The sequence below is a fragment of the Pongo abelii genome, chromosome 9 (assembly GCF_028885655.2).
Source record: "Pongo abelii isolate AG06213 chromosome 9, NHGRI_mPonAbe1-v2.0_pri, whole genome shotgun sequence".
In the NCBI taxonomy this organism is placed as follows: Eukaryota; Metazoa; Chordata; class Mammalia; order Primates; family Hominidae; genus Pongo; species Pongo abelii.
Genome location: NC_071994.2, coordinates 2,112,807 through 2,179,739, shown reverse-complemented (window position 1 = coordinate 2,179,739; position 66,933 = coordinate 2,112,807). Strand labels below are relative to the sequence as shown.

The 66,933-nt window shown below is 60.9% G+C and overlaps 4 protein-coding genes across 11 annotated transcripts; 3 read left to right on the top strand and 1 right to left on the bottom strand.

Moving 5' to 3' along the window:
* The first annotated feature begins 15,505 nt into the window (after positions 1–15,505).
* Positions 15,506–24,530, top strand: TH (tyrosine hydroxylase). Of its 3 annotated transcripts, XM_024254901.3 has the most exons (14): positions 15,506–15,647; positions 16,535–16,615; positions 17,430–17,651; positions 18,633–18,807; positions 19,119–19,207; positions 19,365–19,432; positions 19,813–19,863; positions 20,283–20,428; positions 20,547–20,682; positions 20,766–20,835; positions 21,257–21,313; positions 21,557–21,652; positions 21,956–22,089; positions 22,935–24,530. In XM_024254901.3, exons 1-14 carry the CDS (start codon positions 15,546–15,548, stop codon positions 23,092–23,094), a joined length of 1,587 nt encoding a protein of 528 aa, XP_024110669.1. In that variant the 5' UTR covers positions 15,506–15,545; the 3' UTR covers positions 23,095–24,530. The 3 variants fall into 3 exon arrangements, with proteins under 3 accessions (XP_024110669.1, XP_024110672.1, XP_024110671.1); XM_024254904.3 differs by lacking the exon at positions 16,535–16,615 and having other exon boundaries at positions 15,506–15,635; XM_024254903.3 differs by lacking the exon at positions 16,535–16,615.
* A 1,156-nt stretch (positions 24,531–25,686) lies between these two features.
* Positions 25,687–40,332, top strand: INS (insulin). 3 transcript variants are annotated; one of them, XM_024254896.2, is made up of 5 exons: positions 25,687–25,765; positions 25,961–26,164; positions 37,622–37,841; positions 39,160–39,411; positions 40,210–40,332. In XM_024254896.2, exons 2-4 carry the CDS (start codon positions 25,978–25,980, stop codon positions 39,362–39,364), a joined length of 612 nt encoding a protein of 203 aa, XP_024110664.1. In that variant the 5' UTR covers positions 25,687–25,765; positions 25,961–25,977; the 3' UTR covers positions 39,365–39,411; positions 40,210–40,332. The 3 variants fall into 3 exon arrangements, with proteins under 3 accessions (XP_024110664.1, XP_024110665.1, XP_054380089.1); XM_024254897.2 differs by lacking the exons at positions 37,622–37,841; positions 39,160–39,411; positions 40,210–40,332 and adding an exon at positions 26,941–27,159; XM_054524114.1 differs by lacking the exons at positions 37,622–37,841; positions 39,160–39,411; positions 40,210–40,332 and adding an exon at positions 26,941–27,159 and having other exon boundaries at positions 25,716–26,164.
* Positions 40,333–40,428: 96 nt separating this feature from the next.
* Positions 40,429–46,350, bottom strand: LOC112135551 (putative insulin-like growth factor 2 antisense gene protein). The gene is made up of 2 exons (XM_063728337.1): positions 46,047–46,350; positions 40,429–40,599 (listed from the first exon to the last, which is right to left on the bottom strand). Exons 1-2 carry the CDS (start codon positions 46,348–46,350, stop codon positions 40,502–40,504), a joined length of 402 nt encoding a protein of 133 aa, XP_063584407.1. The 3' UTR covers positions 40,429–40,501.
* A 346-nt stretch (positions 46,351–46,696) lies between these two features.
* IGF2 (insulin like growth factor 2) lies at positions 46,697–57,759 on the top strand. 4 transcript variants are annotated; one of them, XM_024254895.2, is made up of 4 exons: positions 46,697–46,858; positions 51,449–51,611; positions 53,287–53,435; positions 53,729–57,759. In XM_024254895.2, exons 1-4 carry the CDS (start codon positions 46,697–46,699, stop codon positions 53,963–53,965), a joined length of 711 nt encoding a protein of 236 aa, XP_024110663.1. In that variant the 3' UTR covers positions 53,966–57,759. The 4 variants fall into 4 exon arrangements, with proteins under 4 accessions (XP_024110663.1, XP_054380088.1, XP_054380086.1 ...); XM_054524113.2 differs by lacking the exon at positions 46,697–46,858 and adding an exon at positions 48,674–48,758; XM_054524111.1 differs by lacking the exon at positions 46,697–46,858 and adding an exon at positions 49,681–49,792.
* Positions 57,760–66,933: the final 9,174 nt, after the last annotated feature.

Genomic DNA, 66,933 nt, shown 5'->3' with positions numbered 1-66,933 from the left:
TGGTGTATTTGTGTGTGGTGTGGTGTGGTGTGTGTGGTGTGCATGTGTGTGGTGTGTATGTGTGGTGTGTGTGGTTTGTGTGTGTTGTATGTGGTGTGTGGTGTGTAAATGGTGTGGTGTGCATCTGTGTGTGTATGGTGTATGTGGTGTGTGTGTGGTGTGTGGTGTGTGTTTGTGTGTGTGTGTCTGTGTGTGTGCACGCACATAGATATCTTGTGTTCGCAGCTTGTCGTGGAGAGCAGTCAGTCCCTGGCTGCCTGGCGCCGCTTCCTTCTCGGGCTGCCTTCCTGGGAAGGGCCGCCTTCACCCGGCCATGCCTCCTGCTCCTGCCTCTGCTGCCCTTCGAATGCAGCCGCCCGGTTCAGCAGCCTCTCCAGGGAGGCCTGGGTGGGCCGCCCTCATCTTTTGTCTCCTCAGCGGGGGTTGCAGTGGCTTCACCTGGAGGCTCCGAGGGAGTGCACGTGCGTCCTCTGGGTAAACGCTGCCCAAGTGCTTGCGTCTGGGCGCCATCCTGTGGTACCCACGGGGATATCAGGCTGAGAAGGCCTTTGTGCTGGGGTCCTTTATAAAATAAGCTCACTGGGACATCTAAGGCAGGTCAGAGTCAATATTCAAACGTGTTGTTGTCTAAAAATGTCTGGAAATTTTACTCCTAATGTCAAAGGAGGCCCCTCCCTGGACTCTGAGACTGGAGGGTGGGGGTTGTGAGCAGAAGGACGCAGCGGAGGCGAAGTGCTAGAAAGTGGGGGGTCCGGCCCACCACGGGCCCTGCATTGGCGAGACCTGAGGTCATGCCATCATTTTCAGGCAGTGGGAGCCATTGAAAGTGCTTGAGTAAGAGAGTGGCCAAGCCAACGTGTGTTTGGTGAAATCAATGAAGCACCTGTATTGGGAGGTGTTTGCTGGGAAGAGATAGAGTGGCGGTGGCTGGGAAGAACCGTGAGGCCTGTGTACACATTTCAGGGGTCCTCACTGAGCCTGGGCGTCTCATGGAGCTGTGGCAGGCTGCATGGACCATGGTGTTTGTTTGGACTCCCAGCTGTCCGTGGGGATGTGGAGAAGATGAGAGACCCTGGGGCTGAGGGGGCAATAGCCTGGATCGGGGAAGGTGGCAAGCAGAGGTCAGATGGGGAGGGACTGGAAGGCCCCAAACCACAGTCATTTACACCTGGGTGCCAGGTGGGAGCCAGGAAGAGGGGCCAGGATGTTGGACGCCAGCTCCACCCCCCGACTGCTCCCTGCCCAGGCGGACAGTGCGGCGGGGGGGCATACAGCACTCAGAGGACCATGAGGGTGGGGACCCCAGGAGCTGAATCTAGAAGGAAAGGGCTCCTTCCAGAGGAGGTCATTTGGAGATCCTGCCATCCCCACCCCCTTCCAAACAGCCAAATCCGCTCTGGCACCACCGCCTTGCCTGTGCCCCCACCCCAGCTCCAGCTGAACCCCCTCCCCCAGCTTCCTTGGGAGACTGCCAATCTAGGCTGAGTTTCTGCAGCTCCTTCTCTGGAGCGCGAGCCAGGCGCAGGCTCTGACACTGTTAGGGCAGCAGTAATGACATCGGCCTCGAGTCCAGGGCCAGCCCAGACCCCCTGTGCCCCTAGACGAACCCTCAGAGGATGCAAGCCTGAGAGTCCCCATTCTGGCCCAAATGGGAAGCCACTCCAGAGGCGCACTGGCGCAGGGGGCGGGGATCCCGAGGTGGCCTGCACAGAGTCAGCCTCCTCACGTCGCCCAGCCCTGACGCCCAGGCCCTCCCCAGGAAGGTGGGGTGCGTGGCCTGCCTGCTCCCTCTGCAGGGCTCCCTGGGGCATCTCAGTGCTTGTGGAGCTGACAGCTCTCTCTGCCTTCCTAACCCTTGATCCCTTTGATAAACATCAAAACCTCAGCATCAGCATTGTCTGGAGGCCATGCCCTCCACGCTGCCTCCCCTGCACAGGCACTCACAAGATACGTTCACCCCAATTCGGAAGATTCTGCCCAGCCCACCATCTGTGGTTTGTAAAAGAGAAACAATAGACCATTGTTTGCTATTGCTATCTAAATGCAAAACTGCGCTATGACGTTACATGTGCTTTTCTGGGAACACAGTCCCCTACCCCGGTGTGCACGAGAAGGGGGCTGGAGCTTCCCTTCTTTGGGGGAACATTGCTGTTTTTGGGGTGGGTTGTTGGACAAGATCCAGACGGCAGAAACCACAAAGGAGATGGTTGACAAGCCTGGCTCCCCGAAGCCACATCAATGCCAAGCCTTCTTGATGACCAGTCTCCATAAACACGGTAAAGGGTGAACCAGGCTCTGGGAGATGATACTTCCTGCCAAAAAGGATTCATGTCGGGAATGCGTAAAGAATTCCCACATCTCATCATGGAAAACGCAAGCCTCCAAAGGGAAGATGAGGGGAGGAAGTGAAGGGATCGTTCGAAAGAGGGAGAAGTAGAGATGCCCGGGAAGCAAGCGGACCTGAGATGCCGCTGAAGTGTCAGTCAAGCTTTGTAATGTCGGGCGTGGATGATGACCTGGAAGACAGACGCTGTTGGGTCGCGCTGGCGGAGTGTGACGGGAGAGGTGCTAGGGCGTTCCTAAGAACATGAATGTGGGCTCCCAGAGTTCATAAGCTCATGATTTCCCTCCTCCCCAGAGGGGCTCACCCTCCAGCATCCAGGCTGGGGGACCAGGAGCACATGCACCTTTTTTTATTTGTGTGTGTGCACGTGCGTGAGTATGCGTGTGTTCAAAGGAGAATCTGTTGCTCGTGTAACTAAAATTAAAAATAATATAGATGTAGAGGAATTGGAAGTCTTGTGCTCTATTGGGGGGAGTGTGTAATGGTCCAGCCACTGTGCGAAACAGTAAACATTAAAACAGAACCACCATGTGGCCCAACAATGCCACCTCTAGGTCTAGCCCCGAAAGAATTGAAAGAAGGCTGGGTGCGGTGACTCATGCCTATAATTCCAGCACTTTAGGAGGCCAAGGCAGGAGGATCACCCAGGCCAGGAGTTCAACACCAGCCTGGGCAACATATGGAGATCCCCCATCTCTACTAGAAATTAAAACATTAGCTGGGCGTGGTGGTGCGCACCTGTATTCCCAGCTCCTTGGGAGGCTGAGGTGGGAGGATCGCTTGAGCCCAGGAGTTTGAGGCTGCAGTGAGCCATGATGGTGCCACTGCACTCCTGGGTGACAGGGTGAGGCCCCATCTCTTAAAAAACATATGTGTGTGTGTGTATGTGTGTATAGAAAGGGGGGGTTCCAGCTGGGCGCGGTGGCTCATGCCTGTAATCCCAGCACTTTGGGATGCCGAGGCAGGCGAATCATGAGGTCAGGAGTTCCAGACCAGCCTGGCCAATATGGTGAAACCCTGTCTCTACTAAAAGTATAAAAATTAGCCAGGCATGGTGGTGCATGCCTGTAATCCCAGCTACTCGGGAGGCTGAGGCAGGAGAATCGTTTGAACCCGGGAGACGGAGGTTGCAGCGAGTTGAGATCACGCCACTGCACTCCAGCCTGGACAGAGCAAGACTTCATCTCAAAAAAAAAAAAAAAAAAAAAGGGAGAGTCTCAAGGAGATGCTTGTATGCTCACATTCATAGGTTCAGAACTCACAAGAGCCAAAAAGCGGAAGCAACCCAAGTGTGTGTTGACAGGTGAATGAATGGACAAAAGATGGCCCATTCTAGAAAGGAAGAAAATTATGACACTGCTGCATAGGGATGACCCCGAGGGCATCGTGCTGAGTGAAATAAGCCTCAAAAGCACAGGTACTGCAGCATCCCACTTAGACGCGGTCCCTAAGACAGTCACAGGTGCGGAGACAGAGCCAACGTCGGTACCCACTTAGACGCGGTCCCTAAGACAGTCACAGGTGCGGAGACAGAGCCAACGTCGGTACCCACTTAGACGCGGTCCCTAAGACAGTCACAGGTGCGGAGACAGAGCCAACGTCGGTACCCACTTAGACGCGGTCCCTAAGACAGTCACAGGTGCGGAGACAGAGAGCCAACGTCGGTACCAGGAGCTGGGGAACGAGTGTTTAATGGCGAATAGAGTTTCAGTTTTAGAAGATGAAAAGAGTCCTGGAGACGGTGGTGGTGACAGTTTTGCAACCATGTGAATGTACTTAATGCCACTGAACTGGACAATGAACAATGGTTAAAATGGTAAATTTTAGCCAGGTGCAGTGGCTCACGCCTGCAAGCCCAGCACTCTAGGAGGCTGAGGTGCTGGGAGGTAGGAGGGTCACTTGAGCGCCGGGGTTCAAGACCAGCATGGGCAACACAGAGAAACCTCATATCTACAAAAAAGCTGGATGTGGTGGCCCCTGCTTATAGTCCCAGCTACTTGGGAGGCTGAGGTGGGAGGACTGCTTGAACTCAGGTGTTCGAGGCTGCAGTAAGCCAAAATTGTGCCACTGCACTGCAGCCTGGGTGGCAGAATGAAACCTTGTCTCAAAAAAAAAAAAAAAAAAAAAATCAAAAACGAAAACAAACCAAAAAAAACAGGTAAATCTTATATTATGTACATCTAACCACAGCAAAACAATAATTATTTTACAAGCCCAGTAATAGAAAGCAGTCAGAACAGAGGAGGGTGGCGACAGCCTCGGAGGTCCTCGGGGCTCCAAGTGCACCCCAGCCTGTGGGGAGTGGGAAGGGATGGGGGTGGAGAAGGGAGTGGGCTTTGGGGAAAGGGCCAGAGGGAAGAAGCCCCTGCTCCGAGCTGCCTGGGCCCACGCTGGAGAACCCGAGTCCCGGGTCCACTGGCTGTGGCAGGGAGAGCTGGCCCATTGCTTTGCCATGTGGCAGCTGATCTGCCCCCTCTTCTCATCTCTGAGCCCGGTGTTCCCAAACTTCTCTCCTTGTCTGTTCATCCACCAGGCTCTGAGGGCCCGCCCTGCCTGGCAAGGGGGGAACCAAGGGGCCAATTTTAGCTTTCCAGAAGCCTCTGTCCAGGGGAGGAGTCGACGTGAACGAATCGGTCACACACACGCCGAAAGGTGCTGCTGCTGGGGACCTGTGGGGCGGGGGAGGGGCAGAAGGAAGGTCCCCTGTTTGGGGGACCCTTTATTAAAAACAGGCAGCAAGCTGAGGTGTCCAGTTGAGTTCATCTCAGGCCCCAAAGTAATCGCACGGCCAATAAGCTCTGTTTAAGGTGAGGACGGGCGGGTCTGGACTGAGGCCCTGGCAGGAGGGAGGGTCCTGGGAGTGCCACCAGCTCTCCAGCTGGAGGCTTCTGTATGGGCCGTGCCCTGCGCTGGGAGACTCCTGCCCAGGCAGCCTTGCTCCAAGGTCGGCTCCACAGAGGGTGCCCGCCCTCTCAGCCCTGGCCTGTGCCACCTGCCCACAGCCCTTTCTTCCCTGGATGCAGTTTTTGCCGCCTCTGTGTCCTCCACTGCATGAGGAGGGGCTTTCTTGCGTTGGCTGCCCGCCTGGCCCGGACTGACCCGGACTGGCTGAGGCTGACGGCGCAGGGAAGGAGCCGGAAGCCACTATAGCTGCTGTGCAGAGACCAAGGTGTCTCCCCACACCTGTGGCCCCCAGGCCCCCAGGGACACAGGGTCTACACACTGCCCCACCTGCTCCGTCTCTAGGACGCCCTCACTCCCCAATCTGATTGCAAAGGGTGGGGGGCCCAGCAGCCTTGGTGACAGTTCTTCACCCCAAGGGCCCACCCAGTTTCTCCTGGCTCCTGGGGATGGGAGTGGCCTGGGTTGTGGCCCCAGCAGCTCTGTGACAGGGCTCTTGACGCCTCCCAGGCCCTAGTTTCCCTGAGACCCGCTGGCCAGGAGCTCCTGGTTTCTGATTACTTTTCCTCCCCTAGAAAGCAGCCTTGGCGGAGAGAACAGAGGCCCAGAAGATCCCGGGAGGCTCCCCAGGCCCAGAATCTGGGGAACTTGCAAGGATTTGGAATCCTGGCCGGGTGTGGTAGTCAAGCCTGTAATCCCAGAATTTTGGGAGGCTAAGGTGGGAGGATTACTTGAGGCCAGGAGTTTGAGACCAGCCTGGGCAACACGGTGAGACCCCCTCTCTACAAAAAATTTTTTAAAATAGCCAGGCGTGCTGGTGTCCCCCTGCAGCCCCAGCTACTTGGGAGGCTGAAATGGGAGGATGGCTTTTGAGCCCAGGAGGCCAAGACTGCAGTGAGCCATGATCAAGCCACTGCACTCCAGCCTGGGTGACAAAGACCCTGTCTCTCAAGATAAACATTTAAAAAATAGAAGTTAAATCCTCTTTTGGAGACTGTAGGGTGAGGGGAGTGTGGCCACACCACAGCCCTTCTGTCTCCCCATTGTGTGCTCTACACTGTGCTGTGCTGGCCACTGGCCTCACCCTCCCTGAAGCGTGGCAGGTCCCCCACCCCCAAGGCCATGCTGGGGTGGGGACAGGGGCCACGTGCTTCCCACTTGGCGGGGGGCTGTTCCAGACACCTCCCTGGCCGCCCCTGGTGGGGTCTCAGCTGTATTGGATGTGAGGACCATGGGCCTCCCTTCCCCCAGACTACAAGAGCCTCCAAAATTGGGACCGTGCTGTTTCCTTTTCTGTGCTGTTTCCTTTTCCCAAAGGGCACCCAGGAAATGCTTACTGGGTGAATCAGTGAATGAGTGAGTTCATTCACCTGGGGGCTGGGTGGGGACGATGGAGCCTCCAGCCTCCTGGGACCTGCCCTCAGTGTGGAAAGTGAGGACCCATCTGTCTTCCTGAGGAAAACCTGGGCTTAGTCCTCCCTCTGGCCCAGGAGGGGACCGGACCCCACAGCTGGAGGGATCCGGCTTAGCTGACAGCGAGTGTATTAAAAACAAGCTTTGGAGCAAAGCGGACAAGCTCAGGTGTTGGTAGAGTTCATCCCAGGCCCCAAAGTAATCACATGGCAAACAAGCCCTGTCTAAATATCACGGTGGCTGGGGCAGCGGCACGCAGCGGCCTGGAAATGTCAGCCGGGGGTTGGGGCTCCTCCGAGCCCCGGGATTAGCGGAGGCACCTGAAGTGAATGTGCCCACCTCCTCCTTCCTGCTTCTGCTCAGGACCTGGGCTGGGCCGGCCCGGGGCACCTGGGGAGGGGCTCAGAGGGTCTCACTGGGGCCGGGGGCTCTTCTTTCAGCCCCAGCCCGGGCTGGTTCCCACGGGGTGGCAGGCTGAGGAGAGTGGGGAGACTGAGCTTGGCCAGAGTGGGGCGGACGCACTTCCAGGCCCAAACCAGCAGCCCATGGGTGGGGGCAGAGAAAGCTGCCCCCCTGCAGGCCCAGTGAATCCTCAAGAGAGGGGGCCACCTGGCCATTGGGGGGTGGTGATGTTGGTTCGGGGAACCTAGGGCATCTGGACCAGCCCCTGGACAAGGCGGTCACAGCAGCCACTGCCTGAGCAGGCCGTTCCTGAGCAGGCCACCTGCGGGCTTCCCTCCAGGTCTGCCCATCGGCTCAGGGCTTCCGGAGCCCAAGGGAGCAACACGTTTCTCCTGAGCACGGGTGGAGGGAAAATAAGGATGTTTACGATCGAGTTGCCCATGGAAGCGTTACCAAGCCCCCTGGAGACTGATCTCACCGCAGTAGGACCTTTGCATTCTCTCAGGCGGTGGGGGTCTCTGCCGTGTTGTCCATAAAGTGTCAGCGTGGGGCCAACTGGGGACCTCAGAAGCCACATCCAAGCCTCACCTGAAACAAGAACTGGAGGCCTGGGCTGCTCCTCCCTCCCCGCCCTCAGGAGCACAGGGTGGCAGGAGGTGAACTCCATGGTGGAGGGGCTCTTGCAGGCCCCCAAAGCCAGGCAGGTGCAGGAGGGAAGGACAGGATTCAGGGACAGGAGACACACAGGGGGTCCCCTCTGTACCAGGATGCTCCCAAATCCGAGCCCAGCTGCCCCCAGGGTGGAGGGTGCGTGGACAGCCGGCCAAGAGGGGCGGGGCCCCAGAAGGCCCTGGCGAGGCCGTGGGGCCAAGCCGAGGAGCCTAGAGTGGCTGCCCAGATGGGTCCTAGGTGACGCAAGGGGTCCTCCGCACCCCTGTCTGTTTCCCCAGCTCTGACCCAGTGTGCGGCCTCTCCTCCACGTCTGTACGTGGCTGCCTCCAAGGCCCCTCTCCTCAGGCCCTGTATGTCCAAGCTGGGCCTCCTTCCTCTGATCGCCCTTGGGAGAGGGGGCATTGAGGTCACCTCCTCCCCTCCCAGAGTCTGTATCTTGTGGGCAAATGCCCCGGTGCCTCCCACCATCCTCCACGCATGCAGCTGCCTGCCCAGGTCCCCTGTGAACGCAGCCCAGGGCCGTGCAGGCCACAGGCGGGGCTCATCTCCCCAGGTGGGGGCCTCCAAGTCTACTGCGGCTGGGAAGAGGCGTCACAGCACAGATGAAACGAAGCACATGAGCCCTGGGTGTGGACCTGCCTCAGCTCAGAGCAGCGGTGGGACCATGTCTTCTCCCTGCCACAGGCCAGGTGACTAGCACCCAAGCCTGTGGCACTGGCACTGCTGGGGGGCCAGGGCGGGCTGTGGCCTTGCAATTAGATGTGATTTGCTGTCAAAGCACAGCTGCCGCCTCTGTGAGTGACTAATGAGAACTGAATGCCGCTCTTATTGCTTTTCACTCAACTAATTTGTCAGAGGCTGTCAAGAGCCAGGGGGAGGGGGCAGAGGGTGGGGACTGGAGGTCTGATTGAGTCACCGGCATGCGGGTGAGGCTGGGTGCCGGGAGGGGTCTGCAAGAAAGCAGGAGCACCTGGCAGGAACCCAGGGCCGGTGGGGACCTTGGCCATGACGTTGTGTGAGAGTCCGGAGGGACACAGGAGCTGGGGTCACCCTGTTTGTTCCATATCAATGGCTGGTCAGCTCTTCTAAGCCCCTACTGTACGCACACGTGCACATGCATGCATGCGGACATAAAATCATACACTCACATGAATAATTTTAGAAGCATGTACACACATGTGCACGCAGACACTTTCACACACAGAGAAGCACTCCCACACATGCTTCCTGGCACAAGCACGCACACACACACACACACACACACACGCACACGCGCACACACACACCCTTGAATGCACACTCTGTCTCCCACACAGACACAGACCAGCGAAAACTCCAGGCCAAGCTCTGGTGCATGGTTCCCAAGCCTGGCTGCACACACAACCAGGATGCTCTTGGCAATTCCAGCATCTCCATACCCCTGGAGCCTCTTGTCCTGGTGTGGGCTTCCTGGTGATGTGGGCCAGCCAGGTACGGGTGGAACCGTCCTACTCCCCCTCCAGCCCCAAGCCTGAGCCAGCCTGAGTCTGGCATGGAGCTCCTGGAACCAGGTGAGCAGTGAGGGGCGCTGGGAGCTGGGGAGATGCCCTGCGGGTAGATGCATACCCCACCCACCCGGATGCCCTTCCTCCCAGCTGAATGCCTGGCTGCCAGGGGCCATGGTGACTTCTCTTGCTTGGCTCTGTAACGTGCCGCCTTCGTGCCCTTTCCCTCCCTCTGCCTCCACCTCTGCCCGACTCGGTCCCACAGGACCCTCTGGCCACTGGATCCCCTTCCCTGGAAGGACCATCCCGACCCAGCCCCCTTGGCCTTTGGGGGTCACACAGACACAAGGGGCTCAAGGCTGACCCCTCCTCCCACAAGGGCCTGCAACCGCCAATCCCTGATGCCCCCACTGTGTGGATGGCAAAACTGAGTCCGGGGCCCAAGGGGCTGAGTCAGGACCCTCTTTTCGGCCCCCTACATGGTGGGTCTCAACACTGAGGCAGTCCCTACAGGCAACAAGGATGGAAGGACAGCACTGGCTGTGCAGGCCGGAGGGGCTCAGAGAGGAGGCCACTGGGGGACTGCCTGGAGGAGGAGGGCAGCCCAGGCCTGAGGGCCTGGCAGGATTTGGTGGGGAAGAGAAAGCAGAGCCCCAGGTGGGCAGCAGCAGGAGCAGATGGGGGGCAGGGAGCCGTCTGTGGGGGACAAGGAGGGTCTGGCTGCCTGTCCAGGGTGTGGAGGAGGAGAGGCAGCCCACAGGCTCAGAGCCCGAAGGAGGCGTGGTGCCTGCTCTGCCGGCCTCGCTATCGGCCTGACTTCCAAACGCCCAATTATCCCTAAGTGCATCCGATCGACCGGCAGGGCGGCTGTTCCGGGGCCCACCTCGTCCATGCGCTCCGCCCGCCCTGCTGCGGGGCTCCATCTGATGGCCTCATTAGGGCTAATTGCTCTGGCATTTGGGTCTGACAGGGACGGCGGATTCTGTCCTGTGTCGGGGCGTCTTGGTTCTTCCAGCTTGCGGGATGGAGGGGAGCTGCTTCCTTACACGGCAGAGAAAGGCCCTGCACCCCAGGCAGGGCAAGATGGTGTGAGGGGAGGGCGCAGGCCTCACTGTCCCCTGCCTTCTTGGGACAATGGGAACTGAGGGACAGCCTAGGGTGGCATGACACCCCAAATCCTCAGGAGGTCCCCCACTGTCTCCCAAATGTGAGTGGGGGTCTGGGAGGCTGCTGGCCAGTGTCCCCGGGACCCAGGCTCTAGAGGGGGCATCTCTGGGGACCCTGGGGACCCCGGGCTGTAAAGAGAACTGTGGGGTAGACATGGGCAGGGGGGCAGTGTGTGCTCCAGCATGTGTGCGTGTGTGTGCATGTACACGTGTGCACTTGTATCACCTGTGTGTGCATGTGATGTGTACATGTGTCATGCATGAATGCACATGTGTGGTGTGTGCTCGTGTGTGGTGCATGCATGTGTCATGTATGAGTACACTTGTATATGTTGTGTGTACTGTGTCATATATGAGTGTGCTTGCCTGTGTAGTGCATGCGCATCCGTGTGTGTGCATCTGGTGTGTCCGTGGGTCATTATGAGTGCATCGTATGTATATTGTGTACATGAGTACACTTGTATGTGTGGTGTGTACAGGTGCCATGTAAGTGTGCTTGTACATATAGTGCATGCATGTGTCATATGCATCCGTGTGTGCATGCATGTCATGTGTTATGTCTGAGTGTGCCTGTATGTGTGCTATGTACACATCATGTGTGAGTGTGCTTGCATGTGCAGTGTGTGGATGGTGCTTGTACCTATGGTGTGTACATGTGTCATGGGTGCTCACATGTGCATTGAGTGTTGTGTGTGTGCATGTGTGTGTGCCTCACACAGATGCCTGCATTTGCCTAGGCACTTGCAAGAGGACACAATGGTGGCTCTCAAAGATCACAGGGCCACCTGAGCCCGGTGCACACCACAGCCAGGCCATGGCTAGACCCTGCAGAGCCACAGGGCGATGCCGATCAGCCAGGGGGCCCAGAACACCTCCTTGGCCCCTCCCCAGCAGGCCTGGATTTGGGAAGGGCCCGTAGTAGGCAAGGCTGGTGCTGGGGAGCAGGCCCGGTGGCCTCAGAGACTCTCTCTGTGGGTGGAGCAGCATCACAGCCAGGTCAAAGCCAGCACTCTGCCCCTGCCCCACGTGGGGAGCGGGTACCAGTGCCAGGGCACAGACGTGCTGGGTGATTAATCTGGGTGATTAAGCCTTGGTGCTGAGAAGCTGTTCAGAGAGAACACACTCCGTTGTGGAGCTGGCTCAGCATTCCTTATGGCCATGGTGTCAGGGGCTGTAACCACAGGGATGACGGGAGGAAGTGGTGGAGGGTGGTGGGGTATGGAGGGGAGCCCAGAGGGCTTCATGCGGGAAGGTGGAGCCTGGTGCAATGGAGGGGACAGCAAGGGCTCCTCAGACCCCTGCGGGGCCCCCACTCCCCTGGTCACCTGTTTTGTCTCTGATCTGGCCTGGGTCGGCCCTCACTCCTGGCCCCACCTCACAGCCCACCCTGGTGGGGCTCCACTCCAGCCCCTCTCCTTCCTAGGGGCCCGTATGCTTGCCCCAGGGGTCTCTTGGGGCATGTCCTCGGCCTCCAGAGAACCCTGTCCCAGCTCTGCGCTTCCCGCTGGGGTCTCTGTAGATGGGATGCTGGTCACAGCAGCCTGTCTGATTTGTCCCCTGTGGCCTAGGGTCCTGAGCCCCGCAGTGCCAGGGGATGGATGCCACCGGATCTTTGAAAGACCAGTGTCAGGCCGGGCGCAGTGGCTCACGCCTGTAATCCCAGCACTTTGGGAGGCCGAGGTGGGCGGATCACGAGGTCAGGAGATCGAGACCATCCTGGCTAACATGGTGAAACCTCGTCTCCACTAAAAATACAAAAAGTTAGCTGGGCTTGGTGGTGGGCGCCTGTAGTCCCAGCTACTTGGGAGGCTGAGGCAGGAGAATGGCGTGAACCGGGGAGAGGGAGCTTGCAGTGAGCCGAGATCATGCCACTGCACTCCAGCCTGGGTGACAGAGGGAGACTTGGTCTCAAAAAAAAAAGAAAAAAAGGAAAGGCCAGTGTCTTGGGAGTTGGGAAACCTGGGCTGGAGACTCACTGCACGACCCCTGAGAAGTTGCACCTCAGAACCTCGGTCCTCGCATCTGCAGAATGGGTCTGTGAACACCTCAGCCACTCGAACATGGATGCTGCAGGCTGATCCAGCACTGAGCTCTACCAAGGCCAGGGGCCAGCCGTGTGCTCCCTCCAGGCCTGTGCCCAGTGTGGAGGGGCCTCATCCCGTGGGCACTGGAATGGAGCCTTCCTGGTGTTTGTGGACATCTCTGGAGAGGGCCAGAGGCAGGTGGGTGACACAGGGCATGGCTCAATCCTGGGTGGTCCAGACTGGAGAGGTACCCTTGGGCTGGGAGAGGGGAGGCTGGCCAGGGTGACTTGCGGGGCCTCCATGGATACCCTCACCATCTGGAATCGGAGAGGGGCACGGCACAAAGGAGGGCGGGGCCAGGGCCAGGACTGGAGTCGGGGGCACCTCCGTGCCCACAGGGGCCTTGGATCTGGGTTACAGCATGGTTCCCCGGCCCTGAAGGGGCCGGTGTGTGGGACAGGCTTCCCAGGAATGGACAGGCAGGGATGGATGCTGCCTGGCTGGGGCAGGAGGCTTGAGGCAGGGCAGGTGCAGGGACCTGAGGGCAGCACTCACCTCCGCAGGGGTCCGGGGGCCTTCCCAGCCTCAGCACCTGGCCTGGGCTCCTGCCTCCAGAGAGCCTTGCCCCAAGGAAGAGTCTAGTAAGCTTAGTTCCCATCGGGCTTCCATGAAAGCACAACCGGCCCTGCAGGAAACCGAATTAAAAAGCAATATTTGTATCAGTGGAAGACATTTGCTGAAAGGTTAAATCCACATCCGGCAGTGTGGGCCACGAGCCTCCGGCATGGTGTTCATCAGGCATGTCTCTCCTCCTGGCCTGGGCACCTGAGCACTGGGGCCACCCTGGGCAGAGCTGAGGTGGGGTGCTGGGGGGCCTGGAGCTGCCTCACCAAGGGATCCCCAGCAGCCGACCCTGGGGGAGGCAAATGAGACTCTTTCTGGGGACCTTGAGGGGAGCTCGGGGGAGCCATGCAGAGCTTCAGCAGGCCTGGACACTGGGCATGGAGGCTGGGCCACCCGAGGGCCATCATCAGGGACTCAGGTGGGTGGGCCTCAGCCCCAGGTGACAGAAGCTCACGGGCCGCAGGGCGAGGCCAGAGGCTGAGGCTTCAGGCTGGGGTCTTGGAGGCAAATCCCTCCAATGCCCTTCTGAGCAGGCACCCAGACCTACTGTGGGCAGGACCCACAGGAGGTGGAGGCCTTTGGGGAACGCCATGGAGGGGCACAACATCTCCGAGAGAGGACAGGGTCTGCACTGGGTGCTGGGGGACAGCAGGGGCTGGCCGGTAGGCTTCCCTGCCCCCAGGGAGGTTCCAGAGGAGCGCAAGGGAGGGGCATTAATATCAGGGCAAGAAAGGGCAGGCATTGCAGAGTGAGCAGCGACGGAACTGGGTTTTGTGGGATGCCCAGGGGCTCACCCGGATAAGAGGTGGGTGAGGAATGACACTGCAAACTGGGGATCACAGAGCCCTAAATCCTTCTGGGGCAGGAAGTGGGAAGCGTTTGGGGGGGGTCTTCCCTTTGCTTTGACTGAGCACTCAGCCTGCCTGCAGAGGGCAGCGAGGAGCCGCCGAAGGGTGTGGAACAGGGATGCCATGGCTGAAGCAGTTTTAGGAAAGGTCCCAGGGGCTATTGTTGAAGAGAGAACGGGGAGGGGGGAGTCCCACAGCTGACAGGAGCAGAGTGGGCCCTGAGAGATGCCAGCTCTGGGTGCCACAGTGACCAGCCGGCGTAGGCCTTCGAGAAGTCAGGGAGCATCCAGGGCTTCTGGCTCCTGCTGGGCCCAGGGTGTCATCTTGGGCTGCCAACACCAGAAAGCCCAGCAGATACAGGAAGCCCCAAGCCCTGTCGGAAATGGTTCTTCTCCAGGAGGGACAGCGGTGGCAGCGTTCAGCCGCAGGCCATGCACTCTGGGGCCACGTCCTTCCCTCTGTACAGTCCACCATTGTCAAGGCGGGCTCTGGACATCTCTGCTGACCCCAGAGGGATGAGGAGGCCTCCCCTTCCACCAGAAGGGCCAGAAGCCACCCTGGACAGGGGCGTCACTCTCCCTGGGTGGGGCAGCGGCTGCGAGAAGGAGATGCCAGTGGGCGTGGGGTAGATGCGGGTGCCTGCGGACTGCGGGGCGGACACGGAACTTGGGGGAGGCTCTAGGCTGGGGTTGTCCTCAAGGAAGTTCTCAGGTCACCCCAGGGTCACCCTTGCCCCAGGGCCTGGTGGGGTAGAGGAGAAACTGCAAAGGTCTCTCCAAGGGGAAGGGTATCAGGGCCCTCAGCACTGAGGGACGTGCGTGCTCTTCAAAGAAGGGGCCACAGGACCCCGAGGGAAGCCAGGAGCTAGCAGTGGGCCATACAGGGGCTGAGTGGGGTGGGTGGAAGCCGTCCCTGGCGTGCTATCCTGGCCCTGGTTGCCCTGGCCACCCTGGTGGGGACTGTGATGCAGGAGGTGGCAGCCATTTGGAAACGCGTGGTGTCTCCTTAGAGATGTTTTCTCCAGCCTCCCAGGGTCCTCCACACTGGACAGGTGGGCCCTCCTGGGACATTCTGGACCCCACGGGGCGAGCTTGGGGAGCCGCTGCAAGGGCCACACCTGCAGGGCCTGGGGGCTGCGGGCAGATGGCACTCCTAGGAACCACGTCTACGAGACACACGACCTGGAATCTTCTGGAGAAGCAAACAAATTGCCTCCTGACATCTGAGGCTGGAGGCTGGATTCCCAGTCTTGGGGCTTTCTGGGTCCGTCTGCCACGAGGGTCTGGTGTTCATTAAAAGTGTGCCCCTGGGCTGCCAGAGAGCCCCTCCCTGTGTGGTCCCTTGAGGGCTGTGGGGCCAAGGGGACCCTGGCTGTCTCGGCCCCCCGCAGAGCATGAGCCCCTGGTCCCCGCAAGCCCGCGGGCTGAGGATGATTCAGACAGGGCTGGGGAGTGAAGGCAATTAGATTCCACGGACGAGCCCTTTCTCCTGCGCCTCCCTCCCTCCCTCCTCACCCACCCCCGCCTCCATCAGGCACAGCAGGCAGGGGTGGGGGACGTAAGGAGGGGAAGGTGGGGGACCCAGAGGGGGCTTTGACGTCAGCTCAGCTTATAAGAGGCTGCTGGGCCAGGGCTGTGGAGACGGAGCCCGGACCTCCACACTGAGCCATGCCCACCCCCGACGCTACCACGCCACAGGCCAAGGGCTTCCGCAGGGCCGTGTCTGAGCTGGATGCCAAGCAGGCAGAGGCCATCATGGTAAGAGGGCAGGTAGGTGCCCGGCGGCCGCAGTGGACCGGAGCCCAGGGCTGGTGCCAGCTGCCTCTGCCACTCCCCAATCTGGCTGGCAGCCCCAGGCTCAGGGTCCACGCAAACCCCTGGGACCCGGCGTGGATGTGGAGTCCTGGGCACAGCGGCATCCCCTGTGCCTGGTGTTTGAGTCCCTGTTGGGGGAGGGTGAGGTGATGCCCGTCCCTGTGTGTGCCCCTCTTAGGCCGACCTCCCTCGGGGGTTGTGTGGGTCCCTGTGTCTTGTTTCATCTTGAATCTTAACCATGGGAACGTGGAAACAAATCCATCCAAAAAATCCCAGATGGCCAGAGGTCCCCGGCTGCTGCACACAGCCCCCACCCTACGCCCACCTACCCCGGACTCCCTCCGCCCCAGCTGCCCTGGTCAGCACCCCAACCAGCCTGCCTGCTTGGGGAGGCAGCCCCAAAGCCCTTCCCAGGCTCTAGCAGCAGCTCATGGTGGGGGGTCCTGGGCAAATAGGGGACAAGTCCAGATTCAAAAGGTGTCTGGGCTCCGGGGCGATTCCCATTGGCCTGTTCCTCCCTTATTTCCCTCATTCATTCCTTCATTCACCATGGAGTCTGTGTTCTCTGTGACCTGCACTCGGAAGCCCTGCGTATAGGGGACTGTGTGGGCCAGGCTGGATAATCGGGAGCTTTTCAGCCTACAGGAGGGGTCTTCAGTGCCTCCTTGGGCACTCAGAACCTTGGGCTCCCTGGCACATTTAAAATGGGTTTTTATTTATGGACCTTGATTGAAACGTGGTGTGAGTAGTAGCAGTGTCATTTCCAGGTACCTTCTCAGGGACACAGGGCGCCCTCCCCCGTCCTCCCCCACCAAGCTCCCCATCAGGCGTCCCCTCCCCAGGGGGCCCCGGGGCCCAGCCTCACAGGCTCTCCATGGCCTGGAACTGCAGCCCCAGCTGCATCCTACACCCCCACCCCAAGGGTAAGAGGGGATTCTGGGAGGGGCTTCTGCTGCTCCCCTTCACATTCCACGACCCTGGAAGCTCAGGATGAAGCTGATTCTTCTCTTACAAGGGGCCCAGAGCCTTCCTGGGAGTTCAGCTCCAAGGGATGAGCCCCAGGTGTCTGCCAAGTTCCCCTCTGTCCAGGCCTGGGACGGCTCTGGGATCCATGGGTCAGAGGCGCTGAGCCCAGGGACATACACCTGCACCCAGAGCTATGACAAAGGGTGGAGGGATGACAAGGCAGCCAGGAGCAGGCACCTGCGGGGTGGCACAGAGGGGCAGGGCCTGAGGACAGGCGTCCTGATGGGAGTGTGAGAAAGGGTCCCCTGTGTGGGAGCTAGGAGGGTAGGGGGGTTGTTCAGTGGGGCCCTGTGGGGGCAGCTCCTTCCTGAGCTGCCGTTCCCTCCCTGGCAGCCGATGCCACTGTCCATCAAGACATCGCCCTCTTCCCATCACTAATCCAGTTAGCGCCTGGCCTGGGGATGAGTGACACAGCGTCTGTGTCTGTCTACTCGCCACAGAGTGGGGAGCAGGCGAGCACCCTCCCAGCCCCCACTCCTCCCCCACCACCACCGCTTCTGGCTGGGCTGCCCCCACTGGGAAGGGCGTGCAATGCCCGCAGGCACCTGGGCTAGCGTCCGCCCCAGCAGGCACACAGTAGGCGCTCAAAAACGTGCTCTCATCCCCGGCCTCTGTGTGCCATCAGCGATGCCCGACTGTGGGACCAGCTCTGGGTGGGAGTCCCTGGGTCTCAGCAGGTGGAGGAGGCATGGGTGCCCCTTGTCCCCACAGTCCCCGCGGTTCATTGGGCGGAGGCAGAGCCTCATCGAGGACGCCCGCAAGGAGCGGGAGGCGGCGGTGGCAGCGGCGGCCGCTGCAGCCCCCTCGGAGCCCGGGGACCCCCTGGAGGCCGTGGCCTTTGAGGAGAAGGAGGGGAAGGCCGTGCTAAACCTGCTCTTCTCCCCGAGGGCCACCAAGCCCTCGGCGCTGTCCCGAGCTGTGAAGGTGTTTGAGGTGAGCTGGTGGCCTTCCTGTCCCTGGGGCAAGTTCACCTGTGGGTGGGGCTGTGTGGGCTGAGTTCCTGACCCCTCTATAGCAGAGGTGCAGCTGCCCAGGCCCCCGAGGCCGGCACAGGATGCAGCGGGGGAGTCTCAGGCCTCAGCTCAGCCCCCATGGCATCTAGCCACACCCCCGTGTTTTTGAGGGATCCTGAGCCCACCCCTAGGGCTGAGGCCACCAAGCTCCACTGTGCCTCTTGCCTTGCCCATCCCCTGGATCCCCCTCACTCACCATTTCACACGTGGGGGGCTCCCAGCAGGGCAGCATGAGAGGCAGGGGCAGGGCAGCGTGCCCTCTCCCACCCACCCAGCACAGCAGCTGAGGGGACCACTGATTGCATTAGTCACTCCGGCCCCACTGTGCCCCGGGGGGCAGGTGACCCAGCTCCCGGAAGAAGCTCCCAAATGACATTAAAGCCAGACTCCCCGCCCCCCAGCTCCCAGAGCCAGCTTTGTGGCCCGAGGGCCACTGCGACCCACCGCCCTTGTTGCTAGGCAACAGGAGGTGGGGGTGGAGCGGACCCTTCCGGCCAGTGTCCTGGATGCTCAGGGGCCAATGAGACTCAGGGCCCATCCTACAAACCTGGATGAGGCCACCAGGGTTGGGGGCACCTTCTGACCAGTGGCTGAGGAGCCGGACTGTGTGGCATGGCCTTGGGAAACACACACACAGCTGCCCAGAAGCAGGTTAAGCCTCAAGCTGTGACAACTTCTGGTTAGGCATGTGACACAAAACCCAGCTTGCCAGTGGAAAACCCTGGCCTGGTGACCGACAGCTGACCTGAGCCTGGAAGAACGGGATCTGTGTGCTGCTAGCACAAAAGTCAAGGGCAGGGCCTGGCCAGCCAGCCAGATGTGCCTCCTGCCCCTCCACCCCACCCTCTCTCTCCATCTCTGTCTCTTTCTCCTCTCTCTCTTCCTGCTTTTGCTCCCTAAGACGTTTGAAGCCAAAATCCACCATCTAGAGACCCGGCCTGCCCAGAGGCTGCGAGCTGGGGGCCCCCACCTGGAGTACTTCGTGCGCCTCGAGGTGCCCCGAGGGGACCTGGCCACCCTGCTCAGTGGTGTGCGCCAGGTGTCAGAGGACGTGCGCAGCCCTGCGGGGCCCAAGGGTGAGGCGGTTTTCTGTCCTTGAGTGCCACCGAATGACCTTGAGAGGCTGGGGTGCAGAGGCTCCTGCAGGGGGAGCCCACAGTGACCACGTGGTGGTGGCCTGGTTCCCTCTCTGCGGGCTCCACTCCGCCCCCCGTTTTGCTACACATCTGTGTCCGGGCCTGGGGCCACTCCAGGATCCCCCCGCAGCTATCACAGCCCCGGCTGCCTCTGCCCCCCGGAAGTCTTGTAGGGGAGGCTGCTTCAAGGTGGGTGACACAGCCCCACGGCTCTGAGCTCACCAAGCTCTCTTCCTCCATCCGCCATAAAGTCCCCTGGTTCCCAAGAAAAGTGTCAGAGCTGGACAAGTGTCATCACCTGGTCACCAAGTTCGACCCTGACCTGGACTTGGACCACCCGGTGAGTGGTGCGCCCTCCACTCAGGCCTCCTACCCCTGATCACATCACCTACCCTTAGCCCAACCCTGGACAGGAGTCTGTCGGCTTCAGGAGCCCCCGTGGCCTGTGCCCCCACCCCAGCACACCCTCCTGAGCCGTGCATCCCCTCTGCCCTCAGGGCTTCTCGGACCAGGTGTACCGCCAGCGCAGGAAGCTGATTGCTGAGATCGCCTTCCAGTACAGGCAGTGAGGGGCCCCTGCGCTCGGGACACAGACTCCGTCCTGCAGGCTGACGCTGGACCTGGGAGGTGGGAGGGAAGGACAAAGGGGAGGACCCATCTTGTCACCAGCATCAGTGCCTCCTGCCAGGCAGCTCTGCTCCAGGGCTTTCCATGTCCCCAAATCCCAGTGGGGAAACTGAGGCCCAGGGGGGCTAGAGCAACCCGCCGAGGCCGCACAGCCGGCTCACGGCACAGTCAGCCGGGGTGCACCCTCTTGTCCATCCTCCAACCCAAAGGCCTTGCTGCACTAGGCGGGTGTGGACCTGTGCCCAGTGAGGCTCCCTCCCTCCCTCCTGCCCTTCTTACTCCCCGAGGGGACCTGCTGACCACTGGCCCCCTCCCCAGCGGCGACCCGATTCCCCGTGTGGAGTACACCGCCGAGGAGATTGCCACCTGGTGAGACCCCTGTGCAGCTAGGGGCTGGGGAGGAGCCCGGGGGATGCCTCCTGGAATCCTGGCGTGTGAGGGCCGCCTCCAGGGACCTTGGCACAGCAGGAGAGACTGACTAAGGCCAGGAAGAAGAGGGACTTGCGGGGCTCAGAATGTTGGGTTGGGAGGAAGAGGCTACCCAACCTGACGGGCCATCCCCTGTGTGCTGAGGGACCGCCCCTCATGGCCCCCTATCCCCTGGGATTCCCTGAAGCCACCAGCAAAAGCCCCTCCCTGGGGCCTGGGTCTTCAGGGGTCCCCAAGAGGCCTGCGTTGGTAGGGTCTCAGGCAGGCAGAAGCACCGACAGCTCAGGAGGGGCTTCAGGGAAGGGGGTTTCGGGCACTGGGGTGGGGCATTGGAGGGCCCTGAGCCCGGCTGCCCGCAGGAAGGAGGTCTACACCACGCTGAAGGGCCTCTACGCCACGCACGCCTGCGGGGAGCACCTGGAGGCCTTTGCTTTGCTGGAGCGCTTCAGCGGCTATCGGGAAGACAATATCCCTCAGCTGGAGGACGTCTCCCGCTTCCTGAAGGGTGTGCCCAGACGGGAGGGGCGCAGAGCCGGGGGGCCGGGGATGGTCAGCCACGCGCCCCACCCCAGCGCGGCTCCAGCCCGTCCCGGCTTGGCAGTGACCAGCGTGGCCCCTTGCAGAGCGCACGGGCTTCCAGCTGCGGCCTGTGGCCGGCCTGCTGTCCGCCCGGGACTTTCTGGCCAGCCTGGCCTTCCGCGTGTTCCAGTGCACCCAGTATATCCGCCACGCGTCCTCGCCCATGCACTCCCCTGAGCCGTGAGTGCGCGCCCTGGCTGCCAGCCCGAGGGTGGGGGGTGCGACGGGCGGCCCCTCAGGCCCCTTCTCCCTCCTATGAGCAGGGACTGCTGCCACGAGCTGCTGGGGCACGTGCCCATGCTGGCAGACCGCACCTTCGCGCAGTTCTCGCAGGTACGCTGCGGCCTCGGAGGGAGCCAGGGTCACCCAGGGGCTGGCTTGGCGCCGGGGGCGGGGGCGTCGATGTGCGGTTGGGTGAAGTGTGCTGTCTGCTCCTGGGCCCCGCCAAGGAGGCTCAGCGCCCCAGGGTCGCGCGGCATAGGGCGGGGCTGGAGCGGAGCCTCCCACGGCCTGTGCTGCCACCTGCCGGCTACCTGGGAACGGCGCACACGGGGTTAGGAATATGGTCAAGGAGGGCTGCCTGGAGGAGGAGGCCCGGTGGAGGTGCGGATCCTGGGTGGCCAGGGAAGGTCTCTGACGCCTGGGAAGTGTCCCAGAGACCCCTGGAGGGGCTGCTGACACCCCTGGCGCCCCCACCTCGAGCACGACCCAGGGCTGCCTCTCCCCATCCTTCATCCTCCTCCCCGCTCCACAGGACATTGGCCTGGCGTCCCTGGGGGCCTCGGATGAGGAAATTGAGAAGCTGTCCACGGTGGGTTGACCCCTCCCTGCAGGGCCCGGGGTGTGGGTTTGGGGGTTCCGAATCCAGGCCTCGCCCTCCTGCCGTCCAGGCTGAGGCCTCCCCTTCCACCCACAAATCGTGACTCTCACCCCGGCCTGCCTGCGTCCCGGCCTGGCCTCCCTGGGGGTGGTTGGTGTCCTGGTCACGGGTGACCAGGGGCTGCCCGGTGGGCAGCAGCTGTCTCTGGGCTGATGCTGCCCGGCTTCCCCGCAGCTGTACTGGTTCACGGTGGAGTTTGGGCTGTGTAAGCAGAACGGGGAGGTGAAGGCCTACGGCGCAGGGCTGCTGTCCTCCTACGGGGAGCTCCTGGTGAGAGTCTCTCCTTGCTGCAGCCCCCAGCAGAGGGGCAGGGCTGGGGGACAGTGCAGGGAGGGGACAGGCTCCCAGTGGGAGGAAACTGAGGCCTGGGCCTCCAGGACTCAGGCTGTGTTTGGGAGAAGGCTTGTCTCTGCCCAGTCCTCACCCCCACACTATCCCAGGCCTCCGAAGGCCCGGCGGGGGAGGTGGGGGTGACTCTGCCCAAGGAACCCACCCAGCGTCAGGCCACGGTGCCGCAGTTCCCTTGGGGACCTGGGTGCAGTGGAGTCAGTGATGCCATTGGCCTCCTGCCAGCATTGCCTGTCTGAGGAGCCCGAGATTCGGGCCTTCGACCCTGAAGCTGCGGCCGTGCAGCCCTACCAAGACCAGACATACCAGTCAGTCTACTTCGTGTCTGAGAGCTTCAGTGACGCCAAGGACAAGCTCAGGTGGGCTAGGCTGCTAGGGCAAGCCCCCCACGGTGCCCCCAAACTGGGCCAGCCAGGCCTTCCTTCTGGCCTTGAGCAGGGCTGGACCTGTGAGCCCAGGTCACAGATGAGAAAACCGACCCCTGGTTGCAGCAGCCCCCACACAGCGGGGACACCATCCGTGAGAAGGACCCCAGCGTCGGGGGAGGGGCAGACCTACAGTACTGGGGGCTGCTGGGTGGCCGGGTCAAAGGCAGTCTTGGAGGTGCTGGCAGAGCCTGAGCTTTGTGAGGAGGTCCTGTGGAACATGTCCCGGCCCCCTGCCCTGGGATGGGGAGAAGTCAGGGGGGATAGAGAGAATCAAGGTGGGGAGCAGGGCGGGAGTGGGGTCCCCAGGGCTGGGGGCCTTTGGTGCAGTGACCAGAGTGTCAGGAGAGGGGAGCAAAGCCCACTAGCCTCATCCTCATAAAAGGTCTCATCATTTTCCCTCCAGCCTCTTGTTGTGCACTGGGGAAACTGAGGCCAGGGGCTATGTGCCCAGCGGACAGGGGTGCTGAATTCCACCCACAGGCTTAGGGATATGGTCAAGGAAAGCTTCCTGGAGGAGGCCCAGTGGAGGTGCAGGGAGGGATGGGGTGCCTGGCAGAGTCTCTAGTGGAAAAGGCGCCTAGCTTATCTCCCCCATCAACCCCCTCACCCAGCCCTGGAAGAGGCCTCAGTGTCCCGCCTGTGACCAGGCAGCTCAGAAAAGCCCTGGGAGCTCTGAACCACTGTGAGGGTGGAAACGCGGCCCCTGGCCTCCCCTCTCCTGGAGGCTGCAGACTCTGCCCGCCAGTTGACGAGGGCTCTGCCGCTCTCCTCCCCAGGAGCTATGCCTCACGCATCCAGCGCCCCTTCTCCGTGAAGTTCGACCCATACACGCTGGCCATCGACGTGCTGGACAGCCCCCAGGCCGTGCGGCGCTCCCTGGAGGGTGTCCAGGACGAGCTGGACACCCTTGCCCATGCGCTGAGTGCCATTGGCTAGGTGCAGGGCACCCCCGAGGGCCCTTCCCAACCTCCCCTGGTCCTGCACTGTCCCGGAGCTCAGGCCCTGGTGAGGGGCTGGGTCCCGGGTGCCCCCCATGCCCTCCCTGCTGCCAGGCTCCCCCTGCCCCTGCACCTGCTTCTCAGCGCAACAGCTGTGTGTGCCCGTGGTGAGGTTGTGCTGCCTGTGGTGAGGTCCTGTCCTGGCTCCCAGGGTCCTGGGGGCTGCTGCACTGCCCTCTGCCCTTCCCTGACACCGTCCGCTGCCCCAGTCACCGTCACAATAAAAGAAAGTGTGATCTCTGCACCTGCCTGGCCCCACGTCTGTGCCGCAGAGACAGACCCTGGGATCCTCAGGCTCCCACACCCCCACCCCAGCCTCACTCAGAGGTTTTGCCCTGGCCCCCTCCGTCCTCTGGGAGATGGCTGGCTGCCCTGGCCAGGCAGCTGGCCCCTCCAGGCCTGGTTGCCCCGCTCACCCTGAGGCCCCGCCCAGCTCTGAGCCCCAAGCAACTCCAGAGGCTCAGGCACCCTGGCCGAGCTGCCCCATCTCCGTGGGGTGCCCTCCCAAGGTGGGAAGCCAAGTGGGAGCAGGGGTCACAACTGTGCTGGCTGGGGGTAGTCTCAGAGGTGGGCCTGCAGGCCTAACCCTCCCTGCTGACGGGGCTCCCAGCCCTTGAGAGGAGCAGGGATGGAGGAACAGCTGCCCCAATGCCCTCACCCACCCGGAGCAGGCCCTGCGAACCAAGGGGGACCTCAGCGTGACCCCCAGCATGTGTGCTGATGGGGAGGGTCTGGCTGAGCTGGTGCCCAGGCAGATGGTCTGGGCCTGTCTCCCCAGCAAGGCAGGCAGGGGGCTGGATTTCAGACTCTGTAAGATGCCCCCGGCTTACCTGAGGGGCCTGGACATTGCCCTCCAGAGAAAGCACCCAACACCCTCCAGGCTTGACCGGCCAGGGTGCCCCCTTCCTACCTTGGAGAGAGCAGCCCCAGGGCATCCTGCAGGGGGTGCTGGGACACCAGCTGGCCTTCAAGGCCTCTGCCTCCCTCCGGCTACCCCACTACACCCTGCTGGGATCCTGGATCTCAGCTCCCAGGCCGACAACCCTGGCAAACTCCTACTCATCCATGGAGGCCCTCCCGGGCATGGCAGTCCTTCCCAGCCTGGCGGTCTGTTCCTCACACACCTTGTCGGTGCCCAGCCCCCGAGGTTGCAACTGGGGGTGTCTCTGAAGGGCTGTGAGCCCCAAGGAAGCCCTGGGGAAGTGCCTGCCTTGCCTCCCCCCGGCCCTGCCAGCCCCTGGCTCTGCCCTCCTACCTGGGTTCCCCCCATCCAGCCTCCCTCCCTACACACTCCTCTTAAGGAGGCACCCACGTCTTCTCCAGCTGCCGGGCCTCAGAGCACGGTGGTGTCCTGGGGCAGCCACCACATGTCCTGCTGTGGCATGGCTCAGGGTGGAAAGGGTGGGAGGGAGGGGTCCTGCAGATAGCTGGTGCCCACTACCAAACCCGCTCGGGGCAGGAGAGCCTAAGGCTGGGTGTGTGCAGGGCGGCCCCGAGAGGTTCTGAGGCTGAGGCCAGGGTGGGACATAGGGATGCGAGCGGCCGGGGCACAGGATATTCCAATCTGCCTGCCCCCATGGTCTCACCATCCTGCTTCTGGGACCTCCTGATCCTGCGCCTGGTGCTAAGGGTCAGGTAGGGGCTGCGGGCAGCAGGGCTCAGAGCCCATGCCCCCTCACTATGGGTCAGACTGAACCTCCAGGTGCCTGTCCCGGGGGGCTGGGAGGGCCGGAGGGGTGTACCCCAGGAGCTCAGCCCAGATGACACTATGGGGGTGATGGTGTCGTGGGACCTGGCCAGGAGAGGGGAGATGGGCTCCCAGAAGAGGAGTGGGGGCTGAGAGGATGCCTGGGGGGCCTGGACGGAGCTGGGCCAGTGCACAGCTTCCCACACCTGCCCACCCCGAGTCCTGCCGCCACCCCCAGATCACACGAAAGATGAGGTCCTAGTGGCCTGCTGAGGACTTGCTGCTTGTCCCCGGGTCCCCGGGTCATGCCCGCCTTCTGCCACCGTGGGGAGCTGAGGGCCTCAGCTGGGGCTGCTGTCCTAACGTGGGGTGGGAACTGGGCAGCCAGCAGGGAGGGGACCCCTCCCTCACTCCCACTCCCCCACCACATTGGCCCATCCATGGCGGCTTCTTGGGCAATCAGGGACTGAGGACAGGGGTCCTGGGGACAGGGGTCCTGGGGACAGGGGTCTGGGGACAGCGGCGCACAGAGCCCCGCCCTGCAGCCTCCAGCTCTCCTGGTCTAATGTGGAAAGTTGCCCAGGTGAGGGCTTTGCTCTCCTGGAGACATTTGCCCCCAGCTGCGGGCAGGGACAGGTCTGGCCACCAGGCCCCTGGTTAAGACTCTAATGACCCGCTGGCCCTGAGGAAGAGGTGCTGACGACCAAGGAGATCTTCCCACAGACCCAGCACCAGGGAAATGATCCGGAAATTGCAGCCTCAGCCCCCAGCCATCTGCCGACCCCCCCACCCCAGGCCCTAATGGGCCAGGCGGCAGGGGTTGGCAGGTAGGGGAGATGGGCTCTGAGACTATAAAGCCAGTGGGGGCCCAGCAGCCCTCAGCCCTCCGGGACAGGCTGCATCAGAAGAGGCCATCAAGCAGGTCTGTTCCAAGGGCCTTTGCGTCAGGTGGGCTCAGGGCTGCCCCACTTGGGGGTTCCAGGGTGGCTGGACCCCAGGCTCCAGCTCTGCAGCTGGGAGGACGTGGCTGGGCTCTTGAAGCATTTGGGGGTGAGCCCAGGGGCCCCAGGGCAGGGCACCTGGCCTTCAGCCGACCTCAGCTCTGCCTGTCTCCCAGATCACTGTCCTTCTGCCATGGCCCTGTGGATGCGCCTCCTGCCCCTGCTGGCGCTGCTGGCCCTCTGGGGACCTGACCCGGCCCAGGCCTTTGTGAACCAGCACCTGTGCGGCTCCCACCTGGTGGAAGCTCTCTACCTAGTGTGCGGGGAACGAGGCTTCTTCTACACACCCAAGACCCGCCGGGAGGCAGAGGACCTGCAGGGTGAGCCAACCGCCCCTTGCTGCCCCTGGTCGCCCCCAGCCATCCCCTGCTTCTGCCGCTCCCACCCAGCATGGGCAGAAGGGGGCAGGAGGCTGCCACCCAGCAGGGGGTCAGGTGTACTTTTTTAAAAAGAAATGAAGTTCTCTTGGTCGCATCCTAAAAGTGACCAGTTCCCTGTGGCCCATTCAGAATGGGGGCTTCAGCAGCCCCGAGATACATCAGAGGGTGGGCACGCTCCTCCCTCCACTCACCCCTCAAACAAATGCCCCACAGCCCATTTCTCCACCCTCATTTGATGACCGCAGATTCAAGTGTTTTGTTAAGTACAAATCCTGGGTGACCTGGGGTCACAGGGTGCCCCACGGTGCCTGCCTCTGGGCAAACGCCCCATCACGCCCTGAGGAGGACATGGCCGCCTGCCTGAGTGGGCCAGACCCCTGTCACCAGGCCTCACGGCAGCTCCGTAGTCAGGAGATGGGGAAGATGCTGGGGACAGGCCCTGGGGAGGAGTACCGGGGGCACCTGTTCAGGCTCCTGCTGTGACACTGCCCCGGGGCGGGGGAAGGAGGTAGGACATGTGGACCTTGGGGCCTCTAGGTCCACATCCAGTGTGGGTGACCTTCCCTATAATCTGGGTCCAGCCTGGCTGGAGATGGGTGGGAGTGCGACCTAGGGCTGGTGGGCAGGTGGGCAGTGTCTCTCCCTGACTGTGTCCTCCTGTGTCCCTCTGCCTCACCGCTGTTCCGGAACCTGCTCTGCGCGGCATGCCCTGGCAGTGGGGCAGGTGGAGCTGGGCGGGGGCCCTGGTGCAGGCAGCCTGCAGCCCTTGGCCCTGGAGGGGTCCCTGCAGAAGCGTGGTATCGTGGAACAATGCTGTACCAGCATCTGCTCCCTCTACCAGCTGGAGAACTACTGCAACTAGATGTGGCCGGCAGGCGGCCCCGCACCCTCCGCCTCCTGCACCGAGAGAGATGGAATAAAGCCCTTGAACCAGCCCTGCTGTGCCGTCTGTGTGTCTTGGGGGCCCTGGGCCAAGCCCCACTTCCCGGCACTGTTGTGAGCCCCTCCCAGCTCTCTCCACGCTCTCTGGGTGCCCACAGGTGCCAACGCCGGCCAGGCCCAGCATGCAGTGGCTCTCCCCAAAGCGGCGATGCCTGTCGGCTGCCTGCTACCCTCGCCCTGGGGCTCAGAGTCCAGTGTCGGAGCTGCGGGGGTCTCTGAGGGGCCGGGGTGGTGGGGCCACTGAGAAATGACTTCTTGTTCAGTAGCTCTGGACCCTCGGAGTCCCCAGAGACCTTGTTCAGGAAAGGGAATGAGAACATTCCAGCAATTTTCCCCCCACCTAGCCCTCCCAGGTTCTATTTTTAGAGTTATTTCTGATGGAGTCCCTATGGAGGAAGGAGGATGGGCTGAGGGAGGGGGTCCTGCAGGGCAGGGGGCTGGGAAGGTGGGGAGAGGCTGCCGAGAGCCACCCGCTATCCCCAGCTCCGGGCAGCCCCGGGACAGTCACACACCCTGGCCTCGCGGCCCAAGCTGGCAGCCATCTGCAGCCACAGCTTATGCCAGCCCAGGTCCAGCCAGACACCTGAGGGACCCACTGGTGCCTTGGAGGAAGCAGGAGAGCTCGGACGGCACCATGAGCCGGGGCAGGTGCAGGGACCGTGGCAGCACTGGGCAGGGCCTCAGAACCCACGCCTTGGGCACCCTGGCCATAAGGCCCTGAGGGTTGCAGCCCAGGAGGACCAGGGAACCGCCAGGGCCACAGGGGCAGAGACCAGGGCCAGGGTCCCCCTGCAGCCCCTTAGCCCACCCCCTCCCAGTAAGCAGGGCTGCTTGGCTGGCTTCCTTTGCTGCAGACCTGCTGCTCACCCAGAAGGGCCCACGGGCCCTGGTGACAAGGTCGTTCTGGCTCCAGGTCCTTGGGGTTCCTGACACGGAGCCTTTTCTTCAGCACCCCTGAGGACAGGGTGGCTCCGCTGGGCACCCAGCCTAGTGGGCAGACGAGAACCTACGGGCTGCCTGGGCCTACTGTGGCCTGGGAGGTCAGCGGGTGACCCTAGCTACCCTGCGGCTGGGCCAGCCTGCCTGCCACCCAGGCCAAACCAATCTGCACCTTTCCTGAGAGCTCCACCCAGGGCTGGGCTGGGGATGGCTGGGCCTGGGGCTGGCATAGGCTGTGGCTGCAGACCACTGCCAGCTTGGGCCTCGAGGCCAGGAGCTCGCCCTCCAGCTGGAGACCTGGCCATTGGGGCAGCCCTGTCCCTGAAGCTCTGAGCTCACCCCTTCCCCATGACCACATCAGCCCCCCTCCACCCAGAGATGTCACAGCCCCCAGCTAGCCCCGCCTCCAGAGTGGGGGCCAAGGCTGGGCAGGCGGGTGGACGGCCGGACACTGGCCCCGGAAGAGGAGGGAGGCGGTGGCTGGGATCGGCAGCAGCCGTCCATGGGAACACCCAGCCGGCCCCACTCGCACGGGTAGAGACAGGGGCGCCCTGCTGGAGCTGAGGTATGTGAGCTCGCGCGGGGCTGGGCCAAAGCGGGGCCCGGTGGGCCGGCTGGGAGGCTGCCCACCAGTCAGCCATCGGCCAAGCTGTTGCCCTGGCTGACCCTGATGGCCAACAAGGCCATAGGGAGTGATGGGCAGAGGCCCCTTCTGGGAGGGGAGGGTCAGTGCTCTGTGGGGGACCGTGTGTTGGAGAGGTGGGCAGCAGGAGGAGCCCTTTGGTGTCCAGGGACTCCTGGAGCTGCCCTAGCCTTCCAGGACTTGCAGGGCAGCTGGCACTGGCTGGTGCTGGGGGCTGAGGAGTGTCTTTTGAGGGGCCAAATTTTCTGTGACTTCTGTCGTGGGGGACCTCTGACCTGAGGCCTCAGGAGAGGGCAAGGCTGCTCACCCAAAAGAGACGCAGCCATGGTTCGCGGTGCCCTCGGCTGCCCTGGGCCAGAGCTAGGGCCAGCTTTCGCCTTGTTGAGACCCAGGACTCTGTCCCCCAAGCCTGCCTTCGCCAGCGCCCTGACCCCACCCCCCATACACTGTGTCCTGGAAAAGGTGGACACGGGAGACCACAGCCAGGGCGAGGTATCGCCCCTCCATCCCCCCAGGTCCAATGAGAAGCAGCTGGCCAAGGTGACCCAGGTGGCAGAGGCAGCATCAGACCCAGTCTTCTTTCGGGCACCACCTTGGGTGCCGGTCTCCAGGTGCCCTGGCGGGGAGTGTGGATGCTTCCGGAGCCCCCAGGTCACCCCATGTGAGCCAGGCCCACAGAGCTTGGCTCTGCAACGCCTGCTGGGCCGCTGCCTATGCTCCACCCCTTCTGGGAAGCTAAAAGACAGCCCTTCAGTGTCCAGAGACCTACCTGGCCTTGGAGCCTGGGCTTCACATGCCTACTGGGCTGGCAGGGACACTCAGCTGCCTCCAGACCCGGCGGTCACCCTGGCATTGGGTCCATCTAACTACTCCCCAGTCACAAGGCAGCTGCTCCCCAAGGCTCCCCAAACCTGCCGGACCCTCTAGAAGCCTCTGCCCATTCCTGGAGGACCGAGGGCAGCCTGCATGCCATCCCTCACACAGCCTTCTGTCTGGGCATCCTGCCTTCACACATGCTGCGCAGGGAGGAAACTCTTATACCACATTCCTTAAGCAGAGACTGAAGCCTGGAGCCAGGCACATGGCACGTGCTCCCACCCACCCAGGACACACTGCGGTGTGGCCGCCTCCAGGCTGGCCCCCTAGATTGTGTCTGCTCCTGGCATGGATAACTGGCACCTTTGCCTGGCCATTGGGGCAGTGTTTGCCTTCCCCTGTAGGCAGCAAATATTTACTGTCCTCCCTCTCCAGGCCTCTCCAGGCCTGAGCAGACCCTGGGGGGATAAGAGTAGACTCAGGGGTGCTGAGGGTAACCCCCTGCCCTGGTCCTGGTGCCCAGCAGGGGTCCAGCCCAGGGAAGAGAGTGAGGCCAGGACAGGTGGTATTTAAGCCTGAGTTTCTGGGAAAGGTAGCCCTGGGCAGAACTTGGGCCGAACGTCGGCCAGTGTCTGTCTCCCGCCAGGCTGTGAGGTAGCTTTTTCCAGGATGGGCACCTTTCCACACCCAGCAATGTGGCCAGGAGCCGCCACTCACAGGTGTGACCAGCAGATGGCATCAGAGCCTCACTTTTGATGTACTCCAGCCACCAGCCACGGGTCCAGGCTCCGACCGCGGGTCCAGGCTCTGGCCGCCACCCAGGGTCTGAGCAGCTGCATCCTGCCCCTGCCAGGCACTCCCGGGGGCTGTGGGGCCTGTGGGGGCCCTGCCAGACACTCTTGGGGGCTGTGGGGGGCCCTGCCAGGCACTCTCAGGGACTACGGGGGCTGTGGGGGGCCCTGCTGGGCACTCTGAAGGGCATGGGCTTAGGAATGAGAGGAGGTGTCTGATGATGATGGTTAGGGGGGCTGCAGAGGCCCCCAGCCTGCTCAGGTCCAGTCTCGGCCCCTAAGTCAAGCCTCAGGCCAGCCTCTCACCAGCCTGGGTTTCTCAGAGGGCCGGGACAAATGTTCTGGGTCTCTAATATTCCAAGAAAGCGTCTGGCTAGACTCTGAGCCCCACCTGTGGGCCCCTAGAATCACAGAGAGCCAGGGTGAGAAGAACAGGGGGACTCTTCCCACCCGCGTCATGGCTGAGCCCACCGTGGCCAGTGGTGGCCCAGGCTGTGGCCCTTGCTGAGGGTCCCCAGGGCCCCTGGGGGCTACTGAGGCTGAAGGCCAGCGGTGGCCAGGAGGGTCCCTCCCTCAGCCACTCAAGCCAGAAGGTTGAGTCCTGGTTCCCATGTGAGGAGGGGGCTTCAGAGGCTGGGACCTGGGGGGCACGAAAGGCCTGGAGCTGGGGTCCGGGCGGCTGAGGGTTAGTGCGTTCCCACGCTCCCCTCCGCCAGCGCCGCGAGGAGAGGGAGGTCCACTCTGGAAAGAATGTTTGGGGGCAGGGGTAGACAGGGTCTGGGAACGCGGAGATGACACACTGGGGTGCCGCCTCCGCACCCTCCGCCCTTCCTCCCACTATTGTTTCTGGCCTCGGCCGCAGGAACAGCAAGGCAGATTCCTTCGAAAGTGGGGCCGGCCAGAGGCGGCACCCCATCGTCCCTCTCGCGGCCCAGCCGTGCTGTGCTGGCGCCAAGCTCCCCGCCGGCCTCCCACCCGCTCCTCCGCGTCCTCAGCTCACTCCTCTGCTCCCAGGTGGCCCCAGTCCCCACCCCACCTCGCTTGGACTCCCCACTTCCTGCCCATCTGCTGCTGTTGGGAGACCCTCTCCTTGACCCCAGGGACTGCTGAGGCAGCCTCCAAGCCTCCCAGTGTCCCCGAGCCTGCCCCTAGAAGCTGGCTGGGGGCTGTACCAAAAGGTCACCCCACAGTCCCTACTCTCCAAGGCAGGTTGATAGCAGGGATTTCAGGGTGCCCATGGATCGAGGACTAAGTCAGAGTTGGGGTCCCTCAGGCCGAGGGTAAGGTAGGTGGTGCCTGACAGGCTCTCCTCACCCAGGGAGGCTGAGAATGTCTAGACCCAGGTGGCTGTGACCCCTAGGCAGTGTCACAGAGCTGCGGGGGGCTGAGCCAGAGCCAGCCCTGCCCTTGCAGAGGCCAAGCCCTGGGGGTCCACAGGCCTGTGGGTTTCGGGGAGGCTCTGCTCCCTGTGGCCCTGTGTGGCCCAGGCTGCTGAGTCATCAGAACCTCGGGGGCACCGCGGGCCCCACATTCCGCCCAGGCCTTTTTCTGACCCCCTTCCCAGCCCATCTGTGTTTTTGGAAAACAGAGCCAGAGCCCCCCGCGGTCCTGCCAGCTTGCGGCTGCTCACGCTGGGACTCAAATCGCACCCTTCTGTCTTCAAAGTCCACCTTCACTTCAAAGCTGGGTCCCGCCCCAGCCCGGCCTCCACAGGGCCACCACCTGCCCACATCCAGGCCCGCTGCTGCCCAGCTTCGGAGGGACCTTGGGTATCCCCTGATCCTCTCTAGAGCGCGGAGTTCCTGGCATGGGCCCGTTACACACGGGTGGCTCGGTGGGTGGTGAGGATGGGGCTGGGAGGAGATCCTGGGGACCCCATGGTGGAGGCAATGAGGCACCCAAACCCCGACCCCGGCGATGGCTGCTTCCACGAGGCCCTCCGAGCCCTGACCTCCAAGGTGCAAGGAAAGCTTTCAGGGGCAGGGTGAGTGGGGGGTGGGCTTCCTCCCTTGCCACCTGGGGGGCGGGCCCAGGACAGATGCTCCATGAGCACTTCCCAACCTAGGCCCAGCTGTGGGGAAGGAGGGAGCAGGCGGCTGGGCTCCAGGCAGGGGGAAGAGTTGCCTGAGAACTCAGGGAGAGAGGGAGGGCTGGGGCACCCCATGCCAGCTCCAGCTGCACAACCAGAGCTCAGAACAGAGGAGGCAGGAGCCAGCAGGCTGGGAGGCTTCCTGGAGGAGGTGTCCCAGGCCCCTGCCAGCACTGCAGCCTTGAGCACGAGTCCACACTGGGCTCCCGCTACCAGGGCCGCAGACCCAGCCCAGCACTGCCCATGCTGCCCTCGCCAGGGACCCATACAGAGCTAGCACCTGGGTCCTTCCCCCTGGCTGGGCATGGGCTGGCCCTGACAATAAAGAAGGGGTACCTGTGGCCTCAAGGTCTACAACAGGTTGTGATCTGTGGGTGCCAAGAAGTCATGGGCCCTCAGCATCCTCAGGGCCAGTGAGTGTCCACCCGGGCCAGTGTGGGGCTGAAGGGTGAGAGCTGACAGGCAGGGCTGACATCCTGGCTCTGCTGCCAGTGGCTGTGAGGCCTTGGGAAAGTTACTTAGCATCTCTGGGCCTTGGTTTCCTCATCCGTCAGAAGGGAACCAAAGGAGGCCCTGCCTGCCTCAGCTGCCGGATGGTGTAGCTCAGTGATGTCTGTGAGCGGCAGGTGCTTGGGCAGCTGCGCCTCTGGCTTCAGTACACTCGTGAGCTGCTTTCTGTGCCCAGGCCCTCAAATCACGGGGACAGCCCTGCGGGTGTGGTTCAGGTCTGGGCACCACAGGCAAGGGGAAGCTGACATGTCCTCCGTGGGAAGTGGCAGTCCCCATGGCTACCGGGCATGCACAGGGCGCGTGGAAGGGACCTTGCAGGGAGGAGCAGCTCCCCGAGGGAGGAGCCCGGGGCTGGGGTATGGAGGCCTCTGCACATCTTAGAGTGAAACAAGCAGGAGGGGCTGGGTGCGGTGGCTCATGCCTATAATCCCAGCACTTTGGGAGGCCGAGGTGGACAGATCACCTGAGGTCGGGAGTTCAAGACCAGCCTGGCCAACAGGGAGAAACCCCATCTCTACTAAAACTACAAAATTAGCTGGGTGTGGTGGCACCTGCCTGTAATCCCAGATATTCGGGAGGCTGAGGCAGGAGAATCGCTTGAACCTGGGAAGCAGAGGTTGCCGTGAGCCGAAATGGCACCATTGCACTCCAGCCTGGGCAACGAGCGAGAAACTCCGTCTCAAAAAAACAAAAACAAAAACAAAAAAAATCAAAACCATCAAAAAAACAAGCAGGAGGGTCTCTGAGGTGCCTGCAACACCCAGGTACAATCCGTGGCCCTGAGGCCCGTTACAGGGAAGGGGTCTTTGCAGCTCTTTCAACCCCCAGCCCAGCATCCAAGGAAGCCCAGGGCAGGGAGAAACCTCAGCTGCACCATCAGAGCTCAGAACAGAGAAGGCAGAAATTAGCAGGGAGTGGGGCTGGGGAGGCTTCCTGGAAGAGGTGTCTCCTGCCTTGCTGGCACTGAGGCCTTGAGGATAGGTCCATACTGGGCCCCCACTGCCAGGGATGCAGATCCGGCCCAGTGCTGAAATCTGTGCTCCTGGAGCCTCCCTCCTCTTCATGGGCCACAGGCTGTGAAAACCCCAGAGTCCTCCCAGGCAGCAAGTTTTGTTTTGTTTTGTTTTTGTTTGTTTTTTGTTTGTTTGTTTGTTTTTTGAGAGTCTTGCTCTGTCATCCAGGCTAGAGTCCAATGGCGCGATCTCAGCTCACTGCAACCTCTGCCAGCCAGCAAGTTTTGCTGGAGTAGGTGGAGGAGTCTTTGCAGAGAGCTCCCGGGCTGCCTAGGCCTGCCGCAGAGTTGCTGAGCATATGACCACCAAAAAAGGTTTCAGCACCCGTGGGTAGGGGAGGCAGGGGCAAATATCACTTTACGTCAGGGGGAGGATAAAATTGAAGGTTTATTAACATTGATTTTGTGCCAGAGGTGGCTGCCCAGACCCATCCACTATAGCTGTGAGGTTGGAAGGGAGAGGGGAGGCATGAACTGGTTTGTCCAAGGTCGTTGGCAGAGCGGGGCTGTGAACTGGGTTAGCCCCCAGGCCCCTGCTGCCCATCCGTCCTCCAAGCACTGATGTGTGAGTGGCACAGTGGGCCCCTTGGCCCTACCAGCCCCTTGGGCTGTGGCCCTATAGCCTTTGAAGGATGCCCTCACTTCCCCAGCAGAGGCAGCCTGGCCTTCCAGTACCTCGATGGTGTAGGGCTCTAGGGCCACAATCTGGTGTTTTCAGGACTAGGTTGTGGGTTACTTCCTCCTTTTCCCTCAATTCCCAAGGTTTGTTAAGCGGCCCTGTAGCTATGGTCATGGCAATATCGATTTACTGGAAAGCAAGGTGCTCTTTGAAGCTGTGGATGCAGTTCCCACAAGTGGCCACGTGATGTCAGGCTCGGGCCAGATTTGGAAATCTCCGCTTTACAGGTGGAGCAGGGTGGGGCTGGGAAGCGAGTTAAGAACGAAATTCAGCCCATCTGGGCTCATCCTAGGGATGCTGCCTCTGAAAGGGGATCTCAACGTTCTGCCCCTGGCCTCTCAGTAATAGATCTGATTTTATGTTCATGCTAATGTAGTGGTTTCCTCTCTTAGAACAAAACGGATGCTTCAGAAAGGTGTTCCAGACCTATCCTGTGGCTTACGCCCTAAGCTTTAGGATGCTCACCAGGCCACAGCCCCCCGGGGTGGGAGACACCTGAAGGGAGGAATTCCCTCAGCGCCCCCTCCCAGTCCTGTAATGCCAGGACAGAAGCAGATAAGAGCCCTGGTTCCAAACACAAAGGTGCAGGACCCATGGCACCTCGACACTGTAAGGAGGCATCCTGATTTTGCCCCCAGAGTTCCCCTCCAGAGTGCCACAAATTGCGGCGCCCAAGACTTTTGGGTTATGCCACTGTAATTCTAGAAATGGCCGCCAGGTGTCAGCATAAGGCCACTTAAGAAGCTAAATGGCGAAAGCTTGGTGTAGCAGATTTCTGGGGGTTCCTAAGACCCTCATGCATGAACAAGGGTGGGCTGAGCCTCTCCCAGGCCTAAGAGGCAGTGGAGCAAGGAGGTCTTTCTATGTCGTGTCCCTCACTCCTGCACCCCAGTTTTTGTCCATTTTGCGGTCCCTCTCACCTGTCTCCATAAAGCATGTGTCCCCCCTGACCCTTGGGTGGAAAATCTGTGGAATGTAGGGCTGTGGGGCCACAGCCCTCACACCCCAACTCACTGATCCCCAATGCCTCTAGTCCTGCCTCGGTGGCACCTTGGCTTAGCTGCTCCCTGGGGCCCTTTCTGTCCTGACCGCTTCCCCCTGCTCTCCTTCTCCTGTTTACACACCCTGGGTTCCAAGATCCGGATGGGATAAAATAGCCCTGGAGACTAGAGTGAGCTCCTCCTGGGCCCATCCAGAGATGGAATTCCAGTCCAGGGCAGAGTTTGGATTCAAGACACCATCGTGGGCCTGGGAGGCTCCAGGTTTCCAGGAGTTTGACCTGTGGGCTCCTTCCCTTTCAGCCCCTTAGCCGCCCACCTCCTCAACCTGGGGACTCTTCATTTGGGGGGCATCCCATGGAATCACTTCATCTGGCTGGGTGTCAGCCCTTCGCTCTCTCTAGGTCCATCTGCAGCTTGGAAAGTCCCAGCCAAGTGTCTCCAGAGGGCTCTGGCAGTCGCTCTTTGCAACTTTTTGGCATCTTGCAGCAGACACTGGGACCAGCATATGCTGCGGGGTCTCTAAGCCATAGAGCCCCGGAGCAAGGGCTGCTTCATGCTGATCTCCTTGTATCTTTGTTTTGTTTCTTACCCTGAGTCTTTGTTTTGTGCCTTCTCTTCCTGCAGGCTTGAGGAAGAGGTGTCAAATTCCCAGTAAGACTTGATCTAATCCAGTGGATGATTCTATCTGAACCCTCCCTGAGTTGCTGCTAGCTCTGAGTCTGTGCTTTAGCTGGAAAGACCGTGAACCCATTCAGTGCTCTGGACCTGACAGGGTCATTAACATCCCTCCCCACCCAAAAGCCGAGTGAAAAATCCCATTTTCCCTCCTCCCATGGGAGGGCATGGCCCTGGGGCATCTGCGTCTTATTTGAGACATCCCCCAACACACGCCAGATTTGAATCCCCTTCAAATCTAATTCTCTTCCCTGCTGAAATCCTTGTTGTCCCCACTAGATGTCCTATGCCTCCAGCTAATGAAGGGATTTAAGATGCGGGCTTGAAAGAAAAAGGGAGAGGGGACAATTAAATCCCAACACAGGCTAGTAAAGCTAAATACACTGAAAGTAGTTGGGGTGCATGGGTGTTGGGAGGGTGGGGACTAGTGCCTCTCTGGAAACTACACGTCTTTGCCTCTTCCTGAGTCTTTGCTGGCTTGAGGAAGAGGTTAGAAATTTCCAGTGTGATTTAGTCCAATCTGGTGGATGCTTCTATATGAACCCTCACCCAGCTGCTGTCAGCTTTGAGTCTGCTTTAATTAGAAAGGCTGTGAACCTGTCCAATCGCCCAATCCAGAAATGCCTGCAAGTGCCCCTTGCAGCAGTGTCATTAGAGCTTAGTACCACACATGAAGTGTCCGAGGTCAGATCAGACGTGACCAGTGAAGTGAAAAACCCCCCAGCTGAGTACCTTGCTCATGGAAGATGGAAGGACATAACTGCACAGTACATAAGTGTACTGGGAGCACCTAAAATCGAATTTTTCTGCTCATTCTTGAACCCTGCTTTGTCCCCCTTATTCCCCCCCCCCCATTTTACCAGTGCCACATCCACCAACATTCCGGGGTGTCAAGTAACTGCCAAGTGTCACTCTAAGTAAAGCTCCACCCATTCCCCACCACCTCCACATAACCCCCACCTCCTAGCTGGCAGGGAGCTTCTGGCTTATGCCTACGCCCACAGGCGCCTTTCTGCCAGGTCAGGGGTGGGCCAAACCTCCACCCCCTAATGTACCATGTCCTGGTGCTGGAAAGTGCCTGAGCCAGCTGCCCTAGCGGCCTCAGCACTACCAAGTTGGCACAAAGCTCCCCAAATTTGGAGGGGCTCCGGGAAACGAGTGGAGGGATGAGGAGGTGAGGGGTAAACCCGTCATTTCAGTTGGCATTTGAGCAGGTGCCATGCTCAGCGGAGATGAGGCTCTCTCATCTGTAGGGGCCGTATTAGCATGCACACTCTAAAAGTGCCCTTCGTTTCTCCAGCCTCAGCCTTGTCCCCCTCCTCCTCCACATCAACCTGGCCAGAGGGTCTGGACGCCACAGCCAGGGCACCCCCTGCTTTGGTGGCGACTGCTAATATTGGCCAGGCCGGCAGATCATCGTCCAGGCAGTTTCGGCAGAGAGCCTTGGGCACCAGTGACTCCCCAGTCCTCTTTATCCACTGTCCAGGAGCTGCGGGGACTGCGCAGGGACTAGGGTACAGGTAACTGGGCTCCCATCCCTTGAGTGTGAGAGAAAAGCTGCATTTTGAATGTTCAGGCGTGGGTGGGCCAGGAGCTTGGGGCAGCTGCCAGGATCCTGGTTTCTGAAGGAGGGGAAGAACTTCTGCTGCTGGAGGGTCCAGGGAAGCCTCCTGAGAGCAGCCTCAACTTCAGGGGTGGGGTGTGCAGGAAAGGCCATTGTGGAGAGGGTTCTTCTTTAGGGCTGCACAAAGCCACTGAGGCTTTTGCAAGGAAAATAGGTTTTCCTTGACTAATTCATCAAGCAAAATGGGAGGGGTAGGGGAGGAGGACTAGGCTGCTCTTCCCAGCAGGAACACGCAGCTGTCTTCACAAGTGTAAAACGAAGAGTCTTTCTGTGTGAAAAGTTTCCTCCCGTTGCATCCCTCACCCCATTCCCAGAGACAAACAGGAGACTTTGCAGAGGAGCCAGGGGCCCGAGATTCTGGCGCAGATATTTTATTTATATATATATACACCAATTTAAAGGTAAAGCTTCCCTCTCTCCCGCCTCCCTATGCCTCCTGACCACCAGCGAGAAATTGGACAGGAGACTGAGGAGAAAGGCCGGGAGAGGCAACAACGGCCGTCCATGTCCCCCCTAGGTTTAGCTTCTCTCCTCCTGATGGCGCACCTGGTCCCCCTTGCTGCCCTCCCAGCCTCCCTGGCACACAGAGGGGCCATGGGACCAAGGCAGTTTCCCTGGGAATGCTCATTCATGCATGAAGTTTTTCTCTGTTGCACCCTGGACCCAGACTCCTCAACCCACCCAGGGTGGTGTCTGTGGGGAGGGGGTTCATTTCCCCAGGAAGCACGGCCACCCCCTCCCTCACTGGCCTCGTCAAGGCAGAGCTGTGTGTCCAGTGGCTTTTGCTGGGGCCCCCTCCTTGTCTCCTTCCAAGCTGGGAGTGTTTGGAGGTGGAGGGGGCTTTCATATTCTGTGCCGTGACCCCTCAAGGCGGGCCATTCATGTGCACCCCTCCACCCCCAGTGCCAGGCAGAAGCCCACCCTCACCCAGGAACAGGGCAGCCTGTCCAACAGAAGGGTCTCGGCCTCTCCATCAGCACCGGGAAGCCCTTTCTGGGCAAACTTCTCACCACTTCTTCCCTCCCTTATACTTTGAAAAAGGGAGCTCTAGGCAGGGGAGGGGCTGGAGGGGGAGCCGCTGCCCAAATCGTGACAAGGTGACCTGGAGGAACCCGGGGAGGAGGATGGGACAGGGCTCAGGCTTGGTGTGTATTGGCGGGGGGCTTTGCTTTTAAAAGAGGTCATCTCAGCAACATCTTTTTGCTTTTCCCCAGGGGCCGAAGAGTCACCGCCGAGCTTGTGTGGGAGGAGGTGGATTCCAGCCCCCAGCCCCAGGGCTCTGAATCGCTGCCAGCTCAGCCCCCTGCCCAGCCTGCCCCAGAGCCTGAGCCCCAGCAGGCCAGAGTGGCCAGAGAGCCCAGTCCTGAGGTGAGCTGCTGCGGCCTGTGGCCCAGGCGACCCCAGCGCTCCCAGAACTGAGGCTGGCGGCCAGCCCCAGCCTCAGCCCCAACTGCAGAGGCAGAGAGGTGAGTGTCTCAGGCACCCTGAGGCCTGGCAGAGAGGGCCACAGGCTCTGCGCAGGAGTCTTCGAATTGGGATCTCTCCCTTCTGCAAGCAGCTTTGGCTCAGAGAGGCTGGAGTGGATTCAGTCACACAGCTGGGATCTGGAGTTCCGTGGTTGGCTCCAGGTGCTTCTGTCTAGGGGCCAGAGCAGGTGTGGGCAGAGCAGGTTCCCCGCAGTCTCCACAGCACCAAGGTCCTGGCAGGGGAGCTCTGGGAGAGGAAAAAGGGCAAAGAAGGGGAGAGGGGCAGGGAGAGAGCGGGCAGCCAAAGGGGAGAAGATGGGGGGCAGAAAGCAGGTAGAGAGGGAAAAAGGGAAAATATCATTTGGGAAGAACGTAAAAACCCAAGGAAAGCTGGGCTCTGCTGGGGGCTGTGAGACCCCCGGGTTCTCCCCGCCCCAGGCTGCTGGCCATGGAGTCTTGCACCAATGGCCTGACCTTTCTGTCGGTCCATATTTATCAAAGTGGGTGACAGTCTCAGGCCTCCTGGCTGTTCAGAATTGAGGTAATAACCAGAGGCCTTCTGAGCAAAGGGCCTAAGGGGCTCCGGCGTCAGGATCCCATTGTGGTCAGGAGCCTGCGGGGCTTCCTGTGTGTAAGGGGGGTGGAAGGTGGCTAGAAAGGCCCAGCCAGTGGCCTCTGCCTCAGCCGGAGGGAGCTCTGTGGTGGGGGCAGCACCCATTCACTGGTCAGGCACTGGAGTGACAGGGGAGGCTCCAGGACTTGGGGAGTGTTGGAGGTGGAGGCACATGGACACGACAGGGCCTGCAGGGAGGGATCCAGCAGGTGACTCTTCAGGCTGGTTCGCCCATCCCAGATAGAAGCCGGGAGTGTTCTTTCAAAGGTGTCTTTAGCTTAGACACTCAATAAAATGGTAACACAGTGGCGCCGCCTCAGTCCTTTGGAGTGTGCGCTGTCTGAACCCCTCCCCCAGGGCCCTCTCCCAAGCACCCCAACCTGGACCCATATCCCCCACGTACTTTTGGCTTTGGGCGGATTGAGCAGCCTTGGGGTGGTCTGTGCTGTCTGGTGTGGAGGGTTCCAGTTCGGGTCCTTAGTCCGACTTCCCAGGCCAGCCGGGCTGACGCCAGCGAGTGTGTCCTTCCCCAGCGAGGGGAGGGAGCGCAAGGTCAACGCCTTGTCTGCGGCGCCCTGCAGGGGGTGGCGGAGGGGCACTCTGAGGACCCTTGGAGAAAGGAGCTGGGTTTGTAAAATGCTGGGCTTGGTCCCACGGACGGGGGAGCCGTTAGCTCAGAGCCAGAGCTGTGGAGGAAACGGGAATGAGAAAGGCCCACTTCAGGGCCAGTGAGTGAGGGGATGTGGAGCAGCCGCAGGCCGAGGCTGGGGCATGGGCCAGGCTCCATGGGGTGAGTCTGAGTCCTTGAGGGGATGTTCATCCTCTGTGGAATGTGGGTTTGCCAGTGGAGAGGAGACCAGCGTTGCCCTGGTGAGGTGCTGGTTCAGAGCTGGGGGGTGGACGCTGCTTGGGGCTAAAGTTCCTGCCAGCCAAGCTCTGGGCAGGAGGAGATCCCGGCCCCCTCCCAACACTCTTGGACTGCTGGTGGGACCCTTCCTACCTCCGGGGGCTGGAAGTAGTGGAGGAGGAGCCAGTCTTGAGGAAGAACCCCGATGCTGGTCTTGACTAGAGGGGAGCCGGTGTGCTTTTCGAGCCCCAGGGTGACCCGCGTGTGCCCCAGCCTCCAGCCTGCCCTGGTCACTTCTGACTAAATAAGGAGAACACTCAGCAGGCAGTCCCACGAGGGAGAGGGAACATGTGTGCCCCCTCACTCCCCCACCTGCTCCTCCCTCCCTACAGGGCCACTACACCCTGATGTGGGCACCCCAAGGTGACCCTCAGCCTTCTTCCTACCTCAAAAAGTCCAGGCATGCGTTTCCAAGCATGAGCGGTGGCTCCTTGGGGGAAGGCACCTCTGCAGGGCAGAACAAAGGGAAGGGACCCCCAAACAGGTCACTGGTGTAAGTGTCTCCAGCACCCCCAAAGAGGAGGACAACCCACAACTCGGAACTGGGGCTCACCCCCGGTGCCCAACCTGTCCCCAGCCTGGGAAGCAGGCATGGAGGAGAAGGTAGGGGAGCCTAGAGCTGGCCCTGGGGGCCCTGGTTTTGTCCATGACAGGAGCCTCGGCAACCTAGTCTGCTTTCCCGGGGACCAGGTTTGCAGACAGGCACTTTTCAAATGCTCCTCACCCCCAAATTTACAAGTCACCCTGCAGAGGAAAACATCAACACAGCCCGGGGTTCTCTGCTGGAGGCTCCCCCTTCTATAGGCACAGCCGGAGAGGCCAGATTGCTGGGGACACAGGGAGGCTGCAGAAGGCTGGTGGGGAGGGGGGCAGTAATGGGTGAGGGGAGATGGGCCAGATGTTCTTGGAATGGGACATGGGGGTGATTGATGCAGACAGAAATTTGAAGGGGACATTCCCACGTGTCTTGTGCTCTGGGTGGAAAATGGGCTGTTTTTCATGGTGGGAGGGGGGGTTCTCCCCGTCTTGCCAAGCTAATGTGAAAGAGATGCCTCATCCTGCCCAGCTCCCCACACCTGTCCAAGGCCATTAACTTCTGCCTCCCCAGTGTCAGGCTTTGAGATGCCCCCCTTCTAGCCGGGGTCCTCCTATGGGGTGACAAAGGGGACAAGCAATGCCCACTGTAGTTGCCCCAGGATCCCCCACCATTCTGCTGGCCCCCAGCGGTGCCCCCTCTCTGGCAGTCCCCCCACCCACCCCACAGGTCTCCTTAGGGCCACTGCCCCATCGCCCGACATTGCCCAACGCCAAGGGGTGACCTTGTTCCTGCCGACAGGGCCGTTGGGCACCTGCATGCGGGTTTAATATTTGCCTATAAAGAACTGGGCTTTCCCCAGCCGGAGTGGACAGACTTTCCCTGAAAATTCGCTTGGAGAGAACGAAAAGAGACCCCTGGTACCCCAGCGGCGTGCAGCCCTGCACCCCCCTCCCCCCAGGCCCCGTGTTTCTCATTTTCCTCCCCACTTCCTCTCCTCTTCAGTGTTACCCAAACAAAACTGGTTTCACCCTTGTTTGGTGCTGGCGAAGGCCCGAATGGCGCGCGCAAAGCTCCGGGGCAGGCCGGAGGTGGCCGCCGGGGGTGCTCCGGGCCCCCAAGCCAAGCCGGGGACTAGCCTGCCCCCGGTGGCGGCTCGGCCGCGGCTTCGCCTAGGCTCGCAGCGCGGAGGCGAGTGGGGCGCAGTGGCGAGGGGGAGCCTGCGGACCTCCCACGCGGGGACCGAGCAGGTATCTGGGAGTCCCGGGAGCGCCCGGGAAGCAGCGTCCTGGTGGCTCCCTCGCGGCCCTTGGGTTTCTTCCTTACACCCAGACGCCCGCTAAGCTCGGGCTGCCGCCACAAATGCGCTCTCCGTGTGGAGAAGGCAAAGAAAAAAAAAGAAAAGCAAAAGAAAGAAAAACCCCAAAGAACGAAAAGCAGAATTTCAGCCGGCCGTGCGCGCCAGGGCGCTCTGCGCTACCTGCCCGCGCGGCCCGCGCTCGCGTTCCCGGGGAGGGCGCCAGTGCTCCGCGCGCGCCCCAGCCAAGGTGAATCCCCGGCAGCGCCTTCCTTCCGCGGCCCGGGAAGCTTGAGCTCAACAATTAGCCCTTGATCCTCGGGGATCCCAATCCACGGAACAACTTCCCTGCTTTCCCCGAACTCGGACATTTTACTTTTTCTGGGATCCTCTAAATTTAAGCATTGCTTCCCAAGTCTTCTAAATATAGTCACCATTTCGACGGGTCACAATAATTTTCTTGGACATTAATTTCCGGGGACGTCAAAACACATCAGCCCCGACGGGCTTTTCCAGACTTACACTATGTGGCCTGGGGCCCCAGATTTGCTTTCTCCCAGGCTCTGGACAGTTTTATACACCCCCTCCATGTCCCACAGATTTACAGACCACTAACCCGGGTTGCCTAATTTTAAAGAAGAAGCCCTTGGTCCGTGGTGGTCGCGCAGACCAATTTGCCTGGCTCCCCAGGATGTGGACAGTGCCTTTTCCACACTTAGGCATTGTTTCCAAAACAAGTGGAACTTTCCCCCATAATTTTGAATATTAACTCCAGGGTCTCCTAAGCTTACTATTTCCCGCACACGTCCGCCCCATTCCGCGCCCCCCCACCCCACCCCCTGCGCCCCTTGCCGTTCACCTCAGCGTGGGAGATTTGCTGTTGAGTTCCACAAATCTATTCACACTAACCTGGGTTCCCTAAACTTTACACATTGAATCCCAAGTCCCTCATGACACTGAGCAGGGCTGGAAGGTTGGAACCCTCAGAGTATGAAAATTGCTTCCCATACCTTCCCCCAAATTCGGGCATTACACCCAGAGCATGTTGAATCCTTTTCTGAATCATAAGCGACCTGCCCTCTGATTGCCTGAGTTTCATAAAATGGAGGGATTTCCCAAATGATTCCCCAAACCTATTGAGAATGTTGTGGGTGTGTGAATCACAAAGCTAAAGCTTTGGGGCATTAACGTCTATGGCTCTATATGCTGCCTGGCCAAGAATCAGGTCCCTTAAGATGTAGACACTGCCACCCAGGTCCCTGGAGCACACTGAGCAGTTACCAGGAGGTGCTCAAGTGGGACCCAGGATTCTCCAGGTCCCCCCAAATCACACAGGGTCTCCCGGGTCCCTCTGGGCTACACCAAGCACAAAAGGACCCCTTGGGCAGAGCCTACTTTTATTTCTGTTATGCCAGGTGTTGCTAACAGCCCCAGTTCCCAAACATTCTGAGCATTTTCTCTGCATCACAACATATTGACTATTAAACAATTCTCTGGGTCCCAGGAGCTTCATAACAAGAATCTTGCTTTTCTAAAATTCAGGCATTGGTCTGAAACCCCAACGGCCAGGATCACATTGGACCCTTTTCCTGGTCCCCCATACTTGGATGTTCTGGACGCTGCCCTCCAGGCCCTCTAGAAACATTCAGCATTGCCCTCGGATCACAGGACGGCACTGATTTCTTGGGCTCCAAACAACCCACTGAGTCATCTCAAAGTTAAGCAATATTTCCTTCAAACACACTGCACACTCCCTATCACAAAATCTGAAAATTCCTACGTCCTAAGACCTAGGAATTCTGAATCCCCTTTCTTTAAAACGTACATATTGACCCTCAAGTCCTCCAAGGACTCTGAGCAACTTCCCTAGATCTTTAGATTCAAAAACGATTTTCCTGGAGCTCCCCCCCCGCCGCCCCCAACATTGCAGGATTGTCTCCCAGCCTTCCAAAGCAAATTGAGATTTTTTTCCATTCACAAAACAATTGAGGTATTTTTTTTTTTTTTTTGGAATACTGATTTATGAGTCTCCTGACTTTATGGTCCCTGCCCTGGGTCCCCCTACATTTAGAAAACGTTCCATGGACCCCCAAAGCACACTAAAAAATGTCCCTGGGTCCCAAGAAATCCCAGGCATGAAAAAACCTGCGACCTCTAAGTTTCCTAGCTACTAACCAGGTTTCCAGAAATTTAGATATCAAATCTCCATTGAGTAATTTCTATGTGTCCCAAAAACTTGAAATGTGTTTCACTGGGGCTCCCCCAAATGCAGACGCTGTCCAGGAAAATATATAGTCTTTTTCTTATTTACCAAAAATAAACTGATGGAAATCATTTAAAAATTAACATAGAAAAAGAATACTGAATTTTTTTTTTTTTTTTTTTTTTTTTTTTTTTTTTTTTGCTTTCCCCAAATGTACTGATCACACTCCAGGCTCCCCCAAAATTTAGACAGTGCTTTCTTCCATCTGTGAAGGGCGTTAAAACCTTTCCCTGAAGCCACGGTAATTATGAAGGTTATTTTTTCCCCGGATGCTGCCAGCGTCCAGGCGACTAACTTGTATTCTTAAGATGTGAAAATTAATCTCAGCTTCCCCCTAACACACCAAGAATGTGTTTGGATCCCCAAAATGTGTTCCTTGCTTTCATCTGCCAATTTTAGGCAATGTGGCTCTAAGGCAAAACTCCCAATTTCATAGGGAGAATTTTCTGTAACTACCCCTCCTCACAAATTGGTCCCCCAAGCTAGATGGCCCCTATTTGAAACCTCTTTCTCCATGCTCCCAATTGCATGGAGCAACTTCCCTCATCCCCCAAACCTGTAATCTATTTTTCTGGAGTCTCGGGTTTAGTCATTAATCACGGTTCCCACATTAACGGAGTCCCCGGGGTCCCCTCCTCCAGGACACCCATTCGCTAAGCCCGCAAGGCAGAAAGAACTCTGCCTTGCGTTCCCCAAAATTTGGGCATTGTTCCCGGCTCGCCGGCCGCCCACTGCAGCTTCCCCAACCCCGCGCACAGCGGGCACTGGTTTCGGGCCTCTCTGTCTCCTAGGAAGTCCCCAGAGCAACTTGGATTTGGGAAATTTCTCCCTAGCGTTGCCCAAACACACTTGGGTCGGCCGCGCGCCCTCAGGACGTGGACAGGGAGGGCTTCCCCGTGTCCAGGAAAGCGACCGGGCATTGCCCCCAGTCTCCCCCAAATTTGGGCATTGTCCCCGGGTCTTCCAACGGACTGGGCGTTGCTCCCGGACACTGAGGACTGGCCCCGGGGTCTCGCTCACCTTCAGCAGCGTCCACCGCCCGCCACAGAGCGTTCGATCGCCCGCTGCCTGAGCTCCTGGTGCGCCCGCAGACGCAGCCTCCAGCCTCGCGGTGAGCTCCCCGCCGCGCCGATCCACGCCGCCTCTGCGCCCCTGCCCGGCTCTCGGCCCGCATCTGCTGCTGTCCCGCCGGTGCTGGCGCTGGTCTCCGGCTGCCGCCGGGGAGGCCGGCGTGGGGCGCGGGACATGGCTGCGGACTTGCGGCTGGCGGCCGCGCTCGCTCCGGCTGGGCGCCCCGAAATCCGCGCCACTTTCGTTTGTTCATTGCAGAGATTTCATTTGTGGGGAAAGCGGCTGGAGGGTCCCAAAGTGGGGCGGGCAGGGGGCTGGGGCGAGGGACGCGGAGGAGAGGCGCTCCCGCCGGGAGGTAAAGCGCCTCTAGCCCGCGGGCCTAGGACTCCGCCGGGAGGCGCGCGCGGAGCGCGGGCGAAGTGATTGATGGCGGAGCGAGGGGGGCGAGGGGGGCCGGGGGGCGCGAGATTCCGCCGGCGGCCCCTTCCCCTTGGCCAGGCTTAGGCGGCGGGGGGCTGGCGGGGTGCGGGATTTTGTGCGTGGTTTTTGACTTGGTAAAAATCACAGTGCTTTCTTACATCGTTCAAACTCTCCAGGAGATGGTTTCCCCAGACCCCCAAATTATCGTGGTGGCCCCCGAGACTGAACTCGCGTCTATGCAAGTCCAACGCACTGAGGACGGGGTAACCATTATCCAGATATTTTGGGTGGGCCGCAGAGGCGAGCTACTTAGACGCATCCCGGTGAGCTCGGCCATGCAGGTAGGATTTGAGCTGTGTTTCCCGCCCTGATCCTCTCTCCTCTGGAGGCCGGAGCCTCCGCAGGCTCCAAGCCTGGCCCAGATTCGGCCCGGCGCAGCCGGCCTTCCGCGCGTCCCGCACCTGGCGGGGGCTCCGGGGCTCCGGCGCGGCACCGGGGGGCGCTCGGGATCTGGCTGAGGCTCCAAGCGCCGCGTGGCCGGCTCCTCCTGCTGGGGCAGGTGGCGGCTGCGCGCCCCGCCCGAGCCCAGGGGCCCCCTCCGCCGCAACAACCAGTAAGGACCCCCCGACTCAGCCCCGAGCCACCTGCATCTGCACTCAGACGGGGCGCACCCGCAGTGCAGCCTCCTGGCGGGGCGCTGGGAGCCCACCTGCCCCTGCCTGCCCGGAGACCCCAGCTCACGAGCACAGGCCGCCCGGGCACCCCAGAAACCCGAGATGGGGCCCCTGAATTCTCTAGAACGGGCATTCAGCATGGCCTTGGCGCTCTGCGGCTCCCTGCCCCCCACCCAGCCTCGCCCCCGCGCACCCCCCAGCCCCTGCGACCGCCGCCCCCCCCCGGGGCCCCAGGGCCCCCAGCCCGCACCCCCCGCCCCGCTCTTGGCTCGGGTTGCGGGGGCGGGCCGGGGGCGGGGCGAGGGCTCCGCGGGCGCCCATTGGCGCGGGCGCGAGGCCAGCGAGGCCCGCGCGGGCCCTGGGCCGCGGGCTGGCGCGACTATAAGAGCCGGGCGTGGGCGCCCGCAGTTCGCCTGCTCTCCGGCGGAGCTGCGTGAGGCCCGGCCGGCCCCGGCCCCCCCCTTCCGGCCGCCCCCGCCTCCTGGCCCACGCCTGCCCGCGCTCTGCCCACCAGCGCCTCCATCGGGCAAGGCGGCCCCGCGTCGACGCCGCCCGCTGCCTCGCTGCTGACTCCCGTCCCGGGCGCCGTCCGCGGGGTCGCGCTCCGCCGGGCCTGCGGATTCCCCGCCGCCTCCTCTTCATCTACCTCAACTCCCCCATCCCCGCTTCGCCCGAGGAGGCGGTTCCCCCCGCAGGCAGTCCGGCTCGCAGGCCGCCGGCGTTGTCACCCCCCCGCGCTCCCCCTCCAGCCCTCCCCCCGGCGCGCAGCCTCGGGCCGCTCCCCTCTCCGCGCTGCGTCCCGGAGCGGCCCCGGTGCCGCCACCGCCTGTCACCCTCCCGAGGCCCGGGCTCGCGACGGCAGAGGGCTCCGTCGGCCCAAACCGAGCTGGGCGCCCGCGGTCCGGGTGCAGCCTCCACTCCGCCCCCCAGTCACCGCCTCCCCCGGCCCCTCGACGTGGCGCCCTTCCCTCCGCTTCTCTGTGCTCCCCGCGCCCCTCTTGGCGTCTGGCCCCGGCCCCCGCTCTTTCTCCCGCAACCTTCCCTTCGCTCCCTCCCGTCCCCCCCAGGTCCTAGCCTCCGACTCCCTCCCCCCCTCACGCCCGCCCTCTCGCCTTCGCCGAACCAAAGTGGATTAATTACACGCTTTCTGTTTCTCTCCGTGCTGTTCTCTCCCGCTGTGAGCCTGCCCGCCTCTCGCTGTCCTCTCTCCCTCTCGCCCTCTCTTCGGCCCCCCCCCTTTCACGTTCACTCTGTCACTCGCACTATCTCTGCCCCCCTCTATCCTTGATACAACAGCTGACCTCATTTCCCGATACCTTTTCCCCCCCGAAAAGTACAACATCTGGCCCGCCCCAGCCCGAAGACAGCCCGTCCTCCCTGGACAATCAGACGAATTCCCCCCCCCCCAAAAAAAAGCCATCCCCCCGCTCTGCCCCGTCGCACATTCGGCCCCCGCGACTCGGCCAGAGCGGCGCTGGCAGAGGAGTGTCCGGCAGGAGGGCCAACGCCCGCTGTTCGGTTTGCGACACGCAGCAGGGAGGTGGGCGGCAGCGTCGCCGGCTTCCAGGTAAGCGGCGTGTGCGGGCTGGGCCGGGGCCGGGGCTGGGGCGGCGCGGGCTTGCGCCGGACGCCCGGCCCTTCCTCCGCCTGCTCCCGGCCCGGGCCTGCGGGGCTCGGCGGGGCTCGGCGGGGCGGCTGAGCCCGGGGAGGAGGAGGAGGACGGGCGGCTGCGGGTCCCGTTCCCTGCGCGGAGCCCCGCGCTCACCCTGGCGGTGGAGCTGGGGGTGGGGTGGGGGCGTCGGGAAGGGCCGAGGGAGGTGTGAGCTGTCTGCAGGGGCGACTTCCTGGTCGGTCTGTGGGTGCAGGGGGTGCTGCCTAACATGTGTGATTCGTGCCTTGCGGGCCCTGGCCTCCGGGGTGCTGGGTAACGAGGAGGGGCGCGGAGCCGCAGAAGCCCACCCTGGTATGTTGACGCGGTGCCAGCGAGACCGCGAGAGGAAGACGGGGGTGGGCGGGGCCAGGATGGAGAGGGGCCGAGTTGGCAGGAGTCATGGCAGACGCCACATTCGCGATATCTCCCCCACACCCCCTCTGGCTCTGTCCGCAACATTTCCAAACAGGAGTCCCGGGAGAGGGGGAGAGGGGCTGCTGGTCTGAGGCTAAGAAGGGCAGAGCCTTCAACCCAGAGAGAGGCCGCGGCCCCTGCCCAGTGGGCAGCGTGGAAGTTTCCATACAAGGAGGTGGGAAGGAGATCCCCCCCGCCTTCACTGCCCTGTGCAGAGATGAGCTGGGGGTGCAGGATGGGAGCCCATGGCACTTCGCTACGGGATGGTCCAGGGCTCGCGGTTGGGGGTGCAGGAGAGAAGAGACTGGCTGGGAGGAGGGAGAGGGCGGGAGCAAAGGCGCGGGGGAGTGGTCAGCAGGGAGAGGGGTGGGGGGTAGGGTGGAGCCGGGGCTGGGAGGAGTCGGCTCACACATAAAAGCTGAGGCACTGACCAGCCTGCAAACTGGACATTAGCTTCTCCTGTGAAAGAGACTTCCAGCTTCCTCCTCCTCCTCTTCCTCCTCCTCCTCCTGCCCCAGCGAGCCTTCTGCTGAGCTGTAGGTAACCAGGGCTGTGGAGTGAGGACCCCCGCTGCCATCCCACTCCAGCCTGAGGCAGGGCAGCAGGGGGCACGGCCCACGCCTGGGCCTCGGGCCCTGCAGCCGCCAGCCCGCTGCCTCTCGGACAGCACCCCCCTCCCCTCTTTTCCTCTGCCCCTGCCCCCATCTGGTCTCGGCTTCCTCACCTGCTCCTTCCCTTTCTGTTCCTTCCCTTCGGCCCCCTCCTCGCCCAGCTCAGGGCTTTTCCTGGGCCCTCACCTGCTCCGCACCGCTGCATGCTTCCTGTCCTGCTTTCAGCCGGTCCCCTGACCCGGACCTCCAAGTTCAGAGTGGTGGGGCTTGTTGCGGAAGCGCGGCGAGGGCTAGAGTGGCCAGCTGGCGGAGTGTGCTCTTAGAATTTGGAAGGGGGTGGCAGAGGGGGCGGTGAGGGGACTGGCCAGGGTCCAGTCAAGGAGATGACCAAGGAGGCTTTCAGATCCTCGGTGCAGCTGCCCACTGCTCTTTAGACAGGGCATGCAAAGTTGTGCTTCTGTCCCATTGCCTGCTCAGTCGCTCACATAATTTATTGCATCAAAAACTCCCCTGGGTCTGTGGAGCGAAGGCTGGGGCTGCCCGCCTGGAGGGCTCCACCTTCTGCAGGGGCAGGGCCAACTTGCTGTGGTGGCCCCCGGCCTCCCACCCCCGAGTTGGTTAACCCAGCCCTGTGGCCCTGCAGCCTGTGGAGGGGGTGTGTCCTAAGACTGGCCTCCCCTTCCAGATTGTAGTCTGGGGAACCTGGTGTCGGACTTCCCAGGTGGCCTGAGCTGGTCTCTCCAGCTCCCACGGGGAGAGTTCGGTAGCGCAAATGGGGAGATGTTCCGGAGGCCCCTGGCCTTACTTGTTCGATTTGAGGCCTGGAAAGGAGGCTCTGGGCTCTTGTGTGTGTGTGTTTGGGGGGTACCCGAGGCAGACTGGAGTTGGAGAACTGGGTGACTGGGAAAACAAGGTTTCTGGGAGCATGGGTGGCGTGGTTGTGCTAACCATTGGAGCCCTTGACCCAGGCCTGGCTCCGCTGCGGACTGGAAAGGTGGAAAAGCCAGGGGGAGAGGCGGGGCTGGCCCAGCAGGACCGGCTGCTGCTTTGAGGAGGATGGTCCTCCTGGACCCCCCCTGCTCAGCTGGGGGTTGTGGGGAGGAAGGGACTGGTCCTCTTGGATGCACATGCTCTGTAGGGGTGGGGCTGTCTGCCATCTTGGCTGGCGCTGAGAAATGTGATGTGACCCTGGGCTGGCCCTGCCCCCATGGTGTCATAGGACGGAGGCCAGGTCGGGTGTCCAGCCTGGGCCCCTGCAGCTGTGGATGCCGCTGAGCTCCTGCAATAATGACCATGGAGATGGCCACCCCTCGTGTAAAATTACTAGTGCTTCTTGCAAATGGAAGGAACTGGGCCCTTTCTGTGTGCTTCCGGACACTTCATTCTGCACGCGGCCCTGCGCCCTCACCTCGGCATTGTGACCTGTGTGTTACTTTTGTAATAAAAATAATGTTTATAGGAAAGCCGTGCTTTAAATTTTCAATTGAATTTGTAGGTTGGCAAATTTGGTTTGGGAGGGGCACCTCTGGCCTGGGGCTTGGCCTGGCTGCCCCGCTCACGCCACTTCTCTCCCGCCCCCAGATACCAATGGGAATCCCAATGGGGAAGTCGATGCTGGTGCTTCTCACCTTCTTGGCCTTCGCCTCGTGCTGCATTGCTGCTTACCGCCCCAGTGAGACCCTGTGCGGCGGGGAGCTGGTGGACACCCTCCAGTTCGTCTGTGGGGACCGCGGCTTCTACTTCAGTAAGTAGCTGGGAGGGGCTTCCTCAGACCTGGTCAGGCCCCTAGAGTGACCGGTGAGGACTCCCAACCTCAAGTCAGGGGAGCACACTCCTAGGTCAGCGGCCCAGCCCCTTGCTCTGAGACTTTGACCTTCCAGCCGCATTTCTGAGCACCTGCGGTGTCCCAGGGCATCTACACCAGCTGCCTTTCCCGTCACACGCCTCCTTCGAAGGGTGGGCCAGAGGTGCCCCCTAGATGTCAGGGGCACTCACGGGGGTCTCCCTGGGCATCAGAATTTCTGTTGGGGGCCGTGAGGCTCCTGCTGCTGAGGCGTCACACCCCTAGGCCAGGGTTTCAGGCTCTGGAGGAAGAGCCTGCCTTTCTTCCTGCACCTTTTGGACATTTTGACAAGGGACATGCGTTCAGTGAATGATCAGAATTAAAATCAATAAAGTGATTTATAGAATTAAAATCAATCAGACAAGTGCAGTTGGTGGGTGGCAGGGCTGAGCGATGCATGCGCCTCCTTGGGCCCCAAGGCCGCCGTGGAGGGTGCCCACCTGCTGACCTCGAGGACGCTTCAGCCTTTCCTCATGTTTCTCTCTTGGTCCTCCAGCCTGGGGGCTGGCAGGTGGGTGCACGGCCCGTTGTCCTTGAGACCCTGCCCCCAGATGGGGGGCTGGGTGGATGCAGAGGCAGGCATGGTGCCTGGGCATGCCTGATGGGGCAGGGGAGGGGCCGCTCCTTGCTGGCAGGGGCCGCACGGCTTATTCCACCTGACACTCACCACGTGACATCTTTACCACCACTACTGACTCACGCTGTGAAATGGGCTCACAGGATGCAAATGCACTTCAAAGCTTCTCTCTGAAAAGTTCCTGCTGCTTGACTCTGGAAGCCCCTGCCCGCCCTGGCCTCTCCTGTACCCTTTCTCTCGCCTGCCCCATTTGGGGGTAGGAAGTGGCACTGCAGGGCCTGGTGCCAGCCGGTCCTTGCCCAGGGAGAAGCTTCCCTGCACCAGGCTTTCCTGAGAGGAGGGGAGGGCCAAGCCCCCACTTGGGGGACCCCCGTGATGGGGCTCCTGCTCCCTCCTCCGGCTGATGGCACCTGCCCTTTGGCACCCCAAGGTGGAGCCCCCAGCGACCTTCCCCTTCCAGCTGAGCATTGCTGTGGGGGAGAGGGGGAAGACGGGAGGAAAGAAGGGAGTGGTTCCGTCACGCCTCCTCACTCCTCTCCTCCCGTCTTCTCCTCTCCTGCCCTTGTCTCCCTGTCTCAGCAGCTCCATGGGTGGTGTGGGCCCCTCCAGCCTTCTAGGTGGTGCCAGGCCAGAGTCCAAGCTCAGGGACAGCAGTCCCTCCTGTGGGGGCCCCTGAACTGGGCTCACATCCCACATATTTTCCAAACCACTCCCATTGTGGGCCTTTGGTCCTGGTGGTGTCCGTCTGGCCATGGGACCAAGAGCTTGTGCCCATTTCTCATCGGAGGAAGGAGGCAGCAGAGGCCACGGGCTGGTCTGGGTCCCACTCACCTCCCCTCTCACCTCTCTTCTTCCTGGGACGCCTCTGCCTGCCAGCTCTCACCTCCCTCCCCTGACCCGCAGGGTGGCTGCATCCTTCCAGGGCCTGGCCTGAGGGCCTCCTGGGGCAGGGGGCAGTGCGGTGCTAACGAGGCTGTCTCTGTGCTGTGGGACTTCCAGGCAGGCCCGCAAGCCGTGTGAGCCGTCGCAGCCGTGGCATCGTTGAGGAGTGCTGTTTCCGCAGCTGTGACCTGGCCCTCCTGGAGACGTACTGTGCTACCCCCGCCAAGTCCGAGAGGGACGTGTCGACCCCTCCGACCGTGCTTCCGGTGAGGGTCCTGGGCCCCCTTCCCGCTCTCTAGAGACAGAGAAATAGGGCTTCGGGCGCCCAGCGTTTCCTGTGGCCTCTGGGACCTCTTGGCCAGGGACAAGGACCCGTGACTTCCTTGCTTGTTGTGTGGCTGGGGAGCAGCTCAGATGCTGGCTCCTTCTGTCCCTCTACCCATGGACATTAGCTCAAGTCACTGATCAGTCAGAGGGGCGGCCTGTCGGGTCAGGCGGGCGGCTCAGGCGGAAGAGCGCGGAGAGCAGGCACCTGCTGACCAGCCCCTTCCCCTCCCAGGACAACTTCCCCAGATACCCCGTGGGCAAGTTCTTCCAATATGACACCTGGAAGCAGTCCACCCAGCGCCTGCGCAGGGGCCTGCCTGCCCTCCTGCGTGCCCGCCGGGGTCACGTGCTCGCCAAGGAGCTCGAGGCGTTCAGGGAGGCCAAGCGTCACCGTCCCCTGATTGCTCTACCCACCCAAGACCCCACCCACGGGGGCACCCCCCCAGAGATGGCCAGCAATCGGAAGTGAGCAAAACTGCCGCGAGTCTGCAGCCCGGCGCCACCACCCTCCAGCCTCCTCCTGACCACGGATGTTTCCATCAGGTTCCATCGCGAAAATCTCTCGGTTCCACGTCCCCCTGGGGCTTCTCCTGGCCCAGTCCCCGTGCCCCGCCTCCCCGAAACAGGCTACTCTCCTCGGCCCCCTCCATCGGGCTGAGGAAGCATCATAGCAACATCTTCAAACATGTACAAAATCGATTGGCTTTAAACACCCTCCACACACCCTCCCCCCAAATTATCCCCAATTATCCCCACACATAAAAAATCAAAACATTAAACTAACCCCCTTCCCCCACCCCACAACAACCCTCTTAAAACTAATTGGCTTTTTAGAAACACCACAAAAGCTCAGAAATTGGCTTTAAAAAAACAACCAACAAAAAAAAAATCAATTGGCTAAAAAAAAAAAAAAAAGTATTAAAAACGAATTGGCTGAGAAACAATTGGCAAAATAAAGGAATTTGGCACTCCCCACCCCCCTCTTTCTCTTCTCCCTTGGACTTTGAGTCAAATTGGCCTGGACTTGAGTCCCTGAACCAGCAAAGAGAAAAGAAGGGCCCCAGAAATCACAGGTGGGCATGTCGCTGCTACCGCCATCTCCCTTCTCATGGGAATTTTCAGGGTAAACTGGCCATCCGAAAATAGCAACAACCCCGACTGGCTCCTCACTCCCTTTTCCATCACTAAAAATCACAGAGCAGTCACAGGGACCCGGTGAGACCAAAGGAGGGGAGGACAGAACATGAAAACCAAAATCCATGCAAATGAAATGTAATTGGCACGACCCTCACCCCCAAATCTTACATCTCAATTCCCATCCTAAAAAGCACTCATACTTTATGCATCCCCGCAGCCACACGCACACAACACACAGCACACACATGAACACAGCACACACACAAACACACAGCACACACACACACAGCGCACACACACGAGCACACAGCACACACACAAACACACAGCACACACACAAACACACATCACACACACGCACACACAGCCCACACACGCGAACACAGCACACACATGAACACAGCACACAGACAAACACACAGCACACACATGCACACACAGCACACATGCATGCACAGCACACACACGAACACAGCACACACAGCACACACGCACGCACAGCACACACACGAACACAGCACACACACGAACAGCACACACACGAACACAGCACACACACGAACACAGCACACGCACGCACAGCACACACACGAACACAGCACACACACGAACACAGCACACGCACGCACAGCACACACACGAACACAGCACACACACGAACACAGCACACACAGCACACACACACACAGCACACACACACACAGCACACACAGCACACACATGCACGCACAGCACATACATGAACACAGCACACACAGCACACGAACACGCAGCACACACACGTGCACACATAAGCACCCACCTGCACGCACACACACACACACCCCCACACACAATTGGATGAAAACAATAAGCATATCTAAGCAACTACGATATCTGTACGGATCAGGCCAAAGTCCCTCTAAGATTCTCCAAGCTGTTTTCATGGTCTGAGCCCCCCTCCTGTTCCCATCTCCACTGCCCCTCGGCCCTGTCTGTGCCCTGCCTCTCAGAGGAGGGGGCTCAGATGGTGGGGCCTGAGTGTGCGGCCGGCAGCGTTTGGGATGCGCCCGTAGGGTGGGCGGAGTGTGTCCCAGGCCTAATTCCATCTTTCCACCATGAGAGAGGTGCCCTTGCGAGGCTGGCCTCCTTGGCGCCTGTCCCCACAGCCCCCGCAGTGTGAGCCACGATGCTCCCCATACCCCACCCATTCCCGATACACCTTACTGTGTGTTGGCCCAGCCAGAGTGAGGAAGGAGTTTGGCCACATTGGAGATGGCGGTAGCTGAGCAGACATGCCCCCACGAGTAGCCTGACTCCCTCGTGTGCTCCTGGAAGGAAGATCTTGGGGACCCCCCCACCGGAGCACACCTAGGGATCATCTTTGCCCGTCTCCTGGGGACCCCCCAAGAAATGTGGGGTCCTCGGGGGCCGTGCACTGATGCGGGGAGTGTGGGAAGTCTGGCGGTTGGAGGGGTGGGTGGGGGGCAGTGGGGGCTGGGTGGGGGGAACTCTGGGGTAGGAAGTGGTCCCGGGAGATTTTGGATGGAAAAGTCAGGAGGATTGACAGCAGACTTGCCGAATTACATAGAGAAATTAGGAACCCCCAAATTTCATGTCAATTGATCTATTTCCCCTCTTTGTTTCTTGGGGCATTTTTCCTTTTTTTTTTTTCGTTTTTTTTTTTTTACCCCTCCTTAGCTTTATGCGCTCAGAAACCAAATTAAACCCCCTCCCTATGTAACAGGGGGGCAGTGACAAAAGCAAGAACGCACGAAGCCAGCCTGGAGACCACCACGTCCTGCCCCCCGCCATTTATCGCCCTGATTGGATTTTGTTTTACATCTGTCCCTGTTGCTTGGGTTGAGTTGAGGGTGGAGTCTCCTGGGGGGCACTGGCCACTGAGCCCCCTTGGAGAAGTCAAAGGGAGTGGAGAAGGCCACTGTCCGACCTGGCTTCTGGGGACAGTGGCTGGTCCCCAGAAGTCCTGAGGGCGGAGGGGGGAGTGGGGCAGGGTCTCCTCAGGCGTCAGGAGGGTGCTCGGAGGCCACAGGAGGGGGCTCCCGGCTGGCCCAAGGCCAGCCGGAGCGGAAGGGGCTAGCTGGTGTGTAAACAGAGGGTTCCATCAGGCTGGGGCAGGGTGGCCGCCTTCCGCACACTTGAGGAGCCCTCCCCTCTCCCTCGGTGACATCTTGCCCGCCCCTCAGCACCCTGCCTTGTCTCCAGGAGGTCCGAAGCTCTCTGGGACCTCCTGGGGGCAAGGTGGGGTGAGGTCGGGGAGTAGGGAGGTCAGGCGGGTCTGAGCCCACAGAGCAGGAGAGCTGCCAGGTCTGCCCATCGACCAGGTTGCTTGGGCCCCGGAGCCCACGGGTCTGGCGATGCCGTAGCAGCCACCACCGCGGCGCCTAGGGCTGCGGCAGGGACTCGGCCTCTGGGAGGTTTACCTCGCCCCCACTTGTGCCCCCAGCTCAGCCCCCCTGCATGCAGCCTGACTAGCAGTCTAGAGGCCCGATGCTTCTGGGTCCTGGCGACGGGGCTGGCATGACCCCGGGGGTCGTCCATGCCAGCCCGCCTCAGTCGCAGAGGGTCCCTCGGCAAGCGCCCTGAGAGTGGGCCATTCGGAACATTGGACAGAAGCCCAAAGAGCCAAATTGTCACAATTGTAGAACCCACATTGGCCTGAGATCCAAAACACTTCGAGGCACCCCAAATTACCTGCCCATTCGTCAGGATGCCCACCCACCCAGTGTTATATTCTGCCTCGCCGGAGTGGGTGTTCCCGGGGGCACTTGCCGACCAGCCCTTTGCGTCCCCAAGTTTGCAGCTCTCCCCTGGGCCACTAACCATCCTGGCCCAGGCTGCCTGTCTGACCTCCGTGCCTAGTCGTGGCTCTCCATCTTGTCTCCTCCCCGTGTCCCCAATGTCTTCAGCGGGGGGCCCCCTCTTGGGTCCCCTCCTCTGCCATCACCTGAAGACCCCCACGCCAAACACTGAATGTCACCTGTGCCTGCCGCCTCAGTCCACCTTGCGGCCCGTGTTTGACTCAACTCAGCTCCTTTAACGCTAATATTTCTGGCAAAATCCCATGCTTGGGTTTTTGTCTTTAACCCTGTAACGCTTGCAATCCCAATAAAGCATTAAAAGTCATGATCTTCTGAGGGTTCCACTCTTTGACTTGGGTACTGGACTGCGGGACGGAGGGAAGGGGCTGAGCACCTGGGAGCAGGCAGAGGGGGATAGGAGAAGAGGGAAGGGGAAGGAAGGCCTTAGGGGTGCGGACACCTCCCTCCGTCCCCTGATCACACACATGGAGAAATGAGAGCAGCTGGAAGCCAGACTCTCAGACTCACGGTCGTGCACCTGAAGCCAGGGGGTCTGGGACAGTGTCAGGCACAAAGTTCTCAAAGATGGGGGTGCCACGAGGGGTAGGAGCCTGGGGGGCTTTTTCAGAGAAAAAGCAAAGTACCATCAGTACCAACTCCAAGGAATGCCTCCCTCCCACCAACCTTAGAGGACTGGGGCTGGGCAACCTCTAAAAGGTTCTGGAAACCGTAGCTGTTGCTGGAGATGGGGGCTCAGGGCCACTCTCACCCAGGGACTCAGCCCCCTTCCAAGATTGAGGCTGCCCAGATGTCATTAGTACCACTGCCTCCTGCCAGGGCTCAGCCTGTACCCACCTGTCCCGAGGGTGCTGGCCTCTAGCTTTCAAGGGTCCCTGAGCACAGGAGGAGGGGTACACTGGGCTGCTGGGAGCCTGGCCCAGCCTCTTCTCTCCATCCCCCTCCGGGAACTTTCCAGCAGCCTTGGGCAGTGGATCTGCCTGTGCCCCCACTGCTGTGGGGATGGAGGGACAGGGGCACCACAGATGGAGCCCGGAAGTGTGCCCAGGGCCCTGCAGCCTTCAGTGCTGGGCAGGCAGTGGGGAGGGGCCTGACTGGGTTGGGGGCGTGCTTGCATCCTGGCCCCCAGGGTCTGCCCCTGGTCAAGCCCTGTCCCTTGATGGCTGCCTCTGTCCCTAGCGTTTCTCCTGTGCTGGGCACTGGAGGGTGCTGGGCTGTCACTCAAGCCTCTGAGGCCTGGGGACACATCTACACGGACAGTGTCACTGCCCACACCATCTGAGAACCACTCCAAGGGAAGGGAGAGGGTGGGTGGTGGTTTGGGGAGTTGCCTGGAGGAGGTGGGATTAGCCCTGAAGATGACGAGGGCTGGGGGTTGGAGAAGAGCAGATTGGATATGGGGGGCACCATGCCCTTCCTGGGCTGGTCCCTGGCTCTGTGCCTCAGTGCTAGGGCTAAGCTGGAGGGTCCAGGGCCCAGGTAGCATTGCTGACCCCCAGGGGGTCAGGGCTGCTCTGAGGCCCTTCTGTAGGTGTAGATGGAACCCTAGTCCTGTCCACCTTCCTGAGGCCAGGTGGAGTTCCTTTCCCTCCAAGCCAAGGAAGCTCTGCCCCATGCCCTCCCTCAGCCCTGCAGCCCCCCAGGCCCATGCAGGGCCGGCCTCATGGCCTCCCTTCCTCTCTGGGTCTGCTTCAGGGCCCAGCCTCCAGCCCCATGAGCCTGGGCCCTCCTGCTCCTGTCCCCACTGGCCCCAGGTCACTTCAACACTGGCTCTCCCTGCACCCTGGGCCTGCTCAGCCACTCCTGCCCACACCCAGGAGCTTCTCTGCAGCTTCTTTCCTTTCACTTGCAGCCTGCCTGCCCTCTGCTTCCCCAGAACCCTTGTGACCTTCCCTGACCTCTCTGCAGAACTGGGCAAAGCCACTCACCCAAGTTCTCCTGGGTTTAGCCTGGTCTCTTGCCACCCACTCAGGGCTGCCCAGCCTTCATCCTGCTTCGCTGGGCCCAGCCTCATTCCAGGGGTTCTGAGACTGCAGGGCCCTCTCTTCTCCCCTCTTCCTGCTTTGCAAATTCTCAGTTCATCCTGGCAGCTCCAACTCTCCATCCCTCCACCCATCCATCCACCAATCCATCCACCCATCCCTCCACCCATCCATCCACTCATCCATCCACCCATCCATCCCTCCACCCATCCATCCACCCATCCATCCCTCCACCCATCCATCCACCCATCCCTCCACCCATCCATCCACCCATCCCTCCACCCGTCCATCCATCCATCCCTCCACCCGTCCATCCATCCATCCCTCCACCCGTCCATCCACCCATCCCTCCACCCGTCCATCCACCCATCTCTCCACCCATCCATCCACCCATCCCTCCAACCATCCATCCACCCATCCCTCCACCAGTCCATCCACTCATCCAGCCACCCATCCATCCACCCATCCCTCCACCCATCCATCCACTCATCCCTCCACCCATCTCTCCACCCATCCCTCCACTCATCCCTCCACCCATCCCTCCACCCATCCATCCACTCATCCCTCCACCCATCCCTCCATCCACCCATCCACCCATCCCTCCACCCATCCCTCCACCCATCCCTCCACCCATCCATCCAACCATCCAACCACCCATCCCTCCACCCACCCCTCCACCCATCCAACCACCCATCCCTCCATCCATCCATCCACCCATCCATCACCCATCCCTCCACCCATCCATCCAACCATCCCTCCACCCATCCATCCAACCATCCAACCACCCATCCATCCAACCATCCATCCACCCATCCCTCCACCCATCCATCCATCCATCCATCCACTTATCCATCCACCCATCCCTCCACCCATCCACTTACCCACTCACTAACTCATCCATCCACTAGTCCATCTACCCACCCAAATATCCACTCACCATCCACCCATTCACCTATTTATCCATCCCATCCACCCACTTATGACTCACTCACCCACTCATCCATCCATTTGCTCACCCCTCCATCCACCCACCCACTCATCAATCTATTCATCCATCCTCCACCCACTCACCCACTTACCCATTCACCCATCTATTCATCTGCCCACCCATCCATCCACTCACCCACCCATCCACCTATTCATCCATCCCATGCACAAACGCCCCACCTACTACTCACTCACCCACTCATTCATCCATTTACTCACCCCTCCACCCATCCACCCATTCATCCATCTATTCATCCATCCCATCTACCCACTCACCCACTTACCCACTCTCACCCACTCATCCATCCACCCATCTATTCGTCCACCCAACAATCCACCCACCCACCCACCCATCCACTCACCCATCCATCCACCTATTCATCCATCCCATCCACCCACTCACCCACTTACCCATTCACTCACCTACTCATCCATCCATCCACTCACCCTCCCATCTACCCACCCACTCATCTATCCATCTACCCATCCATCCACTCACCCACTTACCCACAAACTCACCCACTCATCCATCCATCCACTCACCCTCCATCCACCCACCCACTCATCTATCCATCTGCTCACTCACCCACTTACCCACTCACTCACCCACTCATCCATCCATCCACTCACCCTCCATCCACCCACCCACTCATCTATCTACTCATCTGTCCATCCACCCACTTAACTCTCACTCACCCACTCATCCATCCATCCACTCACCCTCCATCCACCCACCCAGTCATCTATCTATTCATCTGTCCATCCACCCACTCACCCACTTACCTCTCACTCACCCACTCATCCATCCATCCACTCACCCTCCATCCACCCACCCAGTCATCTATCTATTCATCTGTCCATCCACCCACTCACCCACTTACCTCTCACTTGCCCACTCATCCATCCATCCACTCACCCTCCCATCTACCCACCCACTCATCTATCCATCTACCCATCCATCCACTCACCCACTTACCCACAAACTCACCCACTCATCCATCCATCCACTCACCCTCCCATCTACCCACCCACTCATCTATCCATCTACCCATTCACCCACTTACCCACTCACCCACTCATCCATCCATCCATCCACTCACCCTCCATCCACCTCCCAGTCATCTATCTACTCATCTGTCCATCCACCCACTTAACTCTCACTCACCCACTCATCCACCCATCCACTCACTCCTCCATCCACCCACCCACTCATCCATGTATACAAACACATGGACAGGCACTACCCACATGCTGGAATTTCAGGCCAAGAGATGAGCTCAGTGTCATGGAGGGAAGAAAGATAAAGGTGTTGGGTGTTCTTTTAAGCAAGACAGGCCTCATGGAGAAGTTGGCATGGGGGCAGAGACTGGAAGGAGCTGAGGATGGAGCATGAAGTATCCAGAAAGAACATTCTTCCTCACGAGGATGAAACATGAGTGGCCTGGGAGTGTTTGAGCCACAGCAGGAAGTCAGGGGTTTGGGTTGGTGGGAGCTGCAGCAGGAAGAGGTGGGGGGCCTGTATAAGGGGCTGAGGTCAGAGCTGTAATGGGGGGCAGATGGCCTGGGCTGTATAGGCCATGCCATTTGTTCAACAGACACCATGGGACCCTGAGGCCGTGGGGTGAATGGTGGCCCTCAAAAAGGTCTGTCCCGTCACGTGCAGTGACTCGAACCTGTAATCCCAGCTACTCAGGAGGCTGAGCCAGGAGGATCACTTGAGCCCAGGAGTCCAAGGTTATAGTGATCTGTGATGGCACCTGTGAACAGACACTGCACTCCAGCCTAACCTAACCCTAACCCTAACCCAACCTTCACGCAGCACCCACGTGGCCTCGTGGCACAGCTCGGTTCATAGTCCAGCAGTGGTACCTTATTTCCTTGGTGACAAGCAACACCCTCGTGATGACCCATGAGGCCACCAGACCCACACTACCCATCACCGCCACCTCTAGGACGCCTGCCCAGCCACAGTGGTCCCAGGTTGGGCTGCCCCTGCCTAGACCCCTTCCCCTGCAGACCTTTGCCCAGGTCATCTTGGCGTGGTTACGCCCTCGGCGTGGAGTCTGCCTTGGAATTCCTCTGCACAACAGCAGCCCATGTGGACCTGTCCCACAAACGCTCTGGGAATGAAGAGGACACACTTCTAATGGCACCTGCTGTGGCCGGCTTCACTCCTCCAGGATGTCCTGCAGACCCCTCACCCAGCGTGCGTCTGCCGGTCCCCAACCACTGCCCTCCACCACACCTCACATTGAGTTAGTTGAGGAGATCCATGGACTCCACCAGGCCCTGGCCCCTGCTGCTGTCCAGCCTCCAGTAGAGCCAGCCCCTCTGGCCATGCTCCATATGGGACCAGAGCAGCGGGGCCAGAGTCTGCCTCTCTCCACTTAGAGCCCTCCGTGAATCCTGTGGGCCACTGGCAAATCCAGGCCCTGGCCCGGCTTTCCAGCACCCGGCCCCAGCCCCGGTCCTCCCACCCGCCCCCTCCACTCCCAGTCCCAGGCTTCACCTGCTGCCTTCTTGCCCAGGCCCTCTGGTATCACCCTTGTCCTGGTAACTCACACACGCCCTCTGCTGTACTGTGCCATCCTGAACCCCAGGAGTCTGGCCTCCCTGGTCTCCCTTCCTGTTTGGTCTGGCATTGAGGCCCCCTCATCCGCCAGAGACACTGCTAACCACGGTCCCAAGACGCCTGTTGGCAAGTCCTCTCCAGGATCCCTGGGGCTCTGTCTGGGGCTCCCAGACCAGAGGGGTCAGACAGAAGGCCCTGGAGGGTGCCTCGAGGGACCCTGGCACCCCACCCATGGCTAACTCCCTGCCTCCTGGGTTAGCTTGCCCCCTGCCCTGGGTTAGCTGGCCCCCTGCCCCCCAGGTTAGCTTGCCCCTTGCCCCCTGCCCTCGGTTAGCTTGCCCCTTGCACCCTGCCCCCGGGTTAGCATGCCCCTTGCCCCCTGCCCCTGGGTTAGCTTGCCCCCTGCCCCCTGGGTTAGCTTGCCCCCTGCCCCCCGGCTTAGCTTGGCCCCTGCCCCGGGTTAGCTTGCCCCCTGCCCCCTGGGTTAGCTTGACCCCTGCCCCTGGGTTAGCTTGCCCCTTGCCCCCTGCCCCCAGGTTAACTTGCCCTCTGTTCCCTGGGTTAGCTTGCCCCCTGCCCCGGGTTAGCTTGCCCCCTGCCCCCCGGGTTAGCTTGCCCCCTGCCCCCTGGCTTAGCTTGGCCCCTGCCCCGGGTTAGCTTGCCCCCTGCCCCCCGGGTTAGCTTGCCCCCTGCCCCCCGGGTTAGCTTGCCCCCTGCCTCCTGGGTTAGCTTGCCCCCTGCCCCCTGGCTTAGCTTGCCCCCTGCCACTGGGTTAGCTTGCCCCCTGCCCCCTGGGTTAGCTTGCCCCCTGCCTCCCGGGTTAGCTTGCCCCCTGCCCCCTGGCTTAGCTTGCCCCCTGTCACTGGGTTAGCTTGCCCCCTGCCACTGGGTTAGCTTGCCCCCTGCCCCCCGGGTTAGCTTGCCCCCTGCCCCCCAGGTTAGCTTACAGGGGAGACCCAGCTGCCAGGCATCCTTGCTGGGGTTGCCCACCGACCCGCTCAGCAGGCCTCATCCTGGAGGAACCTGTCCCTCTGGGTCTGGCCCCCAGGGTCCCTGCTCCTCCCAGCTCCCACACAGGTGCGGCCAGGCCAGGGCTGGCACCCACAGGCTGACAGCCCCACCCCTCAAGCCTGGTCTCTACCTTCTCAGCTGGGCCCCTGGCCCTGCCCAGCCCCCTCTGGCCCAGGCCGGGGCCGCAGCCCCAGGCTCAGAGTGTAGTCTCCAGCCTGTCTCCCGGCTCCCAGCCCCAGCCAGCCCAGGCCTCAGCCGGCCCGAAACCAAAGAGAAAATGCCTGTTTATGCCAGTCATGCCGAAAGCAAAACAGTTTGTGGTTTGTGACCCAAATTTTTTGCCTTTTTTTTTCAGAACATAACAAAGCCCAAGACAACTCCCTCCCCGCCCCCAGCCCTCCCCCCAAGGCAGACAGAAATGATCTGTTTACACTGGCCGCGGCACATTCCGGCCGCCAGCCCGGCCCTCTCCCCAGTGCCGTGCCCTCCGTGCTGGGCTCCTCCTCGGTGGAAGGGGCTGCCGAGGCTGGGGAGAGGGGACCGCACCACAGACCTGGGGCGAGAGTGGGGCTTGCTTCCTCTGGGGGACGGCTGAATGACATGTGTCTTGGGGGTTGGGGGTACCGGGGTGCATGTCCATCTGGGAGTTGGAGTGGGGACTCCACGCTGCCTGCACAGGCTGCACAGGGAAGGATGACAGGAGAGCGGCCGCCTGCCGCTGCTCCCTCCAGGGAACCCCTCTCCAAGTCTGCCCTTCAGTACCCCCTTCACACAGACAGGTGCTTAGACCCTCAGGGTGACAAGACCTATTACCTACCCACCCCCTCTACTGCACCCCATCCTCTCGCCTCCTCCCTCCTTGATTGTCCAAAGCCTGAGACCCCCTGACTCAGCTCGGCCGTGGAGCACACAGAGATGGGGATGCCTCTGCCCTTGAGAGCCTGCAGCCCCAGAGTGGCGGTGTCAGTGGGGTGGTGGGTGTGGAGGAGGGTGGTCCCAGACTGCATTGAGGGAGGGGGGTGCAGGCACATGTTGGAGCCCAGTGGTAGGGGCCAGGTGGTACCCCAAGGTGCCATGGCTGGAAGCAAGAACGGGCCCCTCCCCATCTTCAGACAGTTCCCACGTGGCTGGCTCTCCCAGGAGACAGAAAAGTGGTGCAAATCTTCACCTTCCCCGGGCCTCCTCGGAGTCCTCCTCAGAGTCCTCGGAGAGCCAGCATTGCCCCTCTCTCCTTCCAGCCTCCTCCACTGCCCTCTCCTGATCGCCTCCTCCCGGTCTTCATTCTTTGGTCACGCACTTGGCTATGCCTGCTCTTGGTGCTGGGGAGCCGGGGCTTCAGAAGAAGGAATTCCTGGGCCAAGGGTCCCTGGTGGTGTCAGTGGGGTGAGGCAAAGGCACCTGGAGGCCTGGGGCTGAGAAAGACCATGCAGACAGGGGTGCTCCTCCCACGGGGTCGGACAGGAGCATGGGCATTGGCAAGACATGGGCGGGAAGGGCGTTCTAGGCACAGGGAACCACATGTGCAGGCAAAGGTGTGCACACATGGAGGGAGATGGCTGCAGCTCAAAGGGCCTCAGTGCTGAGCCAAGAAGCTGAACTTGACCTTGAGTGAGCTCTGGGAAGTGGGGAGGGGCTTTTAAGGGGGGAGTGAGCCACTCTAGCCATCAATTCTAGAGAGATGTTCTAAGTGTGGGAACCCCTGGAGCCTGAGAGGGTTTGGAGGTGCACTAGCAGGTGGGGTGGGTGGGGTGGGAGGGGTGGTGCCAGGCCGGGAGCAGGGAGGTGCCCCAGCTGGGAGGAGCTCGATGTGGCCCAGCAGCATCGCACACATGCACAGATGGGGTCATTTCCACCCTGCCCCCAGTCCCACCAAATGCAGACCCTGACTCCTCAGCTGGGGGGAGTATGGGGAGCAGGGAGTGCCTCCTGCCTCAGGCCCTGGGGGCAACCCAGGTCTGCCCACTGCCAGGCTGGCAGGCTCCCCACCCCTGGCTGGGAGCATCACTTTGGGAAGGTCTGGCCAAGTACCTCTGCTTCCCTTCCCCTGCCTTGTCGTCCCTGGCCTCCCGTCTATCAGGAACAGATGTGCCTCTGAGCAGGAATCCTAGCTATTTGGTTTAGCCAGCCACTCTCGGGAGTTTCTGATAAGGCAAATTGGTTCTCTGCAGAGTCGGTGGAGCTGGGGGCGGAGAGGACAAGCAGTGCCCACCCCCACTTTTCTCCTGCCGAGGATGGGGCCTAGGATGCACCCCAGCCAGGTCCCTGGCCCCAGCTCAGCAGCACTGTGGGGAGGAATACTTCTGAGGCCTCTCCTGATGCTCCGTGGTGCTGCAGTGGCTAAGGGCTGGCCAGCTGCAGCAGGTGGGAGTGGGCTGAGACCACAGGGGTTTCCCCCATCCCTGGACCTGGGCTCAGAGCTTTGTGAGAGGGAAAGAAATATACACTGGAGCCCTCTGTGGTGATGAAGCAAGCAGCCGCAACCCTCCCCAGCACCCAGCCCTCAGCGGCCACATGTCCCATGTTCCTGGCTCTGTGCGGGACCTTCCACAACACTCTGGTCCTTCCTCCCTTCATCATCTGTTCAGTACACATATGCCAGGCCCTGTGCAAAGCCCTAGAGTCATGAAGATGAATAAAGTTCCATTCCTGCCCTCAAAACAACTCTAGGAAGTGGCACATCAACATAAATGTAACAAACAGCAGGGCTGAGGAGGGGCCCGGCTAACACCTTGCAAATTATTCACTCAGATCTTCCATGTTGTTTCCCTGGATCCCAGAACATCGTCTTATCTTGTTCTATTCTGTCCATGGTTTTAGCCTGCAGAGGCCATTTAAAATATCAGTTTGGTCTTCCAAGCACTTAGCTTGTATTGCTCAGCCTTGGACATTCAGCGTGGGCTCCGTGAATGGATGGATGGGTTGGTGGATG

Excerpts from the sequence above, each read along its gene's own strand:
- TH (XM_024254901.3), top strand. The coding sequence starts at position 15,546 with ATGCCCACCCCCGACGCTACCACGCCACAGGCCAAGGGCTTCCGCAGG. Across the intron at positions 19,433-19,812 it reads ATCGCCTTCCAGTACAGGCA|CGGCGACCCGATTCCCCGTG; the intron begins GTGAGGGGCCCC and ends CCCCCTCCCCAG. Across the intron at positions 19,864-20,282 it reads GCCGAGGAGATTGCCACCTG|GAAGGAGGTCTACACCACGC; the intron begins GTGAGACCCCTG and ends GGCTGCCCGCAG.
- INS (XM_024254896.2), top strand. The coding sequence starts at position 25,978 with ATGGCCCTGTGGATGCGCCTCCTGCCCCTGCTGGCGCTGCTGGCCCTC. Across the intron at positions 26,165-37,621 it reads GGAGGCAGAGGACCTGCAGG|CCTCAGCCTTGTCCCCCTCC; the intron begins GTGAGCCAACCG and ends TCGTTTCTCCAG. Across the intron at positions 37,842-39,159 it reads GCGCAGGGACTAGGGTACAG|GGGCCGAAGAGTCACCGCCG; the intron begins GTAACTGGGCTC and ends GCTTTTCCCCAG.
- LOC112135551 (XM_063728337.1), bottom strand. The coding sequence starts at position 46,350 with ATGAACAAACGAAAGTGGCGCGGATTTCGGGGCGCCCAGCCGGAGCGA. Across the intron at positions 40,600-46,046 it reads GGCGGTGGACGCTGCTGAAG|GGCGCCGCAGACAAGGCGTT; the intron begins GTGAGCGAGACC and ends CACCCCCTGCAG.
- IGF2 (XM_024254895.2), top strand. The coding sequence starts at position 46,697 with ATGGTTTCCCCAGACCCCCAAATTATCGTGGTGGCCCCCGAGACTGAA. Across the intron at positions 46,859-51,448 it reads CGGTGAGCTCGGCCATGCAG|ATACCAATGGGAATCCCAAT; the intron begins GTAGGATTTGAG and ends TCCCGCCCCCAG. Across the intron at positions 51,612-53,286 it reads GGACCGCGGCTTCTACTTCA|GCAGGCCCGCAAGCCGTGTG; the intron begins GTAAGTAGCTGG and ends TGGGACTTCCAG.